Source organism: Microchirus variegatus, assembly GCF_963457635.1.
Source record: "Microchirus variegatus genome assembly, chromosome: 18".
In the NCBI taxonomy this organism is placed as follows: domain Eukaryota; kingdom Metazoa; phylum Chordata; class Actinopteri; order Pleuronectiformes; family Soleidae; genus Microchirus; species Microchirus variegatus.
Genome location: NC_139819.1, coordinates 3,451,233 through 3,518,359, shown reverse-complemented (window position 1 = coordinate 3,518,359; position 67,127 = coordinate 3,451,233). Strand labels below are relative to the sequence as shown.

Sequence of the window (67,127 nt, the reverse complement as noted above, 5' to 3'; positions counted from 1 at the left end):
CCAAAACTTGACAAAAACATCATACTATACTATGTAGTACGTCCTACTATACTATGTGGTCCATAATGTGACCATTTTTTGAAAAAAAACAATTGGTCCAAAATTTGACAAAAACGACATACTATACTATGTCGTCCAAAATCTGACCATTTTTAAAAAAAACGTTTTTTTGGTCCAAAACTTGACAAAAACGTCATACTATACTATGTAGTACGTCCTACTATACTATGTCGTCCATAATGTGACCATTTTTTGAAGAATTTTTTTTTTCAAAATTTGACAAAAACGACATACTATACTATGTATTCCATAATGTGACCATTTTTTGAAGAATTTTTTTTTTCAAAATTTGACAAAAACGACATACTATATACTATGTCGCCCAAAATCTGACCATTTTTTTGAAAAACGTTTTTTTGGTCCAAAACTTGACAAAAACGTCATACTATACTATGTAGTACGTCCTACTATACTATGTGGTCCATAATGTGACCATTTTTTGAAGAAATCTTTTTTTTCAAAATTTGACAAAAACGACATACTATACTATGTCGTCCAAAATCTGACCATTTTTTTGAAAAACGTTTTTTTGGTCCAAAACTTGACAAAAACGTCATACTATACTATGTAGTACGTCCTACTATACTATGTGGTCCATAATGTGACCATTTTTGGAAAAAACAATTGGTCCAAAATTTGACAAAAACGACATACTATACTATGTCGTCCAAAATCTGACCATTTTTTTGAAAAATGTTTTTTTGGTGCGAAACTTGACAAAAATGTCATACTATACTATGTAGTACGTCCTACTATACTATGTCGTCCAAAATCTGACAATTTTTTTGAAAAACGTTTTTTTGATCCAAAACATGACAAAAACGTAATAATATACCATGTAGTACGTCCTACTATACTATGTTGTCCATAATGTGACCATTTTTTGAAGAAATTTTTTTTTCAAAATTTGACAAAAACGACATACTATATACTATGTCGCCCAAAATCTGACCATTTTTTTGAAAAACGTTTTTTTGGTCCAAAACTTGACAAAAACGTCATACTATACTATGTAGTACGTCCTACTATACTATGTGGTCCATAATGTGACCATTTTTTGAAGAAATCTTTTTTTTCAAAATTTGACAAAAACGACATACTATACTATGTCGTCCAAAATCTGACCATTTTTTTGAAAAACGTTTTTTTGGTCCAAAACTTGACAAAAACGTCATACTATACTATGTAGTACGTCCTACTATACTATGTGGTCCATAATGTGACCATTTTTGGAGAAAAACAATTGGTCCAAAATTTGACAAAAACGACATACTATACTATGTCGTCCAAAATCTGACCATTTTTTGGAAAAACGTTTTTTTGGTCCAAAACTTGACAAAAACGTCAGACTATACTATGTAGTACGTCATACTATACTTTGTCTCCAAGATGTGACCATTTTTGGAGAAAAAAAAGTTTGGTCCAAAATTTGACAAAAACGACATACTATACTATGTTGTCCAAAATCTGGAAAAAATTTTGAAAAACGTTTTTTTGGTCCAAAACTTGACAAAAACATAATACTATACTATGTAGTACGTCCTACTATACTATGTCGTCCATAATGTGATCATTTTTGGAAAAAAAAATTTGGTCCAAAATTTGACAAAAACGACATACTATACTATGTCGTCCAAAATCTGACCATTTTTTTGAAAAATGTTTTTTTGGTGCAAAACTTGACAAAAATGTCATACTATACTATGTAGTACGTCCTACTATACTATGTCGTCCATAATGTGACCATTTTTTGAAAAAAATTTTTTGACCAAAATTGGACAAAAACGACATACTATACTATGTCGTCCAAAATCTGACCATTTTTTTGAAAAACATTTTTTGGTGCAAAACTTGACAAAAACGTCATACTACACTATGTAGTACGTCCTACTATACTATGTCGTCCATAATGTGACCATTTTTAGAAAAAAAAAATTTGACCAAATTTTGACAAAAACGACATACTATACTATGTCGTCCAAAATCTGACCATATTTTTGAAAAACTTTTTTTGGTGCAAAACTTGACAAAAACGTCATACTATACTATGTAGTACGTCCTACTATACTATGTTGTCCATAATGTGACCATTTTTAGAAAAAAAAAATTTGACCAAATTTTGACAAAAACGACATACTATACTATGTCGTCCAAAATCTGACCATATTTTTGAAAAACTTTTTTTGGTCCAAAACTTGACAAAAACGTCATACTATACTATGTAGTACGTCCTACTATACTATGTCTCCAAAATGTGACCATTTTTTGAAAAAAAAAGATTTGGTCCAAATTTGACAAAAACGACATACTATACTATGTCGTCCAAAATCTGACCATTTTTTTGAAAAACGTTTTTTTGATCCAAAACATGACAAAAACGTAATAATATACTATGTAGTACGTCCTACTATACTATGTCGTCCATAATGTGACCATTTTTTGAAGAATTTTTTTTTTCAAAATTTGACAAAAACGACATACTATACTATGTCGTCCAAAATCTGACCATTTTTTTGAAAAACGTTTTTTTGATCCAAAACTTGACAAAAACGGCCAACTATACTATGTAGTATGTTATACTATACTATGTCTCCAAAATGTGACCATTTTTTGAAAAAAAAAGATTTGGTCCAAATTTGACAAAAACGACATACTATACTATGTCGTCCAAAATCTGACAATTTTTTTGAAAAACGTTTTTTTGGTCCAAAACTTGACAAAAACGTCATACTATACTATGTAGTACGTCCTACTATACTATGTGGTCCATAATGTGACCATTTTTGGAAAAAGCAAATTGGTCCAAAATTTGACAGAAACGACATATTATACTATGTCGTCCAAAATCTGACAATTTTTTTGAAAAAGTTTTTTTGGTCCAAAACTTGACAAAAACATCATACTATACTATGTAGTACGTCTAACTATACTATGTGGTCCATAATGTGACCATTTTTTGAAGAATTTTTTTTTTCAAAATTTGACAAAAACGACATACTATACTATGTCGTCCAAAATCTGACCATTTTTTTGAAAAACGTTTTTTTGGTCCAAAACTTGACAAAAACATCATACTATACTATGTAGTACGTCCTACTATACTATGTGGTCCATAATGTGACCATTTTTTGAAAAAAAACAATTGGTCCAAAATTTGACAAAAACGACATACTATACTATGTCGTCCAAAATCTGACCATTTTTAAAAAAAACGTTTTTTTGGTCCAAAACTTGACAAAAACGTCATACTATACTATGTAGTACGTCCTACTATACTATGTCGTCCATAATGTGACCATTTTTTGAAGAATTTTTTTTTTCAAAATTTGACAAAAACGACATACTATACTATGTATTCCATAATGTGACCATTTTTTGAAGAATTTTTTTTTTCAAAATTTGACAAAAACGACATACTATATACTATGTCGCCCAAAATCTGACCATTTTTTTGAAAAACGTTTTTTTGGTCCAAAACTTGACAAAAACGTCATACTATACTATGTAGTACGTCCTACTATACTATGTGGTCCATAATGTGACCATTTTTTGAAGAAATCTTTTTTTTCAAAATTTGACAAAAACGACATACTATACTATGTCGTCCAAAATCTGACCATTTTTTTGAAAAACGTTTTTTTGGTCCAAAACTTGACAAAAACGTCATACTATACTATGTAGTACGTCCTACTATACTATGTGGTCCATAATGTGACCATTTTTGGAAAAAACAATTGGTCCAAAATTTGACAAAAACGACATACTATACTATGTCGTCCAAAATCTGACCATTTTTTTGAAAAATGTTTTTTTGGTGCGAAACTTGACAAAAATGTCATACTATACTATGAAGTACGTCCTACTATACTATGTCGTCCAAAATCTGACAATTTTTTTGAAAAACGTTTTTTTGATCCAAAACATGACAAAAACGTAATAATATACCATGTAGTACGTCCTACTATACTATGTTGTCCATAATGTGACCATTTTTTGAAGAAATTTTTTTTTCAAAATTTGACAAAAACGACATACTATATACTATGTCGCCCAAAATCTGACCATTTTTTTGAAAAACGTTTTTTTGGTCCAAAACTTGACAAAAACGTCATACTATACTATGTAGTACGTCCTACTATACTATGTGGTCCATAATGTGACCATTTTTTGAAGAAATCTTTTTTTTCAAAATTTGACAAAAACGACATACTATACTATGTCGTCCAAAATCTGACCATTTTTTTGAAAAACGTTTTTTTGGTCCAAAACTTGACAAAAACGTCATACTATACTATGTAGTACGTCCTACTATACTATGTGGTCCATAATGTGACCATTTTTGGAGAAAAACAATTGGTCCAAAATTTGACAAAAACGACATACTATACTATGTCGTCCAAAATCTGACCATTTTTTGGAAAAACGTTTTTTTGGTCCAAAACTTGACAAAAACGTCAGACTATACTATGTAGTACGTCATACTATACTTTGTCTCCAAGATGTGACCATTTTTGGAGAAAAAAAAGTTTGGTCCAAAATTTGACAAAAACGACATACTATACTATGTTGTCCAAAATCTGGAAAAAATTTTGAAAAACGTTTTTTTGGTCCAAAACTTGACAAAAACATAATACTATACTATGTAGTACGTCCTACTATACTATGTCGTCCATAATGTGATCATTTTTGGAAAAAAAAATTTGGTCCAAAATTTGACAAAAACGACATACTATACTATGTCGTCCAAAATCTGACCATTTTTTTGAAAAATGTTTTTTTGGTGCAAAACTTGACAAAAATGTCATACTATACTATGTAGTACGTCCTACTATACTATGTCGTCCATAATGTGACCATTTTTTGAAAAAAATTTTTTGACCAAAATTGGACAAAAACGACATACTATACTATGTCGTCCAAAATCTGACCATTTTTTTGAAAAACATTTTTTGGTGCAAAACTTGACAAAAACGTCATACTACACTATGTAGTACGTCCTACTATACTATGTCGTCCATAATGTGACCATTTTTAGAAAAAAAAAATTTGACCAAATTTTGACAAAAACGACATACTATACTATGTCGTCCAAAATCTGACCATATTTTTGAAAAACTTTTTTTGGTGCAAAACTTGACAAAAACGTCATACTATACTATGTAGTACGTCCTACTATACTATGTTGTCCATAATGTGACCATTTTTAGAAAAAAAAAATTTGACCAAATTTTGACAAAAACGACATACTATACTATGTCGTCCAAAATCTGACCATATTTTTGAAAAACTTTTTTTGGTCCAAAACTTGACAAAAACGTCATACTATACTATGTAGTACGTCCTACTATACTATGTCTCCAAAATGTGACCATTTTTTGAAAAAAAAAGATTTGGTCCAAATTTGACAAAAACGACATACTATACTATGTCGTCCAAAATCTGACCATTTTTTTGAAAAACGTTTTTTTGATCCAAAACATGACAAAAACGTAATAATATACTATGTAGTACGTCCTACTATACTATGTCGTCCATAATGTGACCATTTTTTGAAGAATTTTTTTTTTCAAAATTTGACAAAAACGACATACTATACTATGTCGTCCAAAATCTGACCATTTTTTTGAAAAACGTTTTTTTGATCCAAAACATGACTAAAACGTAATAATATACTATGTAGTACGTCCTACTATACTATGTCGTCCATAATGTGACCATTTTTTGAAGAAATCTTTTTTTTCAATATTTGACAAAAACGACATACTATACTATGTCGTCCAAAATCTGACAATTTTTTTGAAAAACGTTTTTTTGGTCCAAAACTTGACAAAAACGTCATACTATACTATGTAGTACGTCCTAATATACTATGTCTCCAAAATGTGACCATTTTTTGAAAAAAAAAGATTTTGTCCAAATTTGACAAAAACGACATACTATACTATATCGTCCAAAATCTGACCATTCTTTTGAAAAACGTTTTTTTGATCCAAAACATGACAAAAACGTAATAATATACTATGTAGTACGTCCTACTATACTATGTCGTCCATAATGTGACCATTTTTTGAAGAAATTTTTTTTTCAAAATTTGACAAAAACGACATACTATACTATGTCGTCCAAAATCTGACCATTTTTTTGAAAAACGTTTTTTTGGTCCAAAACTTGACAAAAACGTCATACTATACTATGTAGTACGTCCTACTATACTATGTGGTCCATAATGTGACCATTTTTGGAAAAAACAATTGGTCCAAAATTTGACAAAAACGACATACTATACTATGTAGTACGTCCTACTATACTATGTCGTCCAAAATCTGACCATTTTTTGGAAAAACGTTTTTTTGGTCCAAAACTTGACAAAAACGTCATACTATACTATGTAGTACGTCCTACTATACTATGTGTCCATAATGTGACCATTTTTGGAAAAAACAATTGGTCCAAAATTTGACAAAAACGACATACTATACTATGTAGTACGTCCTACTATACTATGTCGTCCAAAATCTGACCATTTTTTGGAAAAACGTTTTTTTGGTCCAAAACTTGACAAAAACGTCAGACTATACTATGTAGTACGTCATACTATACTTTGTCTCCAAGATGTGACCATTTTTGGAGAAAAAAAAAGATTTGGTCCAAAATTTGACAAAAACGACATACTATACTATGTCGTCCAAAATCTGGAAAAATTTTTGAAAAACGTTTTTTTGGTCCAAAACTTGACAAAAACATAATACTATACTATGTAGTACGTCCTACTATACTATGTCGTCCATAATGTGATCATTTTTGGAAAAAAAAATTTGGTCCAAAATTTGACAAAAACGACATACTATACTATGTCGTCCAAAATCTGACCATTTTTTGGAAAAACGTTTTTTTGGTCCAAAACTTGACAAAAACGTCAGACTATACTATGTAGTACGTCATACTATACTTTGTCTCCAAAATGTGACCATTTTTGGAGAAAAAAAAATTTGGTCCAAAATTTGACAAAAACGACATACTATACTATGTCGTCCAAAATCTGACCATTTTTTTGAAAAACATTTTTTTGGTCCAAAAGTTGACAAAAACGTCATACTATACTATGTAGTACGTCCTACTATACTATGTCGTCCATAATGTGACCATTTTTAGAAAAAAAAAAATTTGACCAAATTTTGACAAAAACGACATACTATACTATGTCGTCCAAAATCTGACCATATTTTTGAAAAACTTTTTTTGGTGCAAAACTTGACAAAAACGTCATACTATACTATGTAGTACGTCCTACTATACTATGTCGTCCATAATGTGACCATTTTTAGAAAAAAAAAAATTTGACAAAATTTTGACAAAAACGACATACTATACTATGTCGTCCAAAATCTGACCATATTTTTGAAAAACTTTTTTTGGTCCAAAACTTGACAAAAACGTCATACTATACTATGTAGTACGTCCTACTATACTATGTGTTCCATAATGTGACCATTTTTGGAAAAAAAACAATTGGTCCAAAATTTGACAAAAACGACATACCATACTATGTCGTCCAAAATCTGACAATTTTTTTGAAAAACGTTTTTTTGGTCCAAAACTTGACAAAAACGTCATACTATACTATGTAGTACGTCCTAATATACTATGTCTCCAAAATGTGACCATTTTTTGAAAAAAAAGAGATTTGGTCCAAATTTGACAAAAACGACATACCATACTATGTCGTCCAAAATCTGACCATTTTTTTGAAAAACGTTTTTTTGATCCAAAACATGACAAAAACGTAATAATATACTATGTAGTACGTCCTACTATACTATGTCGTCCATAATGTGACCATTTTTTGAAGAAATTTTTTTTCAAAATTTGACAAAAACGACATACTATACTATGTCGTCCAAAATCTGACAATTTTTTTGAAAAACGTTTTTTTGATCCAAAACATGACTAAAACGTAATAATATACTATGTAGTACGTCCTACTATACTATGTCGTCCATAATGTGACCATTTTTTGAAGAAATCTTTTTTTTCAAAATTTGACAAAAACGACATACTATACTATGTCGTCCAAAATCTGACAATTTTTTTGAAAAACGTTTTTTTGGTCCAAAACTTGACAAAAACGTCATACTTTACTATGTAGTACGTCCTAATATACTATGTCTCCAAAATGTGACCATTTTTTGAAAAAAAAAGATTTTGTCCAAATTTGACAAAAACGACATACTATACTATGTCGTCCAAAATCTGACCATTCTTTTGAAAAACGTTTTTTTGATCCAAAACATGACAAAAACGTTATAATATACTATGTAGTACGTCCTACTATACTATGTGGTCCATAATGTGACCATTTTTGGAAAAAACAATTGGTCCAAAATTTGACAAAAACGACATACTATACTATGTAGTACGTCCTACTATACTATGTCGTCCAAAATCTGACCATTTTTTGGAAAAACGTTTTTTTGGTCCAAAACTTGACAAAAACGTCAGACTATACTATGTAGTACGTCATACTATACTATGTCGTCCATAATGTGACCATTTTTAGAAAAAAAAAATTTGACCAAATTTTGACAAAAACGACATACTATACTATGTCGTCCAAAATCTGACCATATTTTTGAAAAACGTTTTTTGGTCCAAAACTTGACAAAAACGTCATACTATACTATGTAGTACGTCCTACTATACTATGTCGTCCATAATGTGGCCATTTTTAGAAAAAAAAAATTTGACCAAATTTTGACAAAAACGACATACTATACTATGTCGTCCAAAATCTGACCATTTTTTTGAAAAATGTTTTTTTGGTGCAAAACTTGACAAAAATGTCATACTATACTATGTAGTACGTCCTACTATACTATGTCGTCCATAATGTGACCATTTTTTGAAAAAAAAAATTTGACCAAAATTTGACAAAAACGACATACTATACTATGTCGTCCAAAATCTGACCATATTTTTGAAAAACTTTTTTTGGTCCAAAACTTGACAAAAACGTCATACTATACTATGTAGTACGTCCTACTATACTATGTCTCCAAAATGTGACCATTTTTTGAAAAAAAAAGATTTGGTCCAAATTTGACAAAAACGACATACTATACTATGTCGTCCAAAATCTGCACATTTTTTTGAAAAACGTTTTTTGGTCCAAAACATGACAAAAGCGCAACAATATACTATGTAGTACGTCCTACTATGCTATGTCGTCCATAATGTGACCATTTTTTGAAGAAATTTTTTTTTCAAAATTTGACAAAAACGACATACTAAACTATGTCGTCCAAAATCTGACAATTTTTTTGAAAAACGTTTTTTTGGTCCAAAACTTGACAAAAACGTCATACTATACTATGTAGTACGTCCTACTATACTATGTCGTCCATAATGTGACCATTTTTTGAAAAAAAAAATTTGACCAAAATTTGACAAAAACGACATACTATACTATGTCGTCCAAAATCTGACCATTTTTTTGAAAAACGTTTTTTTGGTCCAAAACTTGACAAAAACATAATACTATACTATGTAGTACGTCCTACTATACTATGTCATCAATAATGTGATCATTTTTGGAAAAAAAAAGTTTGGTCCAAAATTTGACAAAAACGACATACTATACTATGTCGTCCAAAATCTGACCATATTTTTGAAAAACGTTTTTTGGTCCAAAACTTGACAAAAACGTCATACTATACCATGTAGTACGTCCTACTATACTATGTCGTCCATAATGTGACCATTTTTTGAAAAAAAAAGATTTTGTCCAAATTTGACAAAAACGACATACTATACTATGTCGTCCAAAATCTGACCATTTTTTTGAAAAATGTTTTTTTGGTGCAAAACTTGACAAAAATGTCATACTATACTATGTAGTACGTCCTACAATACTATGTCGTCCATAATGTGACCATTTTTTGAAAAAAAAAATTTGACCAAAATTTGACAAAAACGACATACTATATACTATGTCGTCCAAAATCTGACCATTTTTTTGAAAAACTTTTTTTGGTGCAAAACTTGACAAAAACGTCATACTATACTATGTAGTGCGTCCTACTATACTATGTCGTCCATAATGTGACCATTTTTAGAAAAAAAAAATTTGACCAAATTTTGACAAAAACGACATACTATACTATGTCGTCCAAAATCTGACCATATTTTTGAAAAACTTTTTTTGGTGCAAAACTTGACAAAAACGTCATACTATAATATGTAGTACGTCCTACTATACTATGTCGTCCATAATGTGACCATTTTTAGAAAAAAAAGAATTTGACCAAATTTTGACAAAAACGACATACTATACTATGTCGTCCAAAATCTGACCATTTTTTGGAAAAACGTTTTTTTGGTCCAAAACTTGACAAAAACGTCAGACTATACTATGTAGTACGTCATACTATACTTTGTCTCCAAAATGTGACCATTTTTGGAGAAAAAAAAATTTGGTCCAAAATTTGACAAAAACGACATACTATACTATGTCGTCCAAAATCTGACCATTTTTTGGAAAAACGTTTTTCTGGTCCAAAACTTGACAAAAACGTCAGACTATACTATGTAGTACGTCATACTATACTTTGTCTCCAAAATGTGACCATTTTTGGAGAAAAAAGAATTTGGTCCAAAATTTGACAAAAACGACATACTATACTATGTCGTCCAAAATCTGGAATTTTTTTTGAAAAACGTTTTTTTGGTGCAAAACTTGACAAAAATGTCATACTATACTATGTAGTACGTCCTACTATACTATGTCGTCCATAATGTGACCATTTTTTGAAAAAAAAGAATTTGACCAAAATTGGACAAAAACGATATACTATACTATGTCGTCCAAAATCTGACCATTTTTTTGAAAAACGTTTTTTTGGTGCAAAACTTGACAAAAACGTCATACTATACTATGTAGTACGTCCTACTATACTATGTCGTCCATAATGTGACCATTTTTAGGAAAAAAAATTTGACCAAATTTTGACAAAAATTACATACTATACTATGTCGTCCAAAATCTGACCATATTTTTGAAAAATGTTTTTTTGGTGCAAAACTTGACAAAAATGTCATACTATACTATGTAGTACGTCCTACTATACTATGTCGTCCAAAATCTGACCATTTTTTTGAAAAACGTTTTTTTGGTGCAAAACTTGACAAAAACGTCATACTATACTATGTAGTACGTCCTACTATACTATGTCGTCCATAATGTGACCATTTTTAGGAAAAAAAATTTGACCAAATTTTGACAAAAATTACATACTATACTATGTCGTCCAAAATCTGACCATATTTTTGAAAAATGTTTTTTTGGTGCAAAACTTGACAAAAATGTCATACTATACTATGTAGTACGTCCTACTATACTATGTCGTCCATAATGTGACCATTTTTTGAAAAAATTTTTTTTTACCAAAATTGGACAAAAACGACATACTATACTATGTCGTCCAAAATCTGACCATTTTTTTGAAAAATGTTTTTTTGGTGCAAAACTTGACAAAAATGTCATACTATACTATGTAGTACGTCCTACTATACTATGTCGTCCATAATGTGACCATTTTTTGAAAAAAAAGAATTTGACCAAAATTGGACAAAAACGACATACTATACTATGTCGTCCAAAATCTGACCATTTTTTTGAAAAACGTTTTTTTGGTGCAAAACTTGACAAAAACGTCATACTATACTATGTAGTACGTCCTACTATACTATGTCGTCCATAATGTGACCATTTTTAGGAAAAAAAATTTGACCAAATTTTGACAAAAATTACATACTATACTATGTCGTCCAAAATCTGACCATATTTTTGAAAAATGTTTTTTTGGTGCAAAACTTGACAAAAATGTCATACTATACTATGTAGTACGTCCTACTATACTATGTCGTCCAAAATCTGACCATTTTTTTGAAAAACGTTTTTTTGGTGCAAAACTTGACAAAAACGTCATACTATACTATGTAGTACGTCCTACTATACTATGTCGTCCATAATGTGACCATTTTTAGGAAAAAAAATTTGACCAAATTTTGACAAAAATTACATACTATACTATGTCGTCCAAAATCTGACCATATTTTTGAAAAATGTTTTTTTGGTGCAAAACTTGACAAAAATGTCATACTATACTATGTAGTACGTCCTACTATACTATGTCGTCCATAATGTGACCATTTTTTGAAAAAAATTTTTTTTACCAAAATTGGACAAAAACGACATACTATACTATGTCGTCCAAAATCTGACCATTTTTTTGAAAAATGTTTTTTTGGTGCAAAACTTGACAAAAATGTCATACTATACTATGTAGTACGTCCTACTATACTATGTCGTCCATAATGTGACCATTTTTTGAAAAAAAAGAATTTGACCAAAATTGGACAAAAACGACATACTATACTATGTCGTCCAAAATCTGACCATTTTTTTGAAAAACGTTTTTTTGGTGCAAAACTTGACAAAAACGTCATACTATACTATGTAGTACGTCCTACTATACTATGTCGTCCATAATGTGGCCATTTTTAGAAAAAAAAAATTTGACCAAATTTTGACAAAAACGACATACTATACTATGTCGTCCAAAATCTGACCATTTTTTTGAAAAATGTTTTTTTGGTGCAAAACTTGACAAAAATGTCATACTATACTATGTAGTACGTCCTACTATACTATGTCGTCCATAATGTGACCATTTTTTGAAAAAAAAAATTTGACCAAAATTTGACAAAAACGACATACTATACTATGTCGTCCAAAATCTGACCATTTTTTTGAAAAACTTTTTTTGGTGTAAAACTTGACAAAAACGTCATACTATACTATGTAGTACGTCCTACTATACTATGTCGTCCATAATGTGACCATTTTTAGAAAAAAAAAAATTGACCAAATTTTGACAAAAACGACATACTATACTATGTCGTCCAAAATCTGACCATTTTTTTGAAAAACTTTTTTTGGTGCAAAACTTGACAAAAACGTCATACTATACTATGTAGTGCGTCCTACTATACTATGTCGTCCATAATGTGACCATTTTTAGAAAAAAAAAAATTTGACCAAATTTTGACAAAAACGACATACTATACTATGTCGTCCAAAATCTGACCATATTTTTGAAAAACTTTTTTTGGTGTAAAACTTGACAAAAACGTCATACTATACTATGTAGTACGTCCTACTATACTATGTCGTCCATAATGTGACCATTTTTAGAAAAAAAGAAATTTGACCAAATTTTGACAAAAACGACATACTATACTATGTCGTCCAAAATCTGACCATTTTTTGGAAAAACGTTTTTTTGGTCCAAAACTTGACAAAAACGTCAGACTATACTATGTAGTACGTCATACTATACTTTGTCTGCAAAATGTGACCATTTTTGGAGAAAAAAAATTCGGTCCAAAATTTGACAAAAACGACATACTATACTATGTCGTCCAAAATCTGACAATTTTTTGGAAAAACGTTTTTCTGGTCCAAAATTTGACAAAAACGTCAGACTATACTATGTAGTACGTCATACTATACTTTGTCTCCAAAATGTGACCATTTTTGGAGAAAAAAGAATTTGGTCCAAAATTTGACAAAAACGACATACTATACTATGTCGTCCAAAATCTGGAATTTTTTTTGAAAAACGTTTTTTTGGTCCAAAACTTGACAAAAACATCATACTATACTATGTAGGACGTCCTACTATACTATGTCGTCCATAATGTGATCATTTTTGGAAAAATAAATTTGGTCCAAAATTTGACAAAAACGACATACTATACTATGTCGTCCAAAATCTGACCATTTTTTTGAAAAATGTTTTTTTGGTGCAAAACTTGACAAAAATGTCATACTATACTATGTAGTACGTCCTACTATACTATGTCGTCCATAATGTGACCATTTTTTGAAAAAAAAGAATTTGACCAAAATTTGACAAAAACGACATACTATACTATGTCGTCCAAAATCTGACCATTTTTTTGAAAAACTTTTTTTGGTGCAAAACTTGACAAAAACGTCATACGATACTATGTAGTGCGTCCTACTATACTATGTCGTCCATAATGTGACCATTTTTTGAAAAAAAAAAATTTGACCAAATTTTGACAAAAACGACATACTATACTATGTCGTCCAAAATCTGACCATATTTTTGAAAAACTTTTTTTGGTGCAAAACTTGACAAAAACGTCATACTATACTATGTAGTACGTCCTACTATACTATGTCGTCCATAATGTGACCATTTTTAGAAAAAAAAAATTTGACCAAATTTTGACAAAAACGACATACTATACTATGTCGTCCAAAATCTGACCATTTTTTGGAAAAACGTTTTTTTGGTCCAAAACTTGACAAAAACGTCAGACTATACTATGTAGTACGTCATACTATACTTTGTCTGCAAAATGTGACCATTTTTGGAGAAAAAAAATTCGGTCCAAAATTTGACAAAAACGACATACTATACTATGTCGTCCAAAATCTGACCATTTTTTGGAAAAACGTTTTTCTGGTCCAAAACTTGACAAAAACGTCAGACTATACTATGTAGTACGTCATACTATACTTTGTCTCCAAAATGTGACCATTTTTGGAGAAAAAAGAATTTGGTCCAAAATTTGACAAAAACGACATACTATACTATGTCGTCCAAAATCTGGAATTTTTTTTGAAAAACGTTTTTTTGGTCCAAAACTTGACAAAAACATCATACTATACTATGTAGTACGTCCTACTATACTATGTCGTCCATAATGTGATCATTTTTGGAAAAAAAAATTTGGTCCAAAATTTGACAAAAACGACATACTATACTATGTCGTCCAAAATCTGACCATTTTTTTGAAAAATGTTTTTTTGGTGCAAAACTTGACAAAAATGTCATACTATACTATGTAGTACGTCCTACTATACTATGTCGTCCATAATGTGACCATTTTTTGAAAAAAAAGAATTTGACCAAAATTGGACAAAAACGACATACTATACTATGTCGTCCAAAATCTGACCATTTTTTTGAAAAACGTTTTTTTGGTGCAAAACTTGACAAAAACGTCATACTATACTATGTAGTACGTCCTACTATACTATGTCGTCCATAATGTGACCATTTTTAGAAAAAAAAAATTTGACCAAATTTTGACAAAAACGACATACTATACTATGTCGTCCAAAATCTGACCATATTTTTGAAAAACTTTTTTTGGTGCAAAACTTGACAAAAACGTCATACTATACTATGTAGTACGTCCTACTATACTATGTCGTCCATAATGTGACCATTTTTAGAAAAAAAAAATTTGACCAAATTTTGACAAAAACGACATACTATACTATGTCGTCCAAAATCTGACCATATATTTGAAAAACGTTTTTTGGTCCAAAACTTGACAAAAACGTCATACTATACTATGTAGTACGTCCTACTATACTATGTCGTCCATAATGTGACCATTTTTGGAAAAAAAACAATTGGTCCAAAATTTGACAAAAACGACATACTATACTATGTCGTCCAAAATCTGACAATTTTTTTGAAAAACGTTTTTTTGGTCCAAAACTTGACAAAAACGTCATACTATACTATGTAGTACGTCCTAATATACTATGTCTCCAAAATGTGACCATTTTTTGAAAAAAAAAGATTTGGTCCAAATTTTTACAAAAACGACATACTATACTATTTCGTCCAAAATCTGACCATTTTTTTGAAAAACGTTTTTTTGGTCCAAAACTTGACAAAAACGTCATACTATACTATGTAGTACGTCCTACTATACTATGTCGTCCATAATGTGACCATTTTTACAAAAAAAAAAATTTGACCAAATTTTGACAAAAACGACATACTATACTATGTCGTCCAAAATCTGACCATTTTTTTGAAAAACGTTTTTTTGGTCCAAAACTTGACAAAAACGTCATACTATACTATGTAGTACGTCCTACTATACTATGTGGTCCATAATGTGACCATTTTTGGAAAAAGAAAATTGGTCCAAAAACAGTCAAAAACGTCATAGTATAGTATGTCGTTCAAAATCACCAAAAAATAATTTTGTACTGTCCGGTGTGGGATTCGAACCAGTGTCCCCTGGGGGAGGCTGGCACACAAAAGGAAGTGTCATAGACCACTGAGCCAAAGTCAAAGACAAACATGTTTTTGGCCTCTATTTTATGATTTACTAATTCGTCCAGAATCCATTCAACCATTTAAAAAAATAATAATTTTGGTCCAAAATTTGACAAAAACGACATACTATACTATGTCGTCCAAAATCTGACAATTTTTTATGAAAACATTATTTTGGTCCAAAACTTGACAAAAACGACATACTATACTATGTAGTACGTCCTACTATACTATGTGGTCCATAATGTGACCATTTTTTGAAAAAAAAAGATTTGGTCCAAATTTGACAAAAACGACATACTATACTATGTCGTCCAAAATCTGACCATTTTTTTGAAAAACGTTTTTTTGATCCAAAACATGACAAAAACGTATTAATATACTATGTAGTACGTCCTACTATACTATGTCGTCCATAATGTGACCATTTTTTGAAGAAATTTTTTTTTCAAAATTTGACAAAAACGACATACTATACTATGTCGTCCAAAATCGGACCATTTTTTTGAAAAACGTTTTTTTGGTCCAAAACTTGACAAAAACGTCATACTACACTATGTAGTACGTCCTACTATACTATGTGGTCCATAATGTGACCATTTTTGGAAAAAGAAAATTGGTCCAAAATTTGACAAAAACGACATACTATACTATGTCGTCCAAAATCTGCACATTTTTTTGAAAAACTTTTTTTGGTCCAAAACATGACAAAAATGTAATAATATACTATGTAGTACGTCCTACTATACTATGTCGTCCATAATGTGACTATTTTTTTAAAAAACTTTTTTTGGTCCAAAACTTGACAAAAACGTCATACTATACTATGTTGTACGTCCTACTATACTATGTCGTCCATAATGTGACCATTTTTAGAAAAAAAAAATTTGACCAAATTTTGACAAAAACGACATACTATACTATGTCGTCCATAATGTGATCATTTTTGGAAAAAAAAATTTGGTCCAAAATTTGACAAAAACGACATACTATACTATGTCGTCCAAAATCTGACCATTTTTTGGAAAAACGTTTTTTTGGTCCAAAACTTGACAAAAACGTCAGACTATACTATGTAGTACGTCATACTATACTTTGTCTCCAAAATGTGACCATTTTTGGAGAAAAAAAATTTGGTCCAAAATTTGACAAAAACGACATACTATACTATGTCGTCCAAAATCTGGAATTATTTTTGAAAAACGTTTTTTTGGTCCAAAACTTGACAAAAACATAATACTATACTATGTAGTACGTCCTACTATACTATGTCGTCCATAATGTGATCATTTTTGGAAAAAAAAATTTGGTCCAAAATTTGACTAAAACGACATACTATATACTATGTCGTCCAAAATCTGACCATTTTTTTGAAAAATGTTTTTTTGGTGCAAAACTTGACAAAAATGTCATACTATACTATGTAGTACGTCCTACTATACTATGTCGTCCATAATGTGACCATTTTTTGAAAAAAAAAATTTGACCAAAATTGGACAAAAACGACATACTATACTATGTCGTCCAAAATCTGACCATTTTTTTGAAAAACGTTTTTTTGGTGCAAAACTTGACAAAAACGTCATACTATACTATGTAGTACGTCCTACTACACTATGTCGTCCATAATGTGACCATTTTTAGAAAAAAAAAATTTGACCAAATTTTGACAAAAACGACATACTATACTATGTCGTCCAAAATCTGACCATATTTTTGAAAAACTTTTTTTGGTGCAAAACTTGACAAAAACGTCATACTATACTATGTAGTACGTCCTACTATACTATGTCGTCCATAATGTGACCATTTTTACAAAAAAAAAAATTTGACCAAATTTTGACAAAAACGACATACTATACTATGTCGTCCAAAATCTGACCATATTTTTGAAAAACGTTTTTTGGTCCAAAACTTGACAAAAATGTAATAATATACTATGTAGTACGTCCTACTATACTATGTCGTCCATAATGTGACCATTTTTTGAAGAAATCTTTTTTTCAAAATTTGACAAAAACGACATACTATACTATGTCGTCCAAAATCTGACCATTTTTTTAAAAAACTTTTTTTGGTCCAAAACTTGACAAAAACGTCATACTATACTATGTAGTACGTCCTACTATACTATGTCGTCCATAATGTGACCATTTTTAGAAAAAAAAAATTTGACCAAATTTTGACAAAAACGACATACTATACTATGTCGTCCAAAATCTGACCATATTTTTGAAAAACGTTTTTTGGTCCAAAACTTGACAAAAACGTCATACTATACTATGTAGTACGTCCTACTATACTATGTCGTCCATAATGTGATCATTTTTGGAAAAAAAAATTTGGTCCAAAATTTGACAAAAACGACATACTATACTATGTCGTCCAAAATCTGACCATTTTTTGGAAAACGTTTTTTTGGTCCAAAACTTGACAAAAACGTCAGACTATACTATGTAGTACGTCATACTATACTTTGTCTCCAAAATGTGACCATTTTTGGAGAAAAAAAATTTGGTCCAAAATTTGACAAAAACGACATACTATACTATGTCGTCCAAAATCTGGAATTATTTTTGAAAAACGTTTTTTTGGTCCAAAACTTGACAAAAACATAATACTATACTATGTAGTACGTCCTACTATACTATGTCGTCCATAATGTGATCATTTTTGGAAAAAAAAATTTGGTCCAAAATTTGACAAAAACGACATACTATACTATGTCGTCCAAAATCTGACCATTTTTTTGAAAAATGTTTTTTTGGTGCAAAACTTGACAAAAATGTCATACTATACTATGTAGTACGTCCTACTATACTATGTCGTCCATAATGTGACCATTTTTTGAAAAAAAAAATTTGACCAAAATTGGACAAAAACGACATACTATACTATGCCGTCCAAAATCTGACCATTTTTTTGAAAAACTTTTTTTGGTGCAAAACTTGACAAAAACGTCATACTATACTATGTAGTACGTCCTACTACACTATGTCGTCCATAATGTGACCATTTTTAGAAAAAAAAAATTTGACCAAATTTTGACAAAAACGACATACTATACTATGTCGTCCAAAATCTGACCATATTTTTGAAAAACTTTTTATGGTGCAAAACTTGACAAAAACGTCATACTATACTATGTAGTACGTCCTACTATACTATGTCGTCCATAATGTGACCATTTTTACAAAAAAAAAAATTTGACCAAATTTTGACAAAAACGACATACTATACTATGTCGTCCAAAATCTGACCATATTTTTGAAAAACGTTTTTTGGTCCAAAACTTGACAAAAACGTCAGACTATACTATGTAGTACGTCATACTATACTTTGTCTCCAAAATGTGACCATTTTTGGAGAAAAAAAATTTGGTCCAAAATTTGACAAAAACGACATACTATACTATGTCGTCCAAAATCTGGAATTATTTTTGAAAAACGTTTTTTTGGTCCAAAACTTGACAAAAACATAATACTATACTATGTAGTACGTCCTACTATACTATGTCGTCCATAATGTGATCATTTTTGGAAAAAAAAATTTGGTCCAAAATTTGACAAAAACGACATACTATACTATGTCGTCCAAAATCTGACCATTTTTTTGAAAAATGTTTTTTTGGTGCAAAACTTGACAAAAATGTCATACTATACTATGTAGTACGTCCTACTATACTATGTCGTCCATAATGTGACCATTTTTTGAAAAAAAAAATTTGACCAAAATTGGACAAAAACGACATACTATACTATGCCGTCCAAAATCTGACCATTTTTTTGAAAAACGTTTTTTTGGTGCAAAACATGACAAAAACGTCATACTATACTATGTAGTACGTCCTACTACACTATGTCGTCCATAATGTGACCATTTTTAGAAAAAAAAAATTTGACCAAATTTTGACAAAAACGACATACTATACTATGTCGTCCAAAATCTGACCATATTTTTGAAAAACTTTTTATGGTGCAAAACTTGACAAAAACGTCATACTATACTATGTAGTACGTCCTACTATACTATGTCGTCCATAATGTGACCATTTTTACAAAAAAAAAAATTTGACCAAATTTTGACAAAAACGACATACTATACTATGTCGTCCAAAATCTGACCATATTTTTGAAAAACGTTTTTTGGTCCAAAACTTGACAAAAATGTAATAATATACTATGTAGTACGTCCTACTATACTATGTCGTCCATAATGTGACCATTTTTTGAAGAAATCTTTTTCTCAAAATTTGACAAAAACGACATACTATACTATGTCGTCCAAAATCTGACCATTTTTTTAAAAAACTTTTTTTGGTCCAAAACTTGACAAAAACGTCATACTATACTATGTAGTACGTCCTACTATACTATGTCGTCCATAATGTGACCATTTTTAGAAAAAAAAAATTTGACCAAATTTTGACAAAAACGACATACTATACTATGTCGTCCAAAATCTGACCATATTTTTGAAAAACGTTTTTTGGTCCAAAACTTGACAAAAACGTCATACTATACTATGTAGTACGTCCTACTATACTATGTCGTCCATAATGTGATCATTTTTGGAAAAAAAAATTTGGTCCAAAATTTGACAAAAACGACATACTATACTATGTCGTCCAAAATCTGACCATATTTTTGAAAAACTTTTTTTGGTGCAAAACTTGACAAAAACGTCATACTATACTATGTAGTACGTCCTACTATACTATGTCGTCCATAATGTGACCATTTTTACAAAAAAAAAAATTTGACCAAATTTTGACAAAAACGACATACTATACTATGTCGTCCAAAATCTGACCATATTTTTGAAAAACGTTTTTTGGTCCAAAACTTGACAAAAATGTAATAATATACTATGTAGTACGTCCTACTATACTATGTCGTCCATAATGTGACCATTTTTTGAAGAAATCTTTTTTCACAAAATTTGACAAAAACGACATACTATACTATGTCGTCCAAAATCTGACCATTTTTTTAAAAAACTTTTTTTGGTCCAAAACTTGACAAAAACGTCATACTATACTATGTAGTACGTCCTACTATACTATGTCGTCCATAATGTGACCATTTTTAGAAAAAAAAATTTGACCAAATTTTGACAAAAACGACATACTATACTATGTCGTCCAAAATCTGACCATATTTTTGAAAAACGTTTTTTGGTCCAAAACTTGACAAAAACGTCATACTATACTATGTAGTACGTCCTACTATACTATGTCGTCCATAATGTGATCATTTTTGGAAAAAAAAATTTGGTCCAAAATTTGACAAAAACGACATACTATACTATGTCGTCCAAAATCTGGAATTTTTTTTGAAAAACGTTTTTTTGGTCCAAAACTTGACAAAAACATCATACTATACTATGTAGTACGTCCTACTATACTATGTCGTCCATAATGTGATAATTTTTGGAAAAAAAAATTTGGTCCAAAATTTGACAAAGACGACATACTATACTATGTCGTCCAAAATCTGACCATTTTTTTGAAAAATGTTTTTTTGGTGCAAAACTTGACAAAAATGTCATACTATACTATGTAGTACGTCCTACTATACTATGTCGTCCATAATGTGACCATTTTTTGAAGAATTTTTTTTTCAAAATTTGACAAAAAAACGACATACTATACTATGTCGTCCAAAATCTGACAATTTTTTGAAAAAACTTTTTTTGGTCCAAAACTTGACAAAAACGTCATACTATACTATGTAGTACGTCCTACTATACTATGTGTTCCATAATGTGACCATTTTTGGAAAAAAAACAATTGGTCCAAAATTTGACAAAAACGACATACTATACTATGTCGTCCAAAATCTGACCTTTTTTTTGAAAAACGTTTTTTTGGTCCAAAACATGACAAAAACGTCATACTATACTATGTAGTACGTCCTACTATACTATGTCGTCCATAATGTGACCATTTTTGGAAAAAGAAAATTGGTCCAAAATTTGACAAAAACGACATACTATACTATGTCGTCCAAAATCTGCACATTTTTTTGAAAAACGTTTTTTTGGTCCAAAACTTGACAAAAACGTAATAATATACTATGTAGTACGTCCTACTATACTATGTGGTCCATAATGTGACCATTTTTTGAAGAATTTTTTTTTTCAAAATTTGACAAAAAAACGACATACTATACTATGTCGTCCAAAATCTGACCATTTTTTTGAAAAACTATTTTTTGGTCCAAAACTTGACAAAAACGTCATACTATACTATGTAGTACGTCCTACTATACTATGTGGTCCATAATGTGACCATTTTTGGAAAAAAAAATTGGTCCAAAATTTGACAAAAACGACATACTATACTATGTCGTCCAAAATCTGCACATTTTTTTGAAAAACGTTTTTTTGGTCCAAAACATGACAAAAACGTAATAATATACTATGTAGTACGTCCTACTATACTATGTCGTCCATACTGTGACCATTTTTAGAAAAATTATTTTTTTCAAATTTTGACAAAAACGACATGCTATACTGTCGTCCAAAATCTGACCATTTTTTTGAAAAACGTTTTTTTGATCCAAAACATGACAAAAACGTAATAATATACTATGTAGTACGTCCTACTATACTATGTCGTCCATAATGTGACCATTTTTTGAAGAATTTTTTTTTTCAAAATTTGACAAAAACGACATACTATACTATGTAGTATGTCCTACTATACTATGTGGTCCATAATGTGACCATTTTTGGAAAAAAATAATTGGTCCAAAATTTGACAAAAACGACTATACAAGGGGTCTGCAACCTGCGGCTCTAGAGCCACATGTGGCTCTTCGGCCACTCTGCAGTGGCTCCTTGTATCTTTAGAGATCAAGGCGACAAATAAAAGTCTTTTAATATCGTTTTCTTGAGCATGAACAACATACAAATCCAAATATTTGCTTCATTTATTTTAAAGTGGGCTCATTTTAATTTCTTAACTTTGCCACAAACAATGAAACAATGGAAGAACCAGGTCTATGGGGTCTACGGGGTCTAGAGGTTGGGTATAAACAAAACATGTTGTAGTTCTTAAATGTCATAAATGAAAGAGACTATTTACTATTGTATATAGTTTGTCTGTATGAAAACCTTTATACATGTTATTATCTTCATCTTGTGTGTTTTTTTGCGGCTCCAATTGAATTTTATCACAAAAACAAAAACAACATACTATACCATGTCGTCCAAAATCTGACAATTTTTTTTGAAAAACATTTTTTCGGTCCAAAACATCACACTATACTATGTAGTACAATATTTGACAAAAATGTCATACTATACTATGTCGTTAAAAATTTGACAAAAATGTCATACTATACTATGTCGTCAAAAAATTTGACAAAAACTTCATACTGTACTATGTCGTTCAAAATGTGAAACAAAGTCATACATTAGTATGTCCCCTTCTTTCAGTCAAACTGGTTGTGGCAGCTGTTGCACATTTTCTGCTGTTTGTTTACTGTGAAAACTGTTGAGATCCTTTCCGTCTTTCCTCGTCTCACCAAACAAGACATTTTTAAATTTAACCTAAAGGTGGATTTAGCGACTGCAAACCTTATATAATGGAGCTAAAATTTCTATAAATCTGGTTTACAAACAAACGTCCTCTTTTAGTCGTAAACAAAAATACAACCAGATGCTTTGTAGAGACAACGAGAGCGTTTCAGTGTTTGGAACATTAGGCTTATGCAGAACCGTGAGGTTATAATAGAAATATGTTTGAATGTGATGGTTTCAAACACACAAACACACACAACAGGAAACTCCAGAAAAACTAACCAACTGTTTAATAATAAGGCTTGTGACCTTTACCTGAGGTCAAACAGCTGCATGTCGAGGTTTCTTTGGTTCATAAAAAACGTCCTTCAATAAGAATTTAAAAAAATGCTAAAAACAAATGCTTTGCTTTGAGTTTAAGCACCAGTGTAAAAAAGAGCTTTACGGTTCATTCACGGAAAATGTCCTCCTGCGCGCTGCACACCACCGCTCTTCTTCTCTGAAGCAGGAAGTCGACGAGGACAACGAACACGGCGGACACGATGAGGCACAGACCCGACAGGTAGAAGGCGGCGCTGTAGTCGTCGGTTTTATCCACCAGCCAGCCTGAAACACCAGCGTGTTCTTCATGAGCGTCATGTGTGATGATCAACAAATCTTTAGATGATGAATTTATTTACCTGCAGCAGGTGGACCCGCGAAGCCGCCGATGCTCCTGAACAACATCCACATCCCGAGGCCGCTGTCGAATCCCTCCAGGTTCACGATGTCCACGAGGGCGGTGACGTGAATGGCTACGACGCAGCCGAACAGGAAGCCGTAAAGGGCCACGAGCGCCACGATTGACCAGTAGTTGTGACTGAGCGGCAGCAGCAGCAGCACGACGCCCACCAGAGTGACCACCATGGTGAGCAGCTGCAGGTTCCGCAGCAGCCTCAAGGTGGCGAACCATCCACAGATCAACCGTCCCATCAGATCGGCCAGTGCCAAAATGGACAGGATGGAGGCGGGCCAGTAGTCTCCAAGCCCCGCCCTGTGAGCGAAGGGCACCAGAAAGAGTGGCGGGATAAAAAATCCTGCTGCTGCAAAGATGGCAAACAGGATGTAGAGGACGAGCTCAGGCTTCATCAGCAGGGAGCACTGGAACGTCACGTGACCACCTTCTTTCTTCTGAGAGAGTGAGGGCGTGTTCAGAGGCCTGAGGAGGGCGCCGCACACACACAGGTTCAGCTGGAGACCGCCGACGATGAGCAGGGCTCCCTGCCAGCCGTACATGTCCACCAGCCACTGGAAGAAGGGACCGAACAGGACGGAGAAGACGCACTCCCCAGAGCTGGCCACGGCGTAAGCGAGAGGACGGCGCCGTGCAAAGTAGTGACTCACCATACTGTTGGCGGGAATCCACGAGAAGGAAATGCCCGCCCCTAAAAATATATACCACACAAAACAACTACACCTTTGACCTTTAACCTTTGTGTGTGTGTGTGTGTGTGTGTATTGTGTGTGTTACCCTGCAGTAAACCCAGGGTGATGTAGAGCCAGGGTAATCCGAGCTCCAGGGACACGAGCATCATCGAAGAGGCAGCGAGGAAACCGCCGACCATGACGACCGCTCTCTGAGACAAGTGTAGAGTGAGAGCGCTCGCCACGGGAGCTGAGACCACGAGACCAACAACAACAACAACAACAACAACGCAAAAAAAACGAGCTAAGAACAGCGTTTAAAACATCAACATCCAACAGCCATAGAAAAACATAGATTTAAAACATTGAGATTTTTAAGAACTGAGTTTGAAAAAGCAAATGTTAACCTCCGAGGTGAAACATGGCGATGGTGGTGGACGTGACCCAGGACGTGGTGCTGGTCAGGACGCCAAAGTGACTCTGAATGTCCAAGAAGAAAATGCCAAAGTTCTTGAGAACAGCAGTCGTGAGGCCCATGATGAAGAACGCTGAGGTGACGACCACCCAACCATAACCACCGTCAGGAGGTCCACGAGGTCCACGAGGTCCACGAGGTCCAGGAGATCCATCTCCACCATACGTCTTCTTCATCACCTGCTGGGTAACCATGAGTGACAGTGTAGATTTTAACAGACAAACAAATAAACCTGTTTGTCGTGTTACAAATGTTACCGGAAACTGTTTCTCTGATAAACTTTCACTTGATGTAACTGAGGTATGGAAAACAGTCACCGAGTCACCTGAAATCTGCGCTTTAGTTCCATCAATCCACCCCCACTCACTCACTCATTCACTTTCATAGAGTGAGACTTACTCTACCCTTAACCATAATTACTACAGGCCCCTACCTAATCATTAATCAACCAAACCCTAATCAAACTAACCTATTATCTTCACCTTAAAATATAGTAATTTACCAAATGGGGACTTGCTTTTTGTCCACAGATGTGACTGTGTAAACAAATGTAGGTCCCCACAACATTAGTAATACCTGGACACACCCTCACTCACACACACAAACAAACACACACACACGCACACAAACACACGCACACACACACACACACACACACACACACACACACACACGTCACATTATTTGATCTTCATCTCGTTAAACTAGCTCAAACATATTGTTTACTGTTGTTTACTTTCTTTTCAAATCAAACGTTCCGCGCGCTCACTGCGCAGCCGCGCAGACGACCTTCTTCCAGGTGAATTAATGACGTCGGTAAATTAATAACACACTTTCCTTCTTCTTTTTAAAAGAGCAGTATTAGTTTAAGCTAGTTAGCTACCTGTCACGCACAGCTGTTGGCGGGGTCTTTAATCAACGCGCTCGCGCTGCTTCCTTCTCTCCTCCACAGCGACGTCAACGTCACACGAACTTCACTCAACGGTGACGTCATGAATTATTTTCTTCTTCTAATAATAGAATGATTGCGGGGTGCACTGCTGCCCTCTACATATATACCATATATACAGTGTACACACTATAGCAGGGTTTCTCAATCCAATCAAGGGAAACATGTAAAACATGGAGGGCAGTTTGTCCCCAGTATTGAGAAACACTGTAGTATTTACATATTATCAGATCTGCAGTCAATTCACTTTATTTTAATACATTTACAAATGTATATGTTAAGTTTATGTAGTTAGTGTTTTCATAGACAAACAACAACGGCGACAACTGAATTAAAGAGTTTATTTTTCTCACAAACTGTGAACAGAAAAATCTTTAAATCATCTCTGACGTACTTCTCACAAGATTTTACATCTTCATCTTCATTTTATAAAATTATAAAAAAAAAAATCTGCACATATTTACACAAATATACTACAAGTTCATGAACAAACAAAACATCAGCTTTATTTTAGGGTGACCACAGCTAGCCCTGCTAGCCGTTCACACACACACACACACGCGGGCACACACACACGCATACACACACACACACAGAGGGTTCTCAGTCAACCAGATTGTTGTCTAAACTGGTGAAGATGTTTGCATTGGCAGGAGTTGAACGCGCTGCAGTGCAGTGCCTTGCTCAAAGGCAGCACGGACGGGTCAGTCTGTAGAGTCTCTGAACAGGTCGATGCGTAACGCGAGTTCTTTAAACGAAGGACGAACACTCGGCTCGTTGTTCCAACACTCGTTCATCACCTCATGAATCTGACAGAAAAATATCGACGATGAGATCACTTCTGTGTTTTCATGTCACATATGTTGATGTATGTGTACTGTATATGTTGATGTATACATATACATATACGTATATATATGTTGACGTATATACCTCTGCTGGACAGTTCAGGGGCTGTGGCAGTCGACTTCCTGACCTCAGCAGTTCGGTCAGGTGATAAACGATAAGCTGACCCTGTTTGTCGTTTCCCATCATTGACATGAAAACCTGTGGAGAAGAACAGATGAAGATGATGATTTTTGATCAACAGATGATTTACATTTTCTGATGCAGCAGTGATGAGTGAGTGAGTGAGTGTGTGTGTGTGTGTGTGTGTGTGTGTGTGTGTGTGTGTGTGTGTGTGTGTGTGTGTGTGTGTGTGTGTGTGTGTGTGTGTGTGTGTGTGTGTCACTCACAGCAGGAGGGCTACACATTTTGTCACTGTGGGTGAAAAGTTCATAAAGAACGACTCCAAAACTCCAGACATCTGATGCCACAGAGAATTTACTCTCAGTCAAAGATTCTGGTGCGTACCTGTGACAAAAAAAAGAAGAAATCTGTAAAAGATATATTTTATATTTATAAAGCATAACATCATGAGTACATCAAGAGTACACGAGCTGACCAGAAGATGGGGCTCTCTCCTGGCTCTTTGACCATGTAGTACTCTTTGTCCTGAGGAAGAACTTTGGTGAGGCCAAAGTCTCCGATCTTCACCCTCTGCTCACTCTCAACCAGAACGTTTCGGGTCGCCAAGTCTCTGTGGATATATCGTTTACTCGACAGGTACTCCATACCCTGTGAACACACATTTAAAACAACAATTTTTTTTCAATGAAATTTTTAATTATTAAAAAAATAAATAATAATAATAATAATAATAAAAAAAATATATATTATTTTTCCTAAACTTATTTTTTTTAATACAATAATATTAAAAAAGCAAATCATTCTTACAAATAAAAAATAAACTGTTATTATTATTATTATTATTATTATTATTATTAATAATAATAATAATAAAAACTGTTTTTTTTATTCATTTATTTTTATAAAAACCCAGAATATTGAAAGAAAAGTTGAATAACAAAATTTATTTGTAAAATATACTTTTTTGAAAAAAACAAAAAATATATATATATATATATATATATATATATATATATATATATATATATATATATGTATAACAAATGTGTCACATGACTGGATGCAGGGACAGACCTTGCTGATCTGAGAAGTGTAATGTAAGAGCTTCTTGTTGGCAATCCTCTCCTTGTTTTTCATCAGATAATCTCGTAAACTTCCAAAAGGCAGATATTCCATAACCAGACGCAGATTCCGTCGCCCTGAGATGACAAATTCGCATGAACTCTTAACACAAACCAATAATCTTTGAGTGTGCTTATGTTGTTGTGAACGTGTGACTGAAGGAACTGTACCTGCGCTGTAGCAAACACCTTTGTACTTGACAATGTTCTCGTGCTGCAGAGACTTCAGGATCTCGATCTCTCGCTCAAAGTCTCGTACGTGTTCAGCGGTGGAATTCTGCAACTTCTTCACAGCCACCACTTCTCCTGTGTTGTCCTGAAGAGGATCATAGCGACACATCTCCACACTGCCAAAGTTTCCCTGAAACACAAACAATTTTTGATATAAAAATGTAAGTTGGAAACATAAACCTATCATAATCCTGGTATATAAGTATTCACAGATTATTGATGTGTGTCAGTGTCTTCATACTTTTCCGAGCTGCTGTAAGAAAATCAGATGTCTCTCTTCAAACTGAGATGGTTCCTGACTCTCAAGGCTGGACCAGGCCGGACCAGAAACTCGGTTTGGAAGAATGTCACTGTCTACGATCAGCTCATAATCTGAGGAAACACACACAAACATATCTAATGATTGATCTGATCCTCTCATGTTGTCACCACGAATGTTAAAAACGGTCGACACAAAAGAAGAAGTGATGATGATAAAATCATAGTTTAGTTTGCTTGTGTATTTGTGAAGTTGCGTGTGTGGGACCTGAAACCCCTGCAGTGACACGGTTCAGTCAGTGGGGGGCACCGACCTGGTGTGAAGAGGCTGTGGAGGTCACGGATGACGGCACGAAACGTTGGTCTGAACGCAGGCTCGTAGTCCATGCAGCTGGTGATCAGGTTGGCCAGTTCAATCCACTTTGGTGCAGGAAGTTGATGATGATCCTCATAGAACAGGGTTTTCTGTGAGTAAGATGAAATCGACGTGTACATGATATAAATACACACACATCTGAATACACAATAGACATCTAAATCATCCAAACACACACAAAATAACACCTCTACCTTTGAATTGTCCAGAGTAGCTAACGGTTTGTCCCCACTGCTGCAGATCTCCCACAACGTGGCGCCAAAGCTCCACTTGTCTGCGGCCAGGCTCAAGTTAGCGGGATCATCGACGCACTCAGGAGAAACCCACGGAATCCTTTCAACGAGAACTGACACAGACAGAGAGGATAATGGACACTGAGAGGACAACTGACACTGATGTTTAAACAGTGTTTAAAGAGTTCAGACACAGAGGGACACAGGTGTCAGTACTCACCGTCTCTGGGCAGGACAGTGATGCTGATGCCAGGATCACTCAGTTTGATGAAGGGGGCGTTTCCTGCCCTACGATCCTCTTCTCTAATCACGAGAACATTTTTAGCACAAACGTTCCCATGGACCAGTTGTTTTTCTTCCTGCAGGTAAAGACAAAGAAGCAGATTTTCCTGTTTCACTTGTTTCTTTCAGTTTCACCGTTTAATTTCAGTTGTTTGATGAGATTCGTGAAGCAGAATCACTGGCAAGTGAGTGGGATTGATACCAGGAAGTTCATGGCCCAGGCCAGCTGTTTGGCCACTTCCAGCTTCCATAGGATGCTAATGGAGTTCTTATTCTTCTTCAGGTAAATGTCCATGGAGCCAAACTTCACGTACTCCTGCACCATGATGTCTGAGAAAAAAACAACAACATCCAACCATGTTAAAACCGCTCCCCCTGAACACCGACATGCAGTGATTGAGAATGTGAGGTTGAAACTTACTTTGTTCACCACAGACACAGACGCCGTAGTTGAGGATCAAGTGTTTATGTGACAGCTGACTCATCATACTGGCTGCTTCAAAGAATGACTGCAAGAGGAGACGAGGACAGAAAACTCGCTTATTAACGGTGTTTTTGTTACGTTACTTCTATGGACAACAATAGGAAACAGACCTCAGAGTAGTTCCTTTGATCCTGGTCCAACACCTTCATCACTGCATCCGTCTGATGAATCTGTCCATAATCTCCTAACTCTTTACGAACACATTTGAAGATCTTCGTAAACGTTCCTTGGCCAAGACTTTCCCCCTGATCAGACAAACACGATGTTAGATGATTCATCACACAAGATAAATATGCCCTAGTAACCTAGTAATATCTAGTAACAGACAGATACATGTAATTTAACTCCGTTAACAGCGTCAACGGTAAAGCCCGCTAACACAAGACGACTGGCTGGAAAAATATGCGTGTGACGTCATGTTACGTGACTCCTGATTATTAAAACGAGTCTCTAAAGTAACGCTAAACTTTTAAAACAGAGGCACACATACGCAGTACACAGGTACGCTAGTTATTTGTAGCGCTGCTCTTTAATGCTCCTTTAATAAACAGACCGCTCCAGTTTGATTGTAGGCGCGCTAACGCAGCTAACGGAGCTAACGGAGCTAACGGGTAAACGGTGCCTGGACTCCGAACTGATCTGTTTCTGTGTTGTTTGTGTGTGTGTGAGAGAGAGACAAACTCACAATGTCCAGATCTTCTTTCCTTATTTTGTGAAACACCATCTGATTGATGTTGTGTCGATTCAGGGATGGAGACTGAGGAACTTCTGAACCTTTGTTGCACCGACACATGAGCAGACACGACTTTTCTAAAAGGTGGAAAACAGAAGCTGATTATTGGTGGAGTTTTGTCCCACCCCCTCACTCTAATAACAGGTAGCTGAACAGCTGCAGGTGCTTCATACCTTTAGCTTTAGGTGGACAGCACCTGCTGAACTGGAAAACAACAGTGTCAGAGCGCACCGTTTCCTTCTGGTAGCAGCTGAGAAGTTCCTGAAGGCTGCTGAAGTTTCTTTTGGCTCCGCTCAGATTAAACTCTCCACTGGCAGATCTGGTTATCTGACAGTGTTTGTGCTCTACAGCGCCACACACCTGAGACACAGAGAAGAAAGGGATCATAATAACTTCATTGTTTATACATGAAACAATAAAATATTAGACTTATGTGATCGCAAACTTGTATAGCAAATATACTGTATATACACGAGAAGTGTGTTCATGAAAATCATGAGTTTTTCTCACCTCCACAGGAAAAGTCAGAAAATATTTGTTAAAGTCTTTCGGGCTACGTCTCAAAATGTAAAGACCTCGCTTGTTTCCACATTTCTGAAGTCGATGAATAGCAAACTCCATTCTGGAAAAACACACACACAGAGTAAACATCCTGCCAACAACATGATTCATCAACTTTTACTGTTCACGTACGAAATGGGGCCATGGCAGTGAGAAGTGATGGCCTCCACCAGTCTCGGCGGCGCCACCTCTTTACAAAGGTAGTGATGTGCGTCTGTCGTCAGTCGATAGTAGCCGTCGATGAGGGACACAAAGGACAGAGCTTCAGGTAAGCTGAGGAACTCCAGCTCCTGAAAGGTGTTTATGAAACAAGACTTCACAAACTGTGACACTTATAACATCACATCTAATAAATTATATATGTGTGTGCGATAAAAGACCAAGTTTAAAAAGTGTAATGACTTGATTCTTTCCATCCTGCTTGTTGATGGTGACCACGCGACTCTCCGTGGTGCCCTCTTTACTCGCTAGTCTGATGCTGATGTCGGTGACATCGGGGAAATCGCATAAAGTCTGCAGCTCCTGCACAAATATCACCAACCAAGTATCGGTATGAACAACCACTGGTTACAATCGTGACATGGAGAAGATCATCCTCCATGAGTGATCATCTGACTTTTTTAAAATCCATCCATGATTGTGACTCATTTAGCTTTGTCATGTTAAAGAGTATAAACCAGACTTTAAAAGTCAGTGAGCAGAACAGACCTGGTCAGAGTCTTTCAATTTCTCTCGACACCACTGGACACCAGTGTCGGCCGCCACCAGGAGGACGAGGGGACCAATAGATGGTTCTTGGACCTTGAACGTCTCCGTGTAAAAGCCTTTGTCCAGAGACTCCATGCTGATGAGGTACTTCAGCTTGAGGTCTCGCGCTGTGGTATGACACTGACTGAACTGCTGGATGAAACTCTTGAAGCGGAAGCGAATCCTCTTACGTGTCAAGAAGTTGCAGTTCTGGATCTGAGCTCTCATGTCCTTTGGCAGGAAGGACTTGTAGCTACAACAGATTTTGTTATAAGCATCAAATACATAACAAATACTTAACATTTGTGTGCTTTGCGCAGAGCATTGATCTGTGATTATCAGAGACTAATATCACATGTACCTCAGGGTGTGGTAGACGTCCAGTGGAGACAAGTTTCTCTCCTTTGCTGTCCTCGTCATATCCAGCACCGCTAAACCCAAACACTCCTCCTGAGCTTCATGAGAGTCTGAGATTTTCACCAAACCATTGACGAAATCATTTCTCCACTGCACACACACACAAACGAGTCACGTTGAAAAGGGTAATACAAATAAACCGCCTCCCCACATACGAGTTTTTATAGTTGATCAGTGTCTCTTACTTCTATTCAGCACTTTTATCACAAACACTTGGCTACATTTGAACAAACTGTTCTCACAGTGTAACAAGGTGAGGTGTTTACCTGCGAGAAAAGGTACAACATTACAAAGTCATCAAGGACGGGGCTTTCTGAGCCTTTAGTGACTCCGAATCGATACGCTCGAGACGCACCACCACTGTACCAGCTGGGAAAGTAGTACCTGTCATCAATAAAAAGAAACACATGAACCACCAGCAGGTTTAGATTTCACTGTGACACACAGAGAGGTGTTTGGTTACCTTATTCTGAAAAACACATCCTCTGAAGCTGATTGGTCAAGCTGGAACACGTGGTTGGGTGAAAACCACAAAGCGTCTCTTGGTCTGTAGAGAGCGAAGAGGCTGCAGTAAAGAGGTGATATACCTATAGCAGACAAGAAGAAATCAGTAAGACCAGTCAATCAATACATGTGATCATAACACATCCTCATTGTATGTAATCAAAGGAATACATTATAATCTTTATCTATCTATAAACCTTTAATCTGTACGGTGGCTCAAAATAACTGTAAGAGATCATCACACACATGAAAACTGTTTCCACAACAAACACAGGTGAACGGACAGGGAGGTGAAGATGTCAAATGTCAGCTGTATTTGGTTGATCATCAAACAAAAACAAAGATGCGGGACGTCACAAGCAGACCAACGACAGTAAAGCTGCAGGTTTCACTGTGGCCTCATCTTCTTACAAACACATGAACGCTGGTGTTTCAGTACTCACTGCATGCTGCTGCCGCCTCCATACACAGCTCTTCAGCCACATAGTCTCCTGGTGGGTAGGTAAGCATAGTGCACTCTGCCCCCTCCTGGCTGCTGTGGTACAGATGAAGCCTCAGGACAGCAGCAGACACTCGTGTCTCTGGGGATTCCCGACGGACATTCCCATTTTGATGCACCATGGGGAATGTGTCCGTCACAGAGTCCGTGGCTGCCAGGGCCGCCATCAACAACACACATTGATCCTTTAAATCAGTCATAGGGAAAGTGTCAGCAGGAACTATGGTGCTGATCAGTTTGATATGATCAGAGGACTTCTCTCAGAGGTCTCTGTTATGATTTATAAAGTTCAGAGGAAACGCTGTGTGAAATAATAAGAAAAAAAAACCAGACACACTGCATCAACTAACAACCTATAATGACTGTGTGTTACCTAAACCCTAATAACAGCCTGAACTAACTCTTACTACAGCACAAACTAGCCCTAACCATTCACTCTGTAAGCTTTACTACTGCAGTAGTAGTTCTTTAATACATTTTCTCATGTAACCTGTACACATCTTCAGTGAGCTCGCCCCCTACTCTAGGGTCACAACTAACCCTTAACTTTAACTCTGTAACCCTTATCCGTGTACTAACTATCCCTTACTACGGTACTAACCAACAATTAACTCTGCACAAACGAACCCTGCAGTATCAAAGTCTAAACCCAGTTGACAGTATTTTTGAAAACATCATCACTGATAGTTTGACAGTGATCGACCATCAAATCTATAAATCAATAACTGTAATTTAAACTTTATGGGAAAACAATAATCCACGTCTTTTAGATCAATAAGGGGAAGTGTCGGATTAATGTAGTGACCAGACTACTCTAGTTCAAAGTGTCCGATTATTATATTGATGAGACTAATCTAAGGTCGTCATTTCATGTGCTAACATTAGCGCTAATTAGCATCAAACACACCCATTTAAACAGCTGAACGTTGACTAGCATGTGAGCTCGATACACTTGAGTGGGACAGTGACGTTACTAAACGCACGTGTAAAATATAATATTGCCAACGCAACGAAAAAAGCATATTTATTATCATCATTATTATTATTTTCAAGCACTTACTTTCGTAGATAAGTCAGACGTTAGCTAGCTCGCTGCTAGCCTCCTGGGCTAGCTAACTCGCTGCTAGCCTCGGCCTCTGCAGTTCAGTGGAAAATAAAACGTTAATTAAGAGTTTATTTTTAGTGACAATCATCTGCGAATATCCGGATGTTGTCCGTGTCTCGATTCATGGAAATGTCACAGACTTTCTGTCAACTTTAGCTGCGTCCGTCTCAACAGACGAACTTCAGCTAATGGTGCTAACAGCAGCTAATAGCGACTAACGGCAGCACGTTTTGCTTCGTTAAAAACACAGGTCCAATAACACGCGTTTCCACTGCACATTGGCGTTTTCTGGAGTCGGAACATGAGTTCAATACTATGAATAAGTCACATTTTCTTCACTTTTGCACGGCTTTAACTGCGGGCAGGGTGCTAATTACTGTGCTTCTTGGCAGCCTCTGCCCATGCGCAGACAAAAGTCAGTCAACAAACGCACCTCCACGGTGATGCGTTCACGTGCTGCCGGAAACTTCACGAACACACTCCCTGACAACAAGAGCGTTTGCTAAACAGATGATTAATTCAACTGTAGATCATTTAAATACATTGTATAGTTGTGTAAATATAGAATGTAAAGTGAATCGTTAGATAACACGTTGTTGATACACTTTTGTTTTTCTCTCCGTTTATACAAAAAAAAACGAGCTGAGCCGTGTCACGTGAAGTAAGCACGAGGTTTGAATGGAACTTTATCAACATCAGAGAATACTGACAGTGCTTCAGTACATTCTGCTGCTTCCTGATGTGAAGTGATGATGAAGACACGGAACCAGATCCAGGTCTGATCCGGGTCCAGGTCCAGGTCTGATCCGGGTCCAGATCTCTGCTCTGATTCTCTTCAGCTCATCCGTGTTTTTATTCCCGCGGAAAAACTGTGAGTAAAAGCGCGTCAACTTTTTTTCCTGATCGATCGATTGATTGATGAATGGATCGATCGGGAACTTGATTGTTAGCATTGTATAAAACAATAACAGAAAGTAAAACAAGTTTAAATAATCAAGTAAAGAAAAATCATTTTTTTTCTCCCCTGGTTTATGAACGGATGAGTTTCTGTGAATTTCTGAAGTGTTTCCTCATTCCTTTCTCTTACGTCACAAACAGAAAAAGTGTTGTAACACAATGTTGTAACATTTACACATGACATCATATGTAAAAGGGACTCACTTTTATTCACTATTGTTTCATCATTTCAAAACTGTTTTATGAATTCATTATTTTATCTGTAAACTGTTTACACTTAAAAACAATTGTAAATTAATTCAGTTTTATTAATTCATATTTTTTTAAACATTCAGTTGTTTTTAAAGAGTTTTTCTAAGAATTAGATGCAAACAAACAATTATTTACTCAAGGAAATGATCCAGAAAAATTACCAGGAAATGTTCAAGGAAATGATCCAGAACATTTTCCAGGAAATGTTCAAGGAAAGGATTCCTGTAAAGTCAATCAGTCTCATTTATTAGAGTGTTCTTCTCTCTCTCTGTGTGTGTGTGTGTGTGTGTGTGTGTGTGTGTGTGTGTGTGTGTGTGTGTGTGTGTGTGTGTGTGTGTGTGTGTGTGTGTGAACAGAGCTTGGTGTTTACATATTATGTCAGAAATGGCTGATGTAAACAAAGATGGCGGCGTGTCGTCGTGGTCGTCACGCGTCATCAGGTCGGTGTTGCTGGTTCTGCTGCTCGACCTCCTCGGCTTCACGCTCATTCTTCCTCTTCTGCCGTCGATTATGGATCATTACGCAAACACCGGGGTGAGAGCGCTGACATTTACACTGCTTTATGAACAACTTTGTTTGTTTACATCAGATAAACACATGCGTAAACATGGAACAACATCTCTATATGTGTGTGTGTGTGTGTGTTACAGGATGTTGTGTATCAGTCTCTGCAGAGTCTCGTCGACTGTTTCAGGGAAACACTTGGAATTCCTCTGGATAAGAAATACAACAATGTTCTGTTTGGAGGTTTGTTATTGTTCACTGATGTCACCTGATTATCTCTTTGTGTCACATGATCAGTAAACATGAATCTAATTCCCTGCAGGCCTTATCGGGTCGTTGTTTTCCCTGCTGCAGTTCCTGTCCTCGCCTGTGACTGGCGCTCTGTCAGACCGCTATGGTCGACGCCCCCTGCTCCTCCTGACCACTGTGAGTCACACATACATACTCATATACGTCAGTGAATAAGGGTGACGCCCCCTGCTGTAACCTTGTAACCGTGTGTGTCACAGGTCGGGCTGATGTCGTCATACGTGGTGTGGGCGGTGTCTCACAGCTTCAGCATGTTCCTTCTCTTCCGGGTCATCGGCGGCGTTTGCAAAGGAAACGTTAGCCTCTGCATGGCCATCGTGGCCGACTTACCGTGTCCAAAAGCTCGAAACCGAGGAATGGTAAGGCAGTGGGTGTGGTCACGACTCTGTACGCAGATGCTTTATTTCCTGATCTTGAATAAAGTGTTGATGTGAGCAGGCGATGGTGGGCGTGGCCTTCTCTCTGGGCTTCACCGTGGGGCCTCTGATGGGAGCGTACTTCGCCCTCAACTCCAGAATGACGGGAAATGTGCTCCACAGCGCCCCCGCTCTGCTCGCCCTCGGCTTCAGCGCCGCCGATCTGCTCGTTATCTGGATCATGATGCCAGAGACGCTCACGCAGGAAGTCAAGGTGAGTTCACAGGAAGTCGGGGTGAGGTCAGGGTGAGGTCATCATAATGTAACTTTTGTCATGTGTTGTTCTTCATGTGTTTGAAGGCGTCCTCTTCCAGCCTCAAAGATACAAACAGTCTCCTGAATCCAGTCTGTCTGTTCAAATTCTCTGCTGTGACCAACACTGAAGCTCCGCCTCCAAAAGAGCGTGAGTGTTTTGCACACGACTGAACACGACGGAAGAATCAACGATGATGATGATGATGATGATGAAGTGATTGACAAAGTGATTGATGTGTTGACAGAGATGAAGAAGCTCCAGGTTCTTGGACTGGTTTATTTCTTCTACCTCTTTCTCTTCTCTGGTCTGGAGTTCACACTCAGTTTTCTGACACATCAGAGATTTCACTTCACAAGGTAAACACGTGAGTGAGTGAGTGAGTGAGTGAGTGAGTGAGTGAGTGAGTGAGTGATGAACACACACCTGAAGACTGTGTATATGTGTGTGTATTTGATCAGTATGCAGCAGGGCAAGATGTTCTTCTTCATCGGTGTTGTCATGGCGATGGTCCAGGGAGGTTACGCTCGCAGGATCAAACCTGGGAAACAGATCAGCACCGTTCGAACGGTGGGAGGAGTCTAACTCTGCGCTTTTATACAGATGATAAAATACACACATGCACACATGAACACACACTGAAGTGTGTCTTTTTTTTTTTTAGGCCATCATCACTTTAATTCCTGCCTTCATCATCATCGGTTTATCATGGAACGTCACAGTGTTTTACATCGGACTGACCTTTTACTCCTTTGGTAAGAAACTAACTGTGTGTGTATGTGCATCATTTAAAACTATTGATTGAGACCATTAACTGGACTTATGTTCAGTTCTCTTTTCGCCCCCTAGTGGCTAACTCCTCCTTTGTCTTTCTCAGGTTTCGCTGTCCATCCGTTTGTGTTCTTTACTCATTTGTCCTCTGTCTGTCCACAGCTGCCGCTGTCGTGGTTCCATGTCTGTCCACACTTGTCTCTGACCACGGTGAGTGTCATGCGCATGCTATCATAATAATCACTTCATGCATCTGTTTATTGATGATGATGATGTCATCACCCGCAGGCTCGGCTGCTCAGAAAGGCACAGTGATGGGGATCTTGAGAAGTTTAGGAGCTTTAGCCCGAGCGTTGGGACCTGTGATTTCATCGTCTGGTGAGTTTGTTTACGTGTTTTAGTTTTATTTCACATACATCAATACAAGAAAGCAATAACATGTGTATGTGTGTGTGTGCGTGTGTGTGTCACAGTTTACTGGCTGGCTGGACCTCAGACGTGTTTCCTCGTCACAGCCGCCTCCTTCGTCGTACCACTCGCTCTTCTGAAATCAGCAGCCAAAATAAAGGAGCAGTAATGATGAAGATGACGATGTTTACATGCCTGCAGAAGATTAAGAGTATTACAGTTTGTTTTTATACATTTTTTATAACGCCAGGGGGCGCTGATACACATGAATAAATAGACCTTTACTGTGTGTTCTGATGTGCTTCATTTGTGTTTCATATAACATTATAGTCATTTAATATTTACTTTTTATTTTAATATAATTATTAAAAATGTCAATATTCAGCAACTTGAAAAAACTTTTTATAAGAACTTGAAGAATAATTTTCATGTCGTATTGTGTATTTATGTATGAAGACAATTTTGTCATGGTGGCCACTCTGAAAAAGCAATTTTACCCATTGACCTCAATAGTAAAAAGTGACGCCTGTAAAAGTGTCCACAGGACACCTCGAGACATGTACACAGGCTTGTATAGATCATTATATTCTATATTTTCAATTCATGGAGTTTCCTCTTTGAAAAACCTTCCTTAAAGGCCATAAAAAGCCCAGAGAAATCATATTTCCCAGAGTGACGTCACAGCTGTGTACGAGCAAAGCAAAGCGCGGTCATGTGGCGTCTCGGGAACCGTACGATATGAAAACGTTATGAGAAATGTGAATAAATGAAGGCAATTATGGGGTTTTCGTTTACATATTTTTTTGTTATTTATTCGTCGCTCTTAAGCATTCATTTTCAAACTTAACTATCGATGTTTATACAAGACTGTCAGTGTTTATTTTTTCACAGCCTTGCAATTTGTGGCGCAATGCTGCCATCTGCTGGTCATGCAAAAAAGAAACCAGATACACGATAGATAGATTTATTGTGGACGTAAATAACAATAACAAATAGATGCATAGTATTTTTACGATATATATATATATATATATATGCGTGTGTTTACGTCTTTTTTGTTAAACGAACAGAGTCAAAGGGGCGGTGCTCTGTCTTGTTCTTATAATAAAACCATGGAGCAACTCCATAGGAATGAACAGAGTCAAAGGGGCGGTGCTCTAGCCTGTTCTCATACACATACATGGGTTAGCCGGCTAACAAGCTAACATGTCGTCGTCACTACGGGAACTTTGACGACACGTCGAGTGAACACGAAGAGACGTGACGTCATCAGTGAAAACACCGAACATGGAAAAGGTACAAGTGAAAAAAAAAACCGTTAGCATGTGTTTGACGAGCTAACAGCTAAGCTAACGGAGGCTAAAGCGTGTAGCCGAGCACAAGGTAACTTTGTGCTGAGTTTAACTCAGATGTTCGTAATGACGTCAGGTGACGTTTTAGTTTAACAGCTAAACCACTGAATGCACGTTAGCGCTATGACCGTTTAGTGTGTAGAAACGAGTTAACTGAGCTAAGTGTTAGCTAACTGAGCTAAGTTATGAGTGGGTCAAAGGCTGTTGATTTCGTCATCGTCGCAGTTCATTTCATCATCGTCGTGGTTGATTTCGTCATCACGGTGTAAAGAAAGTGCGAAAGAAACGTCGAAAATCCACACATGAACATTCAGAGGATTATTCATGAATGTGTTCATGTCAAACATCTATCCATTCATCTTCTACCGCTCTATCCTCCACATGAGGATCACAGGTTGCAGGGGGATCTCAGCTGACATCACATGGGACACAACAGAGACACAACAGAGACAAACGTCTCTTCTCACTGTCACACCTACGGTCAATTTAGTGTGTCCAGTTCGTCTGTATTTATGTATTTATTTGTGTGCAGAACTTTGACAGTAAACACCAGAGGAGGCAGATGAGGGCGTCAGCTGACTCACCTCATCGCATTTTACAGAATCCCCACATTTCTGAGCAGATTTCTACAGCGTAAGATCTTAATAATGACACAAATTCAACCTCTTTTTTTTTAACGAGGCTTCACCTTCCAATCACTGTGAACGTTGGCTGTTTTTAGGAAGCGTTCAGGTCCAAAGGCGTTAAGGAAGGAAGGCGACGCAGTGAGGAATCACAGCTACAGCAGCAGCCGTCGCGTTGGAGAGGGCACAGATGGTTTCCTACAGAGAGGGAGGGCGTCTGCAACAAAGGTCAGCTTCACTCTCGCCATCAACAAACTCAAAATTAACAAAAAACGTCTTCATGAATTTAATGTGTGTGGTTTTTACTCTTATTACAGGCAGCGAAAAGCAGCACAAATGCTGACAGAAGCACAGCAGCAAGAGGTGATTATCACATTTTTATTCCTCTGTTCTTGAAGTTATCACATTTCATTGTGAACTGATGAATCGTAGTTCATGACAGGTATTATTCTGCACTCACAGGGTTTTGTTGTTGTTTTCTATTGCAAGGTTACAGCACCATGTAAAACTATTTCTGTTCGACTGACATACGAACAACTGGACAACAGACAGAAAACTTTATTAACACATGCTCACATACTCGGGTTAGTCCAGTGACCTGAACCTAGAACTGGATCCATTGGGTTCTTCAGATTTTTTTTTTCCATTGTGACGTGTGCTGATTATACAACGAGAGGTTACAATGTCACGCTGCACTCACTAACGTCTGTACGTCTGCCTCTCGGTGATGTCTTCATGGTTCCTTTTGAAGCTGCAGCTCAGAGGAGCGGTGTCCAGTTTGAGGTGAAGATGTGTGATTTCCCGGAGCTGTCCGGTGGTTCTGTGCCCGGCCACTTGTCACCGCCGCCCTCTGCTGGTCACAAAGAGAGGATGGTGAGTCAGTGCTGATACTTCACATGAACAGTTAAAAGTCAGATGCGGTGCTAATGTTCTGTCACAATGCGATGTTCTTTTCAACAGTCCGTGACGAGACGATCACCAACACCTCAACATCCACAGCAGCGCGGCTCTAAGCCACGCCCACCTGTTGTCCCAGCAGGTAAACTCCCTGGTGTCATTGTTCACTTGTGTTATATATTCACACATTTCAGATATTGATTATTTCTTGTGAACAGGTCAGACTGTGGTGACGTCGTGGGCCAACGTCGCCTCTCAGCCTCCGAAGAAACCAGTTCCTCTGGAGAAGACGACCAATAACAACGACAGCAGCAGTGGCTCCTGCCTGCAGGTGACACCATCAATGTGACTGTGACATCATCAATGTGACACCATCACATTTTTGGTGACATCATCAATTTGACACCATCAATGCGACGGTGACAGCAATGTGACACCATCACATTTTTGGTGACATCATCAATGTGACGCTGATACCATCAATGTGACGCTGACATCATCAATGTGACGCTGACATCATCAATGTGATGCTGACATCATTTATGTGATGGTGACATCATTAATGTGATGGTGACATCATCAATGTGACAGTGACATCATAATGTGATGGTCACATCATCAATGTGATGCTGACATCATTAATGTGATGGTGACATCATCAATGTGACATCATCAATGTGACAGTGACATCATAATGTGATGGTAACATCATCAATGTGATGGTTACATCAACAACGTGATGGTAACATCATCAATGTGACATCATCAATGCGATGGTGACATCATCAATGTGATGGTAACATCATCAATGTGACATCATCAATGCGATGGTGACATCGATGTGATGGTGACATCATCGATGTGATTAAAACATAAATGTGAGGAAAAAATATTTATACACAAAAATGTTTCCATGACAACAGGATGAGTTTTCTTACTTTCTGTAAATGTAAATTAAAACATGTGAAGTCACATGATCTGAAGTGACCGACATGTTTTAATTGAACCATGTTCACGTAGAATATTGTTTTACAGTCGAGAGAGACGTCGAGTCGTCACGGTGACGACGCCACGGCAAAGAAAAAACGCAGGAAGAAAAAGAAGAAGAGTAAAGAAGGTGGTGAAGAAGAAGAGGAGGAGGAAACACTCGTCTACCAGGAACCTCCCAAATTTGAGGTGAATTAAATTTTCAGTATCCTCAAAATAAGATGTTTTTTTTCCTCTCTTTAAATATAAAAATCATGATGATTTCTGTGTTTTTAGGATGAAGATGAGTTTCCAGGTTTGATGAGCAGCAGCTGTTCAACTAAAATATGCACTCAGGTATATTTATCTACACTTAAAGGGATAGTTCAGTTTCTTCTTGTGGGACTATGTAATAATGATAATAATAATAATAATGTACATAAATGTCCCATACACCCGCCCCCCTCTGAAAATACAATCTGAGCTATCCCTTTAAACATGTGTTAAGGTTAAACTAAATGAGATGTTGATGTTTGTGTAGGAGAAGCAGAGAGACAGAGGTCATCAGCTGTCCAACCAGAGCAAAGCACCTGTTTCCACGGAGATGCTTAAAAAAGGACAGGTGTGTGTGTGTGTGTTTTCACACTGTTAACCTGTGTTTTTCAGACTGTTTTCAGACTGTTGTTGTTTGTGTTTGTAGAAAACAGAAAAGGTTTCTGGTAAAAAGAGCAAAGCTCCGGTTCAGCTGGACATCGGGAACGTGTTGGCCGTCCTGGAGAAGAAGCAGCAGCAGAGTCACAAAGATAAAGCTGTCGTTCTGTCAGGTGAGTGAACACCTTTGCTCTGCATCACTCACTCACTCACTCACTCACTCACTCACTGACCGTGATTTTGAAACGTCTCTGTGAAGTTGGCGGAGGACTTCCTGTCATCCACAAGCCGGCGTCTTCTCTTCAGAAGAAGCCGGAGAAGTTTGCTCACAATCCTCTGGACTCGACCAGTCCACTGGTGAAGAAAGGAAAACAGAGGGAGGTTCCTAAAGTCAAGAAACCTACAGCTCTGAAGAAGGTAAACACTTGCACACACACACACACACACAGTTGTGTCCAGAACGTGTGTTCATGTTGGATTGAGGTGAATTACAGATGTGTTTTTTTTCCACTCTCAGGTCATTCTGAAAGAACGGGAGGAGAGGAAACAGCGACGTCTGCTGGAGGAGAAGGGAGACACAGGTGAAGGTGGCGAGGAGCAGATTGAAACAAACATTACAGGTAAAAACGTAAATAACAACAACACAATGCACAATGCAGCACAATGATGAAGGCGATGATGATGATGTTCTTTTCAAACCTTTAGAGGAAGTCGTGAGTCCATCTGAAGAAGCCGAGGAAGCTGAAGATCAGACCAACGTCAACGATTCAAACCACAAACATGAAGAAGAAGAAGGAGAAGAAAGCAGGTCACATGAACCCTGCCTCGTCAGCACGGTCAACATCCACAGCAGGAGATTCAGAGAGTAAATTGGATTAATAATCTGATTCATCTGCTGCATTCGCTGTGAACACACTGTAACACTGTGTGTGTGTGTGTGTGTGTGTCAGTTACTGCAGTCAGATGCTGAGCAGAGATGTGGACGAGTGCGTGACCACTTTGCTGAAGGAACTGGTTCGATTCCAGGACCGTTTGTATCAGAAGGACCCGATGAAAGCTCGCATGAAGCGTCGCATCGTGATGGGTCTGCGCGAAGTTCTCAAGCACCTTCGACTGAGGAAGGTCAAATGTGTCATCATCTCGCCCAACTGTGAGCGCGTCCAGTCCAAAGGTAACGACCGCGTCGCAGAGGCATTTTTCGTCCACACATTAGTATCAACTATCGACCTCCTGTGACCTTTGACCCTCCACAGGCGGCCTGGACGAGGCGCTCTACACCATCATCGACACGTGTCGGGAACAGGAGATACCGTTCGTCTTCGCTCTCTCCAGGAAAGCTTTGGGTCGCTGCGTGAACAAGGCGGTGCCGGTCAGCGTGGTGGGCGTGTTCAACTACGACGGCGCTCAGGTCACGATTCTCTCCATAGCTGATCAATAACACCATACACTACATCAATACATCAAACAATAATATCAGTAACACAGATGTCAGCGACATCAGTAGAATATCAATAAAGTTTTTTCTGCCGTCTCATGTGCAGGACCACTACCATAAGATGATCGAGTTGTCTTCTGAAGCAAGAGCGGCCTACAACGTGATGGTGTCAAGTCCGGAGCAGAAAGACCATGCAGAGGAGGCGGAGCCACACATCAGCAGCCAGGCTGAGGAGGCGGAGCCTAGTGCTGACAACACACATCCAGAAGAACCAGAATACAGTGAGTCACTGACGTTTAAAAACGCCCCCCAGTGGTTATCTGGGAGATAGTCCCTTCACTGAGTGAACTCTGAAGGTCGTGCGGTGTGAACTCTGAAGGTCGTGCGGTGTGAACTCTGAAGGTCACGCAGCGTGAACTCTGAAGGTTGTGTGGTGTGAACATGTTAAAGTAAACTTGAATTCATATTTTCTTCTTCCAGTGAAACTATGGAGGAAAATGTTGGTGAATGAGAAAAACCAGGAGGCGCTAGACTCATTGTTTCTGAACAAAAATGAAGATTGTGACAAAAACACAGAAGAAGACGAAGAGGAGGAGGAGGAGGGGAGCTGACAGAGGTGATGACGGATTAACTCATGTGACATCTCTGAACCAATCAGAAAACATATGTTCATGTTGCGATCAATAATCTGTGATTGTTTAGTTTTAGTTTAAAGATTTTTTTTTTTGTGTTTTTGAGTTAGAGTTAAACAATAACAGGAAGTGATGTCATAGAGGAGGAGGAGGATAAATATTAGTTGATCACACATTGATCTTATTTTGTTAAACTGTGAAAAAAAGGTTGTTTTAGGTTGTAGAAAAGAAACAGAACACGTCTGTCAGTTAAACCGTAAACCTGAAGCATTGCATCATGGGAAAACATGTTTACGTCATCACAGTGTTTAATTTTTGACCATGCAGGTTTCCACAGCTACACTGCAGGTGTGATCTTTATAATCATAGATAGAATATGTAATTTTTTCACATGAATGATATTATGAGGATAGACTTTAAAAAAAAAAGAAAAGATTTGACACGTGAGTCACATGATAATTTATTGAATGTGATTTATTTATTTAAAATAGATTGAACAGATAATGTCAGTCTGTGATGTTATAACGTCTCTGATGTCATGATGGACCTGGCATTTTAAGGCCACGCCCCCTGAGGTGAACGATATATTAATTTTGTGTTAATAACATTAGTTATGAATTTGAATGATTTTCTATGTTCAGTGGCTTTTTCCTCAAGGGTCAAAGGTGAAACTCTGTAAAGGTCTATAACTGCTGCTGAACACACACTTTGTTTCTGTGAAACAAGTGAATCACTTTTGTTAATTAACTGATGTCATTGAATGTTTTCTATTTTATGAAATAAAACTGGAATGACCTGTCATATTATTGTTTTGTGTATTGTGTAACTTTGGTGACATGCAACTCTAGTTATATGTAAAATAGCGACCATTAGTGTTGACAAGTTGCAGTCCTAATTTAACATTGAACATTGTTGTGTGTGCTCAAACAGACAAGGAAACTGAGCATCACCTCCTACTTGTTCATATACTGCACATACACGTACATGCATAAACATTTATTTATATATATATATATATATATATATAAAGGGCAAATCCTCCACCGGTCTGCATGAAAGATGTTTTCTTAATATGAGGACATATTAGCATATAAAATATGAACAGAACATTTTCTGCTCTGCTAAACGTTTTTCAAATTAATTCACAACGTCACTGCATTGAACACATGTGTCGTTGACGCCCTCTGGTGGTTGAAGCAGAAACCTGCTAAAATACTAAAATAAAACACTGTGATCACGTGAGCGTCAAACAAACAGCAGCTGCGTCAAACAAACAGCAGCTCAGTCGAAGACGACGGATCTTTATTTTGCATGATTTATTTTAATGTTATTTTATTTCACTGCTGTTGATCTGAAAGTGTCAGTCTGTGACCTCACGATGACGTGTCGCTGTGGCCACGCCCAACATCCTGCGATGCGCAGTCACAGCATCGTCGCCCTCATCGTCAATGTTTTTGATGGAGAAGTCACTTATTGAGAGGAAACGGTCTGTGAGTATCACACTAGTCGCCTTTTATCACCATTCGTTGATCTATGTTAATGATGTCATGCGATGTTATTGGTGTTATTGGTGTTATAAATGGGAGCAGAGGAGAGACGGAGGAGAAAACAGGCCGCTGTGATTCACTGACATCATCTTCGTCACATTTAACCTCACGCTGCTTCACAACAACACACACTTTTTTTACACGTTTCATAATAAACACACACAGCACACACGTTCAAGTTAGCACTGTTCTCATGTTAGCAGTGATGCTAGTTGTCATGTTAGCGGTGCTGCTAGTTGTCATGTTAGCGGTGATGCTAGTTGTCATGTTAGCGGTGATGCTAGTTATCACGTTAGCTCGGCTATTGGCCCTATGGTGTGTGTGTGCTAATGCTAATGCTCCTCTCTGTGTGTGTGTGCGCGCGTACATGTCTTACGTAACACAAAACTTTAACAGGCTTTTTGAGGATTAAGACCTGGTTTTAGGGTTAAAATTGGGTTTAGGTTAAGGGTTAGGGTTAAGGAATGTATTATGTCTCCGAGTGTCCTCACAAAGCCAGCGTGTGTGTGTTGTTTTGTTCATCATCATCATCATCATCATCATCATCTTCTTCTTCCTTTTCTGTTTATTTACACAAACGCATGAACTGGTGACAGTGATTCATTGATCCTCATCAATATCTAAGCGTCTTGTTATTGATGTAAAATCATCAGAAACAGTGAATTCTCCTCATAATCTGTAACATCAGATAATCTGAGAAAATCCTGAATAGATGCTAAAATAAAAACAAGCATTAATAAATACGACTGTTTCATAAACAAGCAAAGTCATGAAACTCTCTAAGTAATCAGATGATCATGATGAAATATCGTGTCATGTAAACGCTGTGGTGACAGGGTGAGGTTGATGGAGATGATGATGCAGCAGCAGCAGCAGGTTATTGATTGAAACACTCCCAGGCTTTTATTGTGAAAGTGGACAGACTGTACTTCCTGTTGTCAGGTTTGTTGTGATAAATACGTTGTCAAAAACCCGGGCTGACATTTGGACGTCTGACTCCAGTCCGACTAAGACGAGCTGGACTTTAGTCGGAATGACGTGATGTGAATTATTGTCTTTTAACTTGAATGTGAACACAGTGTATGTGAAGGTCGTAGTCAAAGATCAAAGGTTACTCAGCTGTGGACTCCTATTCCACCTTCATGGTTTATACCAGTAAACACTGGTTTATAATACCAGTAAACAGTGGTTTACCACTTTACTAACTCTGTCATGTCATGATGTCACTCTTGGCTCCTGTTGGTGGGAACGTTCCTGCCGAACAGAAAACTCAGTGAACCAGGACACAAGGTCACTTCCTGTCTCCCCTCTGTTTCCTCCATCATTTGTGTTTCGACGTGTGTTCTTTCTGATGCGTTTCCGTGGTAACGTGTGGAATGAGCTGTGATTGGCTGAGCTGCAGATGTGAGACGACTCTGAAAATCTGGGGTCCTTTTGTTTTTTGTGTGTCCAACAAAAAGTTCTTTGATTCAGACACTCGCTCTCACACACACACACACACACACATTCTTGTACTTGCCACATACTGAGGACCAGCATTTCCACTTAATAAATCAAAACAATTACAAATATCTACTTCATGAATGACATCTACAAATAACTACTGGTTGCAGTACCATAAAATGTCTGCAGGTAGAGCCCCAGAGCAAAAAGGGCTGGAAAACTTTTTCAATTTTTTTTTATTTTTTGTAATTTTTGGTCCAAAATTTGACAAAAACGTCATACTATACTATGTCGTCCAAAATGTGAAAAAAAATGTTGGTCCAAAATTTTGAAAAAAAATGTTGGTCCAAAATTTTGAAAAAAAATGTTGGTCCAAAATTTTGAAAAAAAATGTTGGTCCAAAATTTTGAAAAAAAATGTTGGTCCAAAATTTTGAAAAAAAATAAATTTTGGTCCAGAATTTGAAAAAAAAATTTGGTCCAAAATTTGAAAAAAAAAATTTTTGTCCAAAATTTGAAAAAAGAAATGTGGTCCAAAATTTGAAAAAAAAATGTTGGTCCAAAATTAGAAAAAAAAAAAATTGGTTCAAAATTTCACAAAAAAAGTCATACTATATTATGTCGTCCAAAATGTAACTTTTTTTTTGACGAATTGAGTATAGCATGTTTTAGCAAACTAAGGAAGTGATTTCAATGAAAACAAAGTCAGGACCGGCCAAAATGTCCTCACTCTGTTGGTTAAAAACCCTCACTGGTCCTCAGTATGCCACAAGTACAAGAACACACTCACTCACTCACTCACTCACTCACTCACTCACACTCACACATAGGTATATGTTTGCTGACTCATCCTGCTTGTTTTATGTTCTTATTTTCCTCAGTAACATGCTGATGTTTTGTCTTCTGCAGATGTTACATTCTGACCATGTTGTCCACGTCCCCTCCCCTTCTGTCCTCGTCCCTGGCGGTGCTGCAGCGATGGACCCAGTAAACAGAGTGTGAGTGCGGCTGTTGCGATCATCTGCACCTTGCTCCACCTCCTCCTGGATGATGGACAGCTCTCCCAAACTGTCTGGTGAGACACTGATCGTGCATCACATTCCGCTGGTGCATTGTCAGGTGTCGGGGCGGCGACCGCGGGCCAGCTGCGGTGGTGGTTCACTGAAGAGGAGCAACCCGTTCAGCCTGCCTGAGAACCTGGGCCTGAGCCGCACCACTTCGCTTCCAGAGAGAGACGTCCTCCAGAGGGAGGCGCTGTTGTACAGCAGCCTGATCCACACCTCCAGCGGCTCCTGCTCCTCCCACACAGGACGAGAGTGCGGCGACAGAGGCGGCGGCGGCGGCGGCGGCATGGTGAGCGATGACTCGTCGTTCACTTCAAGCAATTCAGAGGATCAGCTGATCGCAGCTCACACGCTACCGAGAGCGAAACCGAGAAACAGGAACCCACTGCGGCACAACCCGTTCCTACTGAGCGCCAAGGACGAAGAAGACGAGGAGGAGGACGCCGATGACCTCAACAGTTACATCGAGGACTCCTCCTTTCACCTCCACGGCGACACTAGCCCCACCCTCGGCGATGGGATTGCTCCGTTCCGCCTGCACGACCTCGACTTTGCGTCGGGGCCGTTTGTTTTACACGGCTCGGTGCAGGGAAGCAGCCACGAGTCCCTGAGGGGCGGGGCCTCAGATCTCTCCACTCACCTGGAAGACCTAGACATCCTTGGTCTGGACCGTCAGCGTCGCCATGGCAGCAGTGGTTCCAACATGTCCATGGACTGTGGCGAGCAGGACTGGGGCGATGAAGAAGAGGATGACGATCACCTGATGAGGTGCGGGCGGAGCAGTAAGACGGGCTCGTACTCGTCGAGCTCGTCGATGCAGCACTGCTCCTGCTGCGTGCTGTCGCAGAACTTCACGCATCACTTCCCCGAAACCTTCCCTGAACCGTGTCACCACGGTTACGCCAGCGACTCGTCCTGTAACAGCTCGGACGGCGTCCTCGTCAACTTCAGCGCCATCTACAACAAGATGAACAACGGCGTGCCTGAGAGGCCGCCGGCGTCGACACACGCGAACCTCAACAGCTCCACAGATCTGGATTACTCCCGCACCGCGACGACCTCTGACCCTGCAGGAAAACTTCCAGACTCAGGGGGCGGGGCCTTTTATTTGGACCTTCATACCTCGCCGACTGAACCTCCGCCACCGACGCAACAAGCGTTTTTCCCCGGCCACGCCTTCCCTCTGATCCATGAGCCGCACCTGTCCACCTCCTCCACCTGCTCATGCTCAGTGGAGCACCAGGGGGCGCTGGACCTCGACGCCAACTGCAACTCGTACCTTCCTCCGCACTCCGGGTCGTCAGGTGACCTGGCGTCCTGTCTGCAGAGCCAGGCCCGCCTGGTTGTCGCCACGCAGAACTACTACAAGCTGGTGACCTGTGACCTTTCGTCCCAGTCGTCACCAAGCCCCGCCCCCTCGTCGGTCAATAGCTGCTCTGATGAGCACAGCAAAGGAAGCCCCACCCCCACACAGCCCAGTGAGTACTTCCTGTTCAGACAGGAAGCAGGTCAGAGCGATGTGAACGAGGAAGACGAGGAAGGTGGACCGTCGCCGCAGGTTAGTGTGACATCACAGGTCTAACAGTTTGTGATTGGTCAAACAGAACATGTCAGATTTCACAGGTGAAAAAATAATCACTGATGAGAATTTTTTGGTTTGAAATCAGTTTTGTATCAATTTTTAATATTCTTTTTTTTTCTATTAAGATTATGAAACATTCATGTTTATACTTAAAGCTGAGTGTGTGTTTGTTGTTAATTTGATTTTCAGAAAGAAAGAAACGAGGAGGAGGAGGATGATGATGAGGATGAGGATGAGGAGGAGGAGATGAAGAATCAAGCAGCAGGTGGCTCTGGAGCTCCTTCTCCAATGCTTCAGGGTCAGGTATACGTCAACACCTCCCCCCCTGTGGTTGGCCGGAACGTTATTGGAGGAGGAGCCACTTCAGAAAGTCGTCCACGTTCACGCAGCTACGATCGCAACCTGGACAAGTCTCCGTCTCCTCGTCTCGGATCTCTGGAGCGAATGTTGAGCTGCCCGGTCCGACTCAGCGAGGGCGCCGCTGCCCCGGCCCCGCCTCCTCCTCCAAGGGTCACTTCCTTTGCAGAAATCGCCAGAAGTAAGCGACGAAACGGAGGGTCGCCGTCGTTGAAGGCAGCCCCAGATCTTTTCTCCTCCACCTACTCCACCCACTCCCACTCCTCTGTGGATTTCTCTCCAATCCTGGAACAGCGTGTGGAGGCCGAGAGGCAGAGCCTCTCACCTGTCGCCTTCACCAGGTGTTACAGCCATGGCAGCATGGAGCGCCACCTGGAGGCAGCCAGGGGGAGCCACACCAAGGCTGACGGTACGTCATCCTGGGCTGTTCATTCAGCCATGTTTCATTCATCATATCATATACCATATGTCACATGATATAATATATGAAATATACAAAACAACTTTTATCATTATCATATCTTTGATATGAAAATAGTTTATTTAGAGTTAGGAGATTAGGAGAGGAGATGTTTGTAACCAGCTCAATCTCGCCCCCCTCTGGTCAAAGACAGCACTACACCCAGCTCAGGTGACATTGTTGGGCTGCAATGACAAACATCTTGTGCAACACTGTTGACATCACACACACAGAAGCAGAATCTACTCGTCGCTGCTGTTTCTTCTGTCTTAAGGTCCAGTCACTATCTGTTTGTGTGTGTGTGTGTGTGTGTGTGTGTGTGTGTGTGTGTGTGTGTGTGTGTGTGTGTGTGTGTGTGTGTGTGTGTGTGTGTGTGTGTGTGTGCGCGCGTTCGCCTGTACATGATCAATAATCAATAGTTTATTGATCTTCTGTGTAAAGGTTGTTAGTAATAAGGTTGTATTTGTGTTTTTGTTGACTACAGGTTTCTCTGCCTCCTCAGACTGCCCCCCGGTGGCGGTGGTGAGGTACAGACACGACCAGCGTCCCACGTCTCTGCCGATTCAGCCGTTCACCTTCCATCACCAGTTCACTTGTAAACCTGCTCAGCCTAAACCTGTGCTGCCGCTGCTCTCGGGCGTTGTCTCTGGGATGCAGGCTCGCTGTGACTCCGCCTCCTCCCCAGGTTCTGGTTCAGACCCGGTGGATGAGGAACGTGCAGATGCAGCTGGAAATGTTCAGACGACAGTGGACCCTCCCCCCGCTTTAGTCCGTCCCTCGCCTCTCGGGAGCTACTCTCCAGTCCGTCTGCAGGGGGCGCCGAGCTCTGGGACGTGCTCCACATGTAGCCTGAGCCCTCAGCCGCCGTCGCCACTGTCGGCGGGCCTCACGCCCCCCCACACCCCTCTGCACGCCAAACAGGGGGCGGGGTCAGCGCCATTACCACAAACTCCTCCTCCATCTCTGACCACGAAGAGAGGGGCAGTGCCACCGCCGCTGACGGCACTGCAGGGTCACCAGTACCACTGTGGAGCCCCGCCCCCTTTAGCAGCTCTTCCCAGTGACACTCTGAGTCCACTGAGCTACGTGGAGTCTGGAAAACACGGAGACGGAGCCAAAGGAGGCGGAGCCAGAACACACAATGGTACGATCTAGATAAACAAAGGCATGACTGTTTCCTTGCAATGTGGTCATTATGGAAGAGTAGAGCGCCGCCAGTGGTCACAGGGGGAAACACATGTCAGACAAATCAAAGGCAATGTGAGAGAGTGGGGGGTGAGAGAGGAAGCAGAGAGTAGAGATGACATCACTGATGATGTCCGACATGTTTGTTGTTGTTTCTCTTCGATCTTCTGCTCCTTGTTCTTATTCGTCCCTTTCTTCTCTCTCGTACACCTTCATCCTTCCTCCCTTCACCTTTTCCACCTTTTCCTCTCTCTTTAACCCCACCCCCTCATCACGGCCTTAACCCCGCCCCTCAGCGCACCATCTCTCTCCTCAAGCTCTGAAATGGAGGGAGTACCGGCGCCGGAACCCTCTGAGCGTGGAGCGAGTCTGTGGATCCAACTTACTGTGCGCTAACGCCGAACCACAGCGGGCAGCGGGACCACGCCCCACAAGACGCAACGTGTTTGATTTCCCCACAGCGCCCTCTAGCTGCAGGCTGGGACGACTTCATGGTGCTTGTGGTTGTTTTGATGGGACTTTATTTATCTTCAGTGACCATGTCACCATTACTGCGTTATTGACCTTATTACTGAATACTCATAAAGGGGCGGGGTCCTCTGTATGTAATCTACTTTCATTTGGTTTGTTTATAAAACAAAAAATCTGTGTGTGTGTGTGTGGCAGGCTCTTCGGTGAAGACACAGCAGAGCGACTTCCTTCCAGATTATTTCTCTCTGTCTGAAAAACCTCCAGCAGAATTCTGTCTCTCTCCTGACGCCTCGTCTTCATCACTGTCCTCGTCACAGTCTCACGTCTCTGTGGACCTGACACAGAAGAGAGGTGAGCGTGTGTTTTCATTTACAGTTTGAAACCAAAGTGTGTGGATTTAAAGCTTAAGTGGTGCACCTTTAATTCAAGATGACGTGATATCGTGTTCATTCGTGTGTTTGATCATCCGAGACGGAGATTAATGGACAAACTGTCTCTGTCTGTCTCACTGTGTCTCTGTCCTTCAGCTCTGGTGAAAGCTGTGAACAGAGCCGTGGATCTGATCGTGGCTCATTTCAGCACCAGTCGAGACGCAGACGTGAAGGTGAGAAACTTCTTTATAACATCTGCGACAGACTTTGCAATCTCTCATCAATAACTTGCTCAAAGTGTCTCTGTCCCTCTGAATACTGCCGTCTCTCTGTTTTAGGCGAAGCTGGGGAACAGCTGGGTGAGTCCTAACGTGGGTCACCTGATCCTGAAGTACCTTTGCCCCGCCCTCCATGACGTGCTGCAGGACGGGCTGAAGGCGTTCGTGCTGGACCTGATCATCGGTCAGCGCCGCTGTCAGCCCTGGAGTCTGGTGGAGGCGTCCACTCAGCTGGGTGAGGATGAGGAAGAGGAGGATGAGCATCAGAGAAGAGAGTGTAACAGGTGTGAGGAGAGGTCATGTGATGTAACCACGATGTCCTGTGTCATCAGGTCCGTCCACTCGAGTCCTTCACACCTTGTACTCTAAGGTGAGTCAGTTTTCGGAGCTCAGCAGCGCCACCATGAGGATGAATGCCTTCATCTTTGGCCTCCTTAAGTGAGTTCTTCTTCTTCTACTGTTTACAGATGTTTTAACATGTTTAAAGGTGTGGATTTTAGTTACTTCTTCATTGAGATGTTTCTTCAGAAGAAAAGATTGAAGGTTTATTTCGTGTGTACGTTGTGTTTATTTTGGTGAATTAAAGGACGGTGCTGCTCTTGTTTTGTTTCAGTCTGAAATCTCTGGAGTTCTGGTTCAGTCATCTCCACACACATGAAGGTGAGGGACTGTGACATCATCACATCATCATCTCTGACATTTTCCAGAGTTTTCCGTTCAACTACGAAGAAACAGACCATAGTTTCCTAATCTTCTAGATATCACAAATGGTCTAAGATCATTAAACAGCATGACTCGGCTAAAATGCTGCGGTCTCGCAGACATTTGACAGCATGACTCGGCTAAAATGGTGGTGTCTAACAGACATTAAACAGCATGAGTGATGCTGTCGGCTAAAAGGCCGTCTTCTTGACAGACGCAGTGAATTCTGGGATATGTTTCTGGTTCAGGGATGACTATGTGTTTTTTCTGCATGTCACGCCACTTTAATGGCTCGGCTGTTATTTTATTTCTGCGTTAAATCATCCTTGTTTGTCTTTCAGATATAATCGCAGCTCATTATAATCCGTGGGGTTTCCTGCCGCTGTCGCAGGGGCCCTTCCGCCAGCTCTTCCAGGAGCTCCTCCTCCTGCTGCAGCCATTGTCGCTCCTCCCCTTTGACCTGGACCTGCTCTTTGAGCCACACCTTCTCCAGAAGGGGGCGGAGCACATGCGTCGCAAGGAGCAGCTGTGTTCAGCGGGACAGAGAGTCGACCAATCGGCTCGCTCCACCTTCCAGCTCATGAGAGGATGGAGCACCACTGTCAGCGAAATGGTCAGAGACTCGAGCGGCGAGACAAAGACGGAGAGGGCGGGGCTTAGACGAGAGGGGACGTGGCCGAGGATGGAGGGAGCGAGGGGGAGGAGGGAGGGAGCAGGAAGTGAGGAGACAGCAGGTGTGCGGAGAGAGACGGGTGTGGGACAGGAAGAGAGAAGGAGCAGAAAAGAGGGGGAGGAGTCAGAGGAGGGGCGTCAGCGGCGGCAGGCGGGCTGGTGGTATCAGCTGATGCAGTCGTCTCAGGTCTACATCGACCAATCCAACGAGAAAACCAAGTTCATCAAGAACGACAAGAAGAAAAAGTCGATGGAGCGACGACGCGGCCAGGCTCCGCCCACCAGAGAAGGAGTTGTGGAGGGGGCGGAGTCACGTCCAGAGGGGGAGGGCTTCAGAAGCAGCAGTGAGGAGTCGAATGGACAGCGAAGGAGACCGTCGTGGATGGGCAGTCCTCCAGAGTCTGTCCTCAGCCCCACAGCGCCACCTGCTGGGCCGGAGCAGAACTGCTCACCCAGCCACAGTCTGCGCTGGAGCAGGCTGTTTGGATCCAGTCGATGGGAGGGGCCAGGGATGAGGGGGCGGGGCCAGAAGACAAGGTGAGCTCAGTCAGACAAAGAAACAGTAATAAACTAGTTGTATAACAAAACTATAAAGGATATAATATAAAGATAAAACCAATGTCTCATACTGGGTCAAAGAGTGAAAATGTTTTCAAAGTGGGGGCGTGTCATTCAATAACGCTATAAACAGCCATGTGTGCAGAAGGGTTGTCAGCAGCAGGGGGCGCTCACCTCAAAAAACCTCAGCTATCCTTTTAAAGTCATAGAGAGAATATTTAAGATTGTTGATAAACTGAATGAACACTGTTGTTGCGTCAGCGCCTCCCTCAGGTCAGTCACGTTACTGCGTGTGTTTTTCCGTCAGACCGCCGTCAGGTTGGCTCGCTCTCGACCGCTCCGTTCTCGACCTCGTCGCTAACACCATCGGCGCAGGAAGTGGGAAGAAGGCGGAGCCTCCGACAGCTGTCGCTCACATTGTGACGTTACCACAACAACCTGAAGCCAAACAACCGTCTCCATGGTAACTGACCTCACACTTACATGACGGTGTTTATTCATAAAATGATTGATCTAAACTGCTGGATATATGTTAATGATCACTGGTCAGTTAATGGACTCTGCGCCCCCTTGTGTTTCCTCAGTGAAGTGCGCGCGCTGTGTCACCACATAGCGACGGAGCGCGATCAGCTGAGCTTCAACAAGGGCGACGTCCTGCGAGTCATCAGCAGGGCCCATCCTGATTGGTTGCTCTGCTCGCTGGGCTCCACCCACGGATTGGTCCCCATCGTATACGTCACCCTGAACCACCCGGAGGACGGCACAGAGAAGAGCGTGGACGCTGCCGCGAAGCTCTTCGGCGACGAAGACGACATGTAGAGGAGACGAAGACGAACGAACACGTGAAGAAGAAAAGCATGACGAGTGAAACATGAGCTCACGTCTGCATGTACACCAAGAAAAATTAAACCCAATATCTCTACTTCTTTTTCTTCTTCTTTGCATCCAGCTAAACGACACATGGTCACTTCCTGTGTCCCATCCCGTGTCACTTCCTGTGCGGCTGTTGTCCCCCGACTCTTTTCAGGTGATGTGTAAATCAGCTGATGATTTCCTGCCATGACTGAAGCTGCGGATGATGGGAACACGACGTTCTAATCTCTGGATGTATGGATGAATATTGAGAACCTGTAGTTCCAGATCCTCATTCTTCAGTGGGAAGGTTTCAGTATTGGTCTGGACAGATGTTTGTTTGGAAGTTTCCCACGATGTAGACGATGGTTTGAAGGCTTTCGGCTTCGTGTAGTTTAGTAAAGAAGAGAGAAAAGGAAGAGAAACGTGTGTTTTCATCATAAATCACTTTTGTTTTCTCTTATGTTTCATGAAGGGGACACGGGGGGGACCCCACAGTCTTCGAGACGCCCCTGCATGGCCTCCTGCAGTTTTTACACTGGTTCAGAGAAATGTAGGCGACGTCTCGTCCTCTGAATGTTTCAGCATGTTCTTCAAACAGACGATAGTCAGTGAACGCATCACAGCGTGTGTGTGTGTGTGTATGAGTGTGATAATCATTATTCTTAGTTCAGAGGTCAGTGAGCGCATCACAGCGTATTTTGTTTATGTTTGTCAGGTTAACACGGACAAATTCACTCCAGACACAAACGTGTGTGTGTGTGTGTGTGTGTGTGTGTGTTGAAGTAGTGTGACCCGCTGACGCTCAGTCCAAACATTAAAACAGGAATGATAAAAAAATATTTAATGTACATTTATTAAATAAATGAAAAGTCGTGTAGTTTTTGAAAAACTCATATTATTTAATTTGGCCTCATTTGAATGTTTTCTCTGTCGCATTAATGTACAGTTTTTATGTTGATGATATTTAACATTCATGTAAATATATATTTAAATGGCGTGTAAACAGTACAACATTATTCACGTGTATTTTCCGTTAGTTTCAGTGAGCAGAAAACGGCCTCCTGTCCTCGAGGGGGTTGATGTTGAATAAACGTCCTGTTCAGAGTCGCATGGTACACAAACAGGAAGTGATCACACAGTGGAAACGAGAGCAGAGGAGGAGACTTGTCAGTTTTTAAAGCCGAAAGACATCTCTTTCTCTCTCTGTGTTTTCACTCTGCCTTGTCCTGCCTGTATATATTTTCATCATTTACACTATTCTCTCTCTCTCTCTCTCCACACTTTATGATGTGTAAGTATGACATGATCAGACTCAGACTGAGGTGTCGTTTGTACTCAACACATCACACTCTTAAGTCATCACCTGTACCTAATAAAGTGACCACTTCTTCAGTCTCCTGTACCTAATAAAGTGACCACTCCACCTGTACCTAATAAAGTGACCACTTCTTTAGCTTCATCGTGTCACATGACTAAATGCTTCTCTCTGATTGGAGGTCTGTTTGATGATTGATTTTCACAGTAAAGCATCGTCGACAAAGAAACACAGTTAAAATGCTTTTATTTTTTGTTCTGCTGCAGCCTTACATGAGTTAGCTTAGCTTAGTTAGCTTCACAGTTTTATCACATTTTATTTTGGAAAACAGTTTTTCCTTTGATGTGTTTCCTCCTGAATCACTGACGCTCTTTGATGTTGTTTATTCTTTGTCTGCACCTTCTTCTCTCGGACACAGCGTTTTTCTGTAAACAAACATAGCTAGGTCAGTTCCTTCACAATAAAAGCACATTCACACGGCGACCTTCACAATAAAAGCACATTCACTGTGTGACCTTCACAAAAAAGCACATTCATACAGTGGCCTTCACAATAAAAGCACATTCACTCTGTGACCTTCACAAAAAAGCACATTCACACAGTGGCCTTCACAATCAAAGCACATTCACACAGTGATGTTCACAATAAAAGCACATTCACACAGTGGCCTTCACAATAAAAGCACATTCACACAGATGACGTTCACAATAAAAGCACATTCACACAGTGACGTTCACAATGAAAGCATATTTACACAGCGACGTTCATAATAAAAGCACATTCACACAATTACCTTCACAATAAAAGCACATTTATACAGTGGCCTTCACAATAAAAGCACATTCACACAGTGACCTTCACAATAAAAGCACGTCATGAACATGAACGTACCGCGCATTTGTTGCGTTGATCCACGCGTGTGGTCAGCTGATCGACCCAGGGTTCGTTGGGGGGGACACACAGGTTCCTGCCGCGTCTGGTCACCAGACTGGACAAACATTTGTTGATGTTTATGTTTATGTTGATGAGTGACAGGGTGAAACATGCTTTGTGTTTAAATATAAATTGAACTCACATGGTGGCGTCGATGGCACAGCCCAGCCCACTGAACTGACGGCGATGGCTCACGATGATGTGAGTGGGAATAGTTTTGTTCTTGACGCTGAGGCAACAGTCAACGGGAACCTGAGCCCACGACACTGACACACACACACACACACGACTGAGGTCAAAGGTCATGAAGTCACTATTAAATACTAACTTTAATAATGCATGGGATAAATGTAAAAAAAAAGATGTTTTTGATATTAGTCTAAAAAAAAGATTACATATAAGATTATTAAGATATATATATACATACAGATATATGTATGTATATGTATATATAACTATTAATATTTAATATTATTATTTTCTGTTTTTTTTAGTTATAATTAACATTAATAGCAACAATAATAATTCCATGACAACACAAGCAACATGAATTAATGAGGATGAGGATGATGCTCACGTGTGCAGCAGCCCATGACGAAGATGATGCAGCAGCAGATGAAGACTTTCATGTTCCCACACACACTCATGGTTCTTCTCTGATGAACTGATGAACTGAGCTCTCGGACTCTGTGCCTCTCTATTTATTGGTTCACTTCTTTCACTTTTAATTTCTATGCCCCCTTTCTCCCCTCCCCCTCCTCTGCTTTCTCCTTCATCTTATATTTCAGGAAGTGGAAGAAAAAAAAACCCCTGTGTGTTTGTATACACAGACACAGACACACAGTCAACAACTGCCTGGAGGTCAAAGGTCACTTATAAACTGTGCAGGTGCAGTAACTCTCTCACACACACATGCTCAATGAATGTTTTCAGGTGTTAGTGTGGACGCAGATTATCTGATGATACTGAGCCAAAAACACTCATTCTGGACTTTTTTGTCTCAGATATCGTTGGAGCGGATGTTCGACCGAGTGAAAACAAAATCAGCAGAGAAGGAAAAACAGGTTTGATCTAATATAACAAAAGACGTGAGTAATAAAATCTCTGTGAGTTTAAGTCTACGATATCTACGTCACATGTCCACGTCTTTATCTCACTGTTAGACAGACTTTTCCAACAGGAAACTGTAGTTTGTAAACCACTCACTCTCCCACACCAAACCTCATAGAGAAAATCTGTGATTTTAGCTCGCGGGGACACAGGAGCTGCTGGTCTACTGCTGCCTCGTGTGGTCACTTTGTGTCACTGAGGTCAATCTGAGCAAAGGATTTCAAACACTGAAGTGACAAAATAAGACATTTGAAGTTAGTGATGGAGGCAACAGTCCTATGTGCTGTGATGTTAAAATCACTGATTTTCTCTATGGGGTTTGGTGTGGAAGAGTGAGTGGTTTACAAACTTCAGTTTCCTGTTGGAAAAGTCTGTTTTACAGTGAAGATAAAGACATGAACATGTTCTTAAGATATCATAGACTTATCATAGAAGTCTTTCGTTAAAGTGGATAACTTGATAAATTAAATATTCCCGTGTGTTCAGTCACACATAGTGAAACTTAGTGGAGCGTTTATTGACAAAGTCTGCATTTCTTGTAAATGTTTGTTTGGATGTTTGCCCGTATTTAGTTTTATGTTCTTGGATTTTCCCCTGGAGGCTTTTACAGGAAAAGTTGAAGGACCTGAAGTGCTTGACACTCCCTCTGGTCCCATCGGTGTCATTTTCTCTCATTCATAAGAAGAAAACTGAAAAGGCAGAACAATTTAGTGATAAACACTCAAATCTGCTGATAAAATATATATATTTACATCTGTATAGTTGTTTGACCTGAGCCACAGTGTGTGTATGTGTGTGAAACCACTCACTCTCCCGCACCAAACCCCATAGAGAAAATCAGTGATTTTAACATCACAGCACACAGGAGTTGTTGATCCACTGCTGCCTCCATCACTGTGTTAAAATGTCTTATTTTATCACTTCAGTGTTTGAAATCCTTTGTTCAGATTGACCTCAGTGACACAAAGTAACCACACGAGGCAGCAGTAGACCAGCAGCTCCTGTGTCCCTGTGAGCTAAAATCACTGATTTTCTCTATGAGGTTTGGTGTGGGAGACTGTGTCATAAACTAATGTATAATACATATACATAAAATATAACGTGTACTATACATATGAGAGCAGACTTTGCTTTTTTAATGAAAACAAATTAAGATAAATAATAGGGACAAATGTGAAGATAAATATGTTTGTGTGAGGAAATTAAACGCAGTTGCATCATATTGTATCCGATATAATATAATATCATATTATATGACTGGGAATATTTCATAATGCCTGACAGGAATTCCTCTGAAAGATAAAGACGATAAATAGTGGCCTCGGGGAAACTTGTGCAGAATTTGGCAGCGACACATTTCCAGTCAGTGAGTTTTCACACTTTCGCTTTCACTGAGTCTCACCTGTATAAATGTACCTGCAGCAGAGCAGGAGAGAACAGAGGAGAAGAGAAGAGCAGCAGAAGAGAAGAGCAGCAGAAGAGAAGAGCAAACAACAAGAAACAAGAACAAGAAAAAAGAAAACATGAAGTCCTCTGGAATCACAGCTCTGCTCCTGCTGACTGTCCTGGTGTGTGCTGACTTCACAGCAGGTGAGACACACACACACACACACGCACACACACGCACACACACGCACACACACGCACACACACGCACACACACACACTAAAGTGAACATATGAACGTTGGTTTCTTCTCCTCAGCTGAGGTCGTGGTCGACTGTTGCCTCAGAACCACAGACAAGTTCTTCCCTCTGATTCTGATTGACAGCTACACACTGCAGGAGGCGGGACAAGGATGTGACATCGGCGCCACTGTGTGAGTTCACTTTAATCTGACTTCTATGGCTTAGTCTGACTGTCAGTGTGTAATCTGTGACCGACTGTCAGTGTGTGATCTGTGACCGACTGTCAGTGTGTAATCTGTGACCGACTGTCAGTGTGTAATCTGTGACCGACTGTCAGTGTGTAATCGTCGTCTTCATCTTTGTCTTCAGCTTCATCACAAAGTTGGAGAAAACCGTCTGCATCGTTCATCCTGAAGAAGAAAAGAAGAAAACAAAGTGGGTGAAATCTCACATCGAGTATCTGGACAAGAAGGAGCAGAGGAAAGAGGAGAAGAAATGAGGAGAAGAAATAAGGAGAAGAAGCTTTACCTCAGCTCTGACTCTCTGCTCTTTGTCGGTGTGGACGCAGTGCATTGTGGGAAAACATGGCTGAAGATCAAAGCCTAACCCGAAAAAACATGTGATAATAATCTGTGAATAATCTTTGGATAATCTGTGGTCCTGGACATGTTTCACTGAGTTTTTGTATAAAATGTTGTTATTGTTATGTAAGTTATTTTAAATAAAGTTTGACATGTTTGAATCACCTCGTTCTTCGTTGTTTCTGCTGCCCCCACAACCCTCTGGTGGAGGATAAAGCAGTAGATAATGGAATGAAGAAGTAGTAGAAGAAGTGACATATACAAATCATGATTTACAGATTAATGTCACACAATAAACGCCAACAAACATTAACTGATCAAAACAGCAGTCTAAAAACACAAGTTTCTGTCTCTGCTGTCAACACACACACATTCTTGTACTTGCTGCATACTGAGGACTGGGTTGCTGACAAAGTGAGGACCAGCATTTCCACTTTATAAATCAACACAATTACAAATATCTACTTCATGAATGACATCGACGAAGAACTACTGGTTGCAGTACTATTTTTTCTTTTTAATTTTTGGTCCAAAATTTTACAAAAACGTCATACTATACTATGTCCAAAATTTGAAAAAAAATAGACGCAAAATTTTTGGTCCAAAATTTGAAAAAGAAATTTGACAAAAAAAATTGACCCAAAATTTGACAAAAACATCAAACTATACTGTCATCCAGAATTTGAAAAAAAAAATTGACCCAAAATTTTTGGTCCAAAATTTGACAAAAACGTCATACGTCATACTATATGTGAATACTAAAACGTCATATGTCGTCCAAAATTTGAAAACAAATTTGAAAAAAAAATTTGGTCCAAAATTTGAAAAAAAAATTTGGTCCAAAATTTGAAAAAAAAATTTGGTCCACAATTTGAAAAAAAAATTTGGTCCAAAATTTGAAAAAAAAATTTGGTCCAAAATTTGAAAAAAAAATTTGGTCCAAAATTTGAAAAAAAATTTGGTCCAAAATTTGAAAAAAAAATTTGGTCCAAAATTTGAAAAAAAAGTTTGGTCCAAAATTTGAAAAAAAAGTTTGGTCCAAAATTTGAAAAAAAAATTTGGTCCAAAATTTGAAAAAAAAGTTTGGTCCAAAATTTGAAAAAAAAATTTGGTCCAAAATTTGAAAAAAAAAAATGTACCCAAAATTTTTGGTCCAAAATTTGACAAAAACGTCATACTATAATATGTCGTGCAAAATTTGAAAAACAAAAATTTGGTCCAAAATTTGACAAAAAAGTCATACTATACTATGTCATCCAAAATTAGATTTTTTTTTTCTTGACAAATTGAGTATAGCATGTTATAGCAACCTAAGGAAGTGATTTCAATGAAAACAAAGTGAGGACCAGCCAAAATGTCCTCACTCCGTAAAAATTACCTCATTTTGTTGGTTAAAAACCCTCACTGGTCCTCAATATGCTGCAAGTACAAGAACACACACACACACACACACACACACACACACACGCACACACACACACACACACACACACACACAATTCAGAAGCCATCCCATAATGTCATTAATATAATTTAACTAAATTGTTAAAAATAAACAATCCAGTGAAAGTTTGTTTTTGTTTTTTAATGAAGATAAAGAAAAATAAAATGTTTTTCTTTAAATTAAGAAGATAAATGAAAATCAATGAGTAACAGTTTTTCTTTTCATCTGTAACTAATTTCAAGAGTTAACAGGTTACAGGTGAACTGGTTACAGGTGAACCCTTAACCCAAAGAAACAAACTTAGTGAGAAGATTTATTAGACTGTTTATATGTCACTTCTGCCATTCATTCATTCATTCATTCATTCATTCATTCATTCATTCTTTTTAATGTAGTAAAAACTGAGTTAATTTTAAAATTTTCATGTGTTCATCAGTTCTTCTGCTTTCATTTTCTGATTTTTGTGATTTTTTTTTCATGTTTCAGCAGAAACAACGAAGAACAAGGAGATTCAAACATGTCAAACTTTATTTAAAATAACTTTACATTTTATACAAAAGCTCAGTGAAACTTGTCCAGGACCACAGATTATCCACAGATTGTTCACAGATTATTCACAGATTATTATCAAATGTTTGTAAGGGTTAGGCTTTGATCTTCAGCCATGTTTTCCCACAATGCACTGCTCCCACGCCGACAAAGAGCAGAGAGTCAGAGCTGAGGTAAAGCTTCTTCTCCTCATTTCTTCTCCTCTTTCCTCTGCTCCTTCTTGTCCAGATACTCGATGTGAGATTTCACCCACTTTGTTTTCTTCTTTTCTTCTTCAGGATGAACGATGCAGACGGTTTTCTCCAACTTTGTGATGAAGCTGGAGACAAAGATGAAGACGACGATTACACACTGACAGTCAGTCACAGATTACACACTGACAGTCAGTCACAGATTACACACTGACAGTCAGTCACAGATTACACACTGACAGTCAGACTAAGCCATAGAAGTCAGATTAAAGTGAACTCACACAGTGGCGCCGATGTCACATCCTTGTCCCGCCTCCTGCAGTGTGTAGCTGTCAATCAGAATCAGAGGGAAGAACTTGTCTGTGGTTCTGAGGCAACAGTCGACCACGACCTCAGCTGAGGAGAAGAAACCAACGTTCATAAGTTCACTTTAGTGTGTGTGTGTGCGTGTGTGTGTGTGTGTGTGTGTGTGTGTGTGTGTGTGTGTGTGTGTGTGTGTGTGTGTGTGTGTGTGTGTGTGTGTGTCTCACCTGCTGTGAAGTCAGCACACACCAGGACAGTCAGCAGGAGCAGAGCTGTGATTCCAGAGGACTTCATGTTTTCTTTTTTCTTGTTCTTGTTTCTTGTTGTTTGCTCTTCTCTTCTCTTCTGCTGCTCTTCTCTTCTCTGCTCTTCTCTTCTCCTCTGTTCTCTCCTGCTCTGCTGCAGGTACATTTATACAGGTGAGACTCAGTGAAAGTGAAAGTGTGAAAACTCACTGACTGGAAATGTGTCGCTGCCAAATTCTGCACAAGTTTCCCCGAGGCCACTATTTATCGTCTTTATCTTTAAGAGGAATTCCTGTCAGGCATTATGAAATATTCCCAGTCATATAATATGATATTATATCGCATACAATATGATGTAACTGCGTTTAATTTCCTCACACAAACATATTTATCTTCACATTTGTCCTTATTATTTATTCTTAATTTGTTTTCATTAAAAAAGCAAAGTCTGCTCTCATATGTATAGTACACGTTATATTTTACACTATGTATTATACATTAGTTTATGAAACAGGGGTAAAAGTCTCCCACATCAAACCTCATAGAGAAAATCAGTGATTTTAGCTTTAGCACAGGAGCTGCTGGTCTACTGCTGCCTCGTGTGGTCACTTTGTGTCACTGAGGTCAATCTGAACAAAGGATTTCAAACACTGAAGTGACAAAATAAGACATTTGAACTTAGTGATGGAGGCAGCAGTGGATCAACAACTCCTGTGTGATGTGGTGTTAAAATCACTGCTTTTCTCTATGGGGTTTGGTGCGGGAGAGTGAGTGGTTTCACACATATACACACACTGTGGCTCAGGTCAAACAACTATACAAATGTAAATATGTATACAACGAAATGTTGCCAGCAAGGCCACAAAGGTGCAAAGTGTAAAAAACAAAAGATTATCAAGTACAAAAAGTAAGTAAATAGTAGTTGTGGTTTATCAGGTGTTTTTTTTATGGAGAACAGAAACTCACGTCCCCGCTGCTGAACAGGAAGTGACCCTCTGTGAACCCACTTCACTTTTAACTGGTAATGAAAAGTTTATGGAGCCAAACTTTCGTTTTCTTTCATCATCTACTAACGGCGTTCACTTACTGGAAGCTTCATGTTCAGGCTTGTTCTTGCCTTAGCAGTAAGTGTGCCTCTGTTGGCCAAGAGGAGAGGATGTGGGCTTGTAACTGTGGGTGGGTTGCCAGTTCAGATTCCAGGTAAAAGGTTTAGCAATCCTGTGCTTCTTCATTACTCCCCTGGTGCAGAAAAGTGCTGCACACTGTGTGTGAAGTGATACTTGAGTAAAAAATGTATCTTAACACAAATTGACTTTGATGGAAGTTGAGGTCAGTTTTACAATATTCCTGGAGTAAAAGTCTTACAGTGTATGACAGTTTACAACAGTGAAAGTATTATAAAGGTGAGTAATAGTGAAGTTCACCGTGGCTTCTTTGCAGTAGACGTGCAACAGTTTGTTCAATGTTAAGAAAATTAACTAATTAACTAAGCAGCTTCCTTTCTGTGTGTTGGGTCAGGGTTTAGGGCAGGGGTCTCAAACTGGCGGCCCCCAAATCAATTGAATGTGGCCCACCAATTAATATCAACTTATGATGAGTTAAGAGCTGAAACAATTAATCGATGACTAAATTAATCGTCAAACTATTTTGATAATCGATGAATCAGTTTGAAGCTTTTTTCCTCTTAAATGTGAATATTTCTTTGTTTCTTTGCTTCACATAACAAAGAAATCATGTTTGTGGACAAA

At 38.7% G+C, this 67,127-nt stretch overlaps 7 protein-coding genes across 9 annotated transcripts; 4 read left to right on the top strand and 3 right to left on the bottom strand.

Moving 5' to 3' along the window:
- Nucleotides 1–24,210: 24,210 nt before the first annotated feature.
- On the bottom strand, nucleotides 24,211–25,835 carry LOC310940177 (monocarboxylate transporter 13; the record flags this gene model as incomplete). The annotated part of the gene is made up of 4 exons (XM_083905108.1): nucleotides 24,211–24,368; nucleotides 24,443–25,186; nucleotides 25,273–25,416; nucleotides 25,574–25,835. 4 exons carry the CDS (start codon nucleotides 25,833–25,835, stop codon nucleotides 24,211–24,213), a joined length of 1,308 nt encoding a protein of 435 aa, XP_083761234.1.
- A 1,211-nt stretch (nucleotides 25,836–27,046) lies between these two features.
- On the bottom strand, nucleotides 27,047–35,203 carry jak2b (Janus kinase 2b). The gene is made up of 24 exons (XM_083904955.1): nucleotides 35,066–35,203; nucleotides 33,950–34,190; nucleotides 33,466–33,589; nucleotides 33,269–33,386; nucleotides 32,947–33,092; nucleotides 32,547–32,838; nucleotides 32,241–32,360; nucleotides 31,971–32,128; nucleotides 31,788–31,899; nucleotides 31,451–31,637; nucleotides 31,230–31,354; nucleotides 30,655–30,789; nucleotides 30,482–30,569; nucleotides 30,263–30,390; nucleotides 29,999–30,137; nucleotides 29,740–29,891; nucleotides 29,484–29,634; nucleotides 29,153–29,283; nucleotides 28,852–29,041; nucleotides 28,634–28,758; nucleotides 28,035–28,207; nucleotides 27,826–27,943; nucleotides 27,524–27,637; nucleotides 27,047–27,399 (listed from the first exon to the last, which is right to left on the bottom strand). The coding sequence occupies exons 2-24, from the start codon at nucleotides 34,170–34,172 to the stop codon at nucleotides 27,295–27,297; spliced, it is 3,354 nt and encodes a 1,117-aa protein (XP_083761081.1). The 5' UTR covers nucleotides 34,173–34,190; nucleotides 35,066–35,203; the 3' UTR covers nucleotides 27,047–27,294.
- Nucleotides 35,204–35,856: 653 nt separating this feature from the next.
- Nucleotides 35,857–39,149, top strand: LOC310940176 (major facilitator superfamily domain-containing protein 10-like; the record flags this gene model as incomplete). The annotated part of the gene is made up of 13 exons (XM_083905107.1): nucleotides 35,857–35,981; nucleotides 36,676–36,853; nucleotides 36,970–37,066; nucleotides 37,146–37,249; nucleotides 37,333–37,491; nucleotides 37,571–37,762; nucleotides 37,849–37,951; nucleotides 38,049–38,160; nucleotides 38,263–38,371; nucleotides 38,466–38,556; nucleotides 38,735–38,782; nucleotides 38,861–38,950; nucleotides 39,046–39,149. Exons 2-13 carry the CDS (start codon nucleotides 36,695–36,697, stop codon nucleotides 39,147–39,149), a joined length of 1,368 nt encoding a protein of 455 aa, XP_083761233.1. The 5' UTR covers nucleotides 35,857–35,981; nucleotides 36,676–36,694.
- Nucleotides 39,150–40,141: 992 nt separating this feature from the next.
- LOC310940103 (selenocysteine insertion sequence-binding protein 2-like) lies at nucleotides 40,142–46,095 on the top strand. Of its 2 annotated transcripts, none has more exons than XM_083905033.1 (18): nucleotides 40,142–40,276; nucleotides 40,865–40,965; nucleotides 41,054–41,183; nucleotides 41,273–41,318; nucleotides 41,713–41,828; nucleotides 41,916–41,994; nucleotides 42,071–42,183; nucleotides 42,888–43,028; nucleotides 43,116–43,175; nucleotides 43,360–43,440; nucleotides 43,519–43,642; nucleotides 43,729–43,886; nucleotides 43,987–44,089; nucleotides 44,175–44,334; nucleotides 44,420–44,640; nucleotides 44,723–44,877; nucleotides 45,011–45,185; nucleotides 45,385–46,095. In XM_083905033.1, the coding sequence occupies exons 1-18, from the start codon at nucleotides 40,268–40,270 to the stop codon at nucleotides 45,513–45,515; spliced, it is 2,103 nt and encodes a 700-aa protein (XP_083761159.1). In that variant the 5' UTR covers nucleotides 40,142–40,267; the 3' UTR covers nucleotides 45,516–46,095. The 2 variants fall into 2 exon arrangements, with proteins under 2 accessions (XP_083761159.1, XP_083761158.1); XM_083905032.1 differs by having other exon boundaries at nucleotides 41,707–41,828.
- An 804-nt stretch (nucleotides 46,096–46,899) lies between these two features.
- On the top strand, nucleotides 46,900–58,495 carry rusc2 (RUN and SH3 domain containing 2). Of its 2 annotated transcripts, XM_083904992.1 has the most exons (13): nucleotides 46,900–47,026; nucleotides 49,435–51,147; nucleotides 51,361–51,937; nucleotides 52,473–53,132; nucleotides 53,470–53,667; nucleotides 53,840–53,995; nucleotides 54,172–54,248; nucleotides 54,354–54,528; nucleotides 54,626–54,731; nucleotides 54,907–54,953; nucleotides 55,337–56,204; nucleotides 56,533–56,688; nucleotides 56,810–58,495. In XM_083904992.1, the coding sequence occupies exons 2-13, from the start codon at nucleotides 49,573–49,575 to the stop codon at nucleotides 57,042–57,044; spliced, it is 4,830 nt and encodes a 1,609-aa protein (XP_083761118.1). In that variant the 5' UTR covers nucleotides 46,900–47,026; nucleotides 49,435–49,572; the 3' UTR covers nucleotides 57,045–58,495. The 2 variants fall into 2 exon arrangements, with proteins under 2 accessions (XP_083761118.1, XP_083761119.1); XM_083904993.1 differs by lacking the exon at nucleotides 53,470–53,667.
- Nucleotides 58,496–61,891: 3,396 nt separating this feature from the next.
- LOC310939723 (C-C motif chemokine 20-like) lies at nucleotides 61,892–62,802 on the top strand. Its single transcript, XM_083904544.1, has 3 exons — nucleotides 61,892–62,028; nucleotides 62,143–62,257; nucleotides 62,436–62,802. Exons 1-3 carry the CDS (start codon nucleotides 61,962–61,964, stop codon nucleotides 62,563–62,565), a joined length of 312 nt encoding a protein of 103 aa, XP_083760670.1. The 5' UTR covers nucleotides 61,892–61,961; the 3' UTR covers nucleotides 62,566–62,802.
- Nucleotides 62,803–64,680: 1,878 nt separating this feature from the next.
- LOC310939671 (C-C motif chemokine 20-like) lies at nucleotides 64,681–65,496 on the bottom strand. Its single transcript, XM_083904481.1, has 3 exons — nucleotides 65,362–65,496; nucleotides 65,113–65,227; nucleotides 64,681–64,959 (listed from the first exon to the last, which is right to left on the bottom strand). Exons 1-3 carry the CDS (start codon nucleotides 65,426–65,428, stop codon nucleotides 64,830–64,832), a joined length of 312 nt encoding a protein of 103 aa, XP_083760607.1. The 5' UTR covers nucleotides 65,429–65,496; the 3' UTR covers nucleotides 64,681–64,829.
- Nucleotides 65,497–67,127: the final 1,631 nt, after the last annotated feature.

Coding starts and splice junctions, on each gene's coding strand:
- jak2b (XM_083904955.1), bottom strand. CDS start 34,172: ATGGCGGCCCTGGCAGCCACGGACTCTGTGACGGACACATTCCCCATG. Junction 27,944..28,034: donor GGAGAGAGCCCCATCTTCTG/GTCAGCTCGTGT, acceptor TTTTTGTCACAG/GTACGCACCAGAATCTTTGA. Junction 27,400..27,523: donor CCCTGAACTGTCCAGCAGAG/GTATATACGTCA, acceptor TTTTTCTGTCAG/ATTCATGAGGTGATGAACGA.
- LOC310940103 (XM_083905032.1), top strand. Junction 43,643..43,728: donor TAAAGCTGTCGTTCTGTCAG/GTGAGTGAACAC, acceptor GTCTCTGTGAAG/TTGGCGGAGGACTTCCTGTC. Junction 44,878..45,010: donor TCAACTACGACGGCGCTCAG/GTCACGATTCTC, acceptor TCTCATGTGCAG/GACCACTACCATAAGATGAT.
- rusc2 (XM_083904992.1), top strand. CDS start 49,573: ATGATGGACAGCTCTCCCAAACTGTCTGGTGAGACACTGATCGTGCAT. Junction 54,529..54,625: donor GGAGGCGTCCACTCAGCTGG/GTGAGGATGAGG, acceptor CTGTGTCATCAG/GTCCGTCCACTCGAGTCCTT. Junction 54,732..54,906: donor TTCATCTTTGGCCTCCTTAA/GTGAGTTCTTCT, acceptor GTTTTGTTTCAG/TCTGAAATCTCTGGAGTTCT.
- LOC310939723 (XM_083904544.1), top strand. CDS start 61,962: ATGAAGTCCTCTGGAATCACAGCTCTGCTCCTGCTGACTGTCCTGGTG. Junction 62,029..62,142: donor GTGTGCTGACTTCACAGCAG/GTGAGACACACA, acceptor TCTTCTCCTCAG/CTGAGGTCGTGGTCGACTGT. Junction 62,258..62,435: donor TGTGACATCGGCGCCACTGT/GTGAGTTCACTT, acceptor CTTTGTCTTCAG/CTTCATCACAAAGTTGGAGA.
- LOC310939671 (XM_083904481.1), bottom strand. CDS start 65,428: ATGAAGTCCTCTGGAATCACAGCTCTGCTCCTGCTGACTGTCCTGGTG. Junction 65,228..65,361: donor GTGTGCTGACTTCACAGCAG/GTGAGACACACA, acceptor TCTTCTCCTCAG/CTGAGGTCGTGGTCGACTGT. Junction 64,960..65,112: donor TGTGACATCGGCGCCACTGT/GTGAGTTCACTT, acceptor CTTTGTCTCCAG/CTTCATCACAAAGTTGGAGA.